Below are 60,948 nucleotides of genomic sequence, written 5' to 3'. Positions count from 1 at the left end.
TACAGTTTCTATCAGAGACTGAGCCTCTGAAGATAACTCTTCTTTCAGCATTTAATATTTATCTTCATTTAAGTCTATGCTAATTGTAGTTTCACAACTTGGAGCAAATTGAGCACGTCTCAGCAGTGCTAAGTGTTTGGGCATCTCACCAACTTCAGCTCTTCCTGCAGGCTCCAGATTCCTGTGCTATCATTTCTGCAGCCGACAGAACAAGATCTGCCACTTCTGAGTGTCCTGACTGTAAAGTGACTGGATTGATTCATTGAATGCTTTAAGATCCTGAAATGAAAACCCATTAGAGCTGCTTCTCTATTCTTATGGCAGCAAGTATCATGTAAGTTTTCCCAGAATAATTGTTACATGCTAAAGCCAACAAAAAGCTAGCAGAATGCCACCTCTGACTATTTTATACTGCTGGTGTGACTGCTTTACTTTCTTCATCTCCTGCTGTACCTCCTCTTCTCCACGAGGCACCTTCTGCCAAGGGCTGCCCAAATACCCTCCCCCATCAGTGAGCTAGCCCTTCCGGCCAAAGAGACAAAGAGACTTCACCAAGCCTAGTGAAAAAAACGTGGGAATGAAACACTGTGACCAGCTCTGGTGAAACTCAATGCCAGAAAATGCCTTAAGGTCTTGTGAAGGTTTGGAAACAGGGATGAGGGCAAGGCAAGGCAGGAAGCTCCCTGAGGGAGAGTGAGCAGCACCCTGTCCTCAGCTCACATGACTGTGGTTTGTTCAACCTTTACAATTGTGTGAGCAGAGCCTGGTGCATCAGACTTTGCTTTGCATTTCCTGCTTTTTATGGGCTCAGATCCCAGAGTCTGAAGCACTATTTCTTACTTCAGAGCTTGTAAAAAAAGAAACCTCTGTGCCCAGGTCAGTCAAAGGATTCCCAGAACCAGGGCTCCTGCTTTAAGGGGATGTGGGCTATTAAGATGCAAAGAAGTATGCCAAATACATCACTGAGTCTTGAGCTGGTTAGGTCTGACTACTGTAGTGGAGAAGAGCTGCTGTCACAGATGATAACCACCTCTGCATGTGGCAGTTCAAGGACTAGCTTGTGACTTGTTCAGCTAGACTGATTTCTCAGCAGAGATTGTCTTAATCATAGACTGTACAATGTCTCTTACTCAGATTTGCAGAGGATTTGTCTTTATATAACAGGCTCCCAATTCACAAAGCTCCTTCCTCCTCCGCTTGCTCCTGCTCTCTTACTGAGCAAATCCAGGATTTTGTCTGAGTCCCTCCTCTTTGGCTTCTGGACCCAATCACATGCCCAGTCTGAGCTCTCAGACTATGCTGTACATGCCCTGGTCTGTAAGATAGAAGCCTGGGAGGAGGGATGGAAACCAAAGAAGCAGTAACAGCTGGGGCAAATCAGACTGTTGGGTTTGGCATGATATTCCTGGTCTCCCAGGATTCCCCAGGACAAAGGAAACCCTCAGTTCAAAAGAAGTAAAAAAGCTTCCATAAGCTGTCAGGACTGTGGGATTTTGCCCATCTCTGATCTACACTGAGCAGTGCTGGATATCACCATCACTGTCATGAGCACTAACTTCTGTGCTTACTGACCTGGCTGGTCTCACCTGCTGAGCATGAGACTTCCTCCCTTGCCCCTCCTCCCTCTGGACCTGCAGCAGCAGCAACCAGTGACCACACTTCTCTCCTCCCTCAGCAAATCTTGGCCCGCCTGACCTGCTGGCCATTTACACATGACTTCTTGGAGCTGAAGAGAAGCAGCAGTGATTTTCCACAGCTGTGGAAAAAAAACCCCAACAACCTAAACCAGAGCATGCCTCTGTGCTGCTGCTCCTTCTCTCTCCCCATCATGGGATCCAGCACAAGCAAAGTCATCCCCCATTCTGCTGCAAGCAAGTCCCATGCCATCCCAGAAACTATGTCTATGAGATCATCTATGAAATATTTATTCCCTTTGTATGCAAGAGGAAAAGAATAAAAACGCCTGCATAATATTGATGGAATCTGTGATAGCCAAATATTGAATTATTTACAGCCTAATTGTGCAAGGGATACTCATGAGAACGCTTAGGCTGCAAGATGCAATTAATACATTTCACAAAATTGGTGACTTCTGCTTCAGACTTTGTTTTGATGCCTCAGTGAGACCCTAAAAACCAGGTGAGACCACTTTGCAGGAGAAGAGCTAGAATACCCACAGACACTTGAAATACCCACAGATTTTTCTCAGAGTGCTGCTGTGAAATAAGAAAGAGGTTTTGAACCACCAACTAGCTGCTCAACTATCTGCCTAAACATACACATCTGGAGCCATTTCAGATGCTCAGGTGAATCTTACCTAGCTGTTATCTGTTGATCCAGGAGGGAATAGATCTCCCACAGTTCTTGTGTTATGTCTGATGCTCCCATACAAATACCCTGCATACCTCAAGTCATCTGAAATGGCATTAAAACACATATAGAATTGAGCCTTTGTCACTGCTGGCCCCAGCAGACCTCCCAGCACAGGGAGCAGTGACCAAGAACAGCACCATTCCCTGTGATGCAGTATCCTTTGTCTCCTTTTTACTGCAACGTTTACTGTGTAGTTGTGATGTGGTGTCTCATATGTGCACCAAAGGTCCTCCTTTCTGCCCAACCTAGAGTAGACAGGCCACTGAACTCCAGCTCACAGAACTTTTCTTTCTAATCCTAGGTGCACAGGCGGAAGCGGCAGTTGTCACAGGGGTGTGACTATTTCTTTAGTGCCAAACTTGTCTCAAGGTCTCTCATTAACAAATACATATCTAAGGTAATCACAGAACCACCAAGGATGGAAGAGACCTCAAAGATCAAGTCCAACCTGTCACCACAGACCTCATGACTAAACCATGGCACCAAGTGCCACGTCCAATCTCTTCTTGAACACCTCCAGGGATGGTGACTCCACCACCTCCCTGGGCAGCACATTCCAATGGCAAATGACTCTCTCGGTGAAGAACTTTCTCCTCACCTTAAGTCTAAACTTCCCCTGGTGCAGCCTGAGACTGTGTCCTCTTGTTCTGGTGCTGGTTGCCTGGGAGAAGAGACCAACCTCCACCTGGCTACAACCTCCTTTCAGGTAGTTGTAGACAGCAATAAGGTCTCCCCTGAGCCTCCTCTTCTCCAGGCTAAACAATCCCAGCTCCCTCAGCCTCTCCTCGCAGGGCTTGTGCTCGAGGCCTCTCACCAGCCTTGGTGCCCTTCTCTGGACACGTTCAAGTTACGTCTCAAAACACTCTTATATTCTGCATTCTTCATTGTATTCTATGCTTAGCAGAGCTCCTCCCCAAGCACTTCAGCAGTATTTAGTAACTATCCCTTGAAACTACCGCAGCTAGGCTCTAGGCAGTCTATTTTGGCCTTAGAATGGCAACATGCAATGCTGTCTTCTCTGTGCCTAACAATGTTTGCTTCCTCTTGAGACGAGGCACATCACGTGTGTCTAAAACCCTCAGCCTACCCCAATTTACAAATTCTAGTACAGCTGTAGGTTTAAAAAGCCGGCCAAAACTTATGGCAGATTAAGGGACAGAGAAACATACTGCAATGGCCTCTTGGTAAAATGAAACATGTGATCCAAACCAAGCAATTTCAGCCTCTCACTAAGCTCTTGCTTGTCTTGTTCGCCATCTCTAGCATTTTTCTACTGAGCACTATCACCTAAACGTGGTTTACTCAGATGTACCCAGAGTATCACTGAGCAGCTTTGCCAGCAATACCACTAGCCTTGGCTGAGCCAGCCAAGAAAGCAGGTTTGTAGGTAGCCCATCACCTGCAGGCCTGCACAGGCTGGGTTTTTAAAATCTATTTGTATTTTATGTTATTGGGGTTTGGGTCCATTTAGAGCTGGAAGGCAGAGAGGGACAATTAAAACCTCTGCTCACACCAGAGGAAAAATGTATTTATTTCAGTCAGGTACTTATCCTTCTTGTCCTTCGTACCCTGCCTTTTCCTTAAATGAGAGACAAAGGTAGACAGACAGATGACTTGGCTTGTACAATAAATGCCATACATCTCAAAAGCCTCGGAAAAAAAAAAGCCAGTGTCTGCTTTACAGGCAGAAGGACGTGAGAGAGGAAGAAGTAATATGATTTACCTGAGGGCAGTGGTTAAAAAAAGCATGGTTAAGGCTATGGCCTACTGTACCTTCTAAATTGCTATTTAGTAGAAGAGGAAATGGATTGTTCTGAAACAGGTTGCTCAGGGAGGTGGTTGAGGACCCCATCCCTGGTGATATTCAAGTTCAGGCTCAACAGGGCTTTTGGCAGCCTGACCCAGCTGAGGTTGTCCCTGCTTACTGCAGAAGGGGCTGGACTAGATGACCTTTCAAGGTCCCTTCCAACCCAAACCATTCTACAAGTCTATGATTCTAAGAGAATGAAGATACCCAAGGGGCTGAAGATCATGTTAGGTCACTCGGAACATGAGGAAAATAAGTCCCAATACACCCTTACAGAATCTTTCTACAGACTGTCCCTGACCAAATCAAAAAACTCTCTATCCACTGCATGCTCCATAAAAACAACCAAGAAAAAAACCCCAACAAACAAACACAGTCACCCACCTTCATGGTTGGTGTTTTCTGCATCAACCTGTGTCTCACAACCCAGGTCTCTCGGTGCTGTGTATAGCAGGGAAGGTGCTGCCAGTTTCTTTAGAGCTCTGAATATGAAAGGGTGAGTTAGAATTAGTCTTTGTATAGCTCACTATTTTGAGTACCCTACACTTGTTAGAGATGCGATCCCCGAAACACTCTTTGCTATCAACAGGTTGATGAACAGACAAAAATGGGCATGCTCTCCCCATGTTCCACTATCCATATTCAGTTGCAATCTGCTCCTTTCCCCTCCTTCCTCTTATTCTGCAATAGCTGTTAGTTACTAAAGAAGCTGAAAAAACAATTATGCTGTTTCAGAAAAAGCAGATAACTTCTCACATGCAGTGCTGAGTACCCAGCAGATGTGACTCAAGATACACACATGCTGTTTTCAGCCAAATACTCCCAAGGGTTTAGATAAAAATAATAAAGATGAGGGGTTTCAGCACAAATCAGGTTATTTTTAAGTAGAAGCACTCTAGAGGGTATTAACAGGGCTCCTTGAAAATGCCATCATGTTCTTGTGTGGGATCCCACAGCATTAGTTGTGTATAATTAAAAAACATTAAACCAGTAGTCAGAGTAGACAGATTCTGGCAGGAAAGTGGAAACGGGGTTTCTAGCGAATTGGGTTGGTTTCATGTCATATACCTTCTTATTTATTAGGAGTTTTGAAGGCAGAACAAATGCGATGCCTACAGGGAGCTCTTGACCCCCAGAAGACAGCAACAAGTCTCAAGAGTCAGGATTTGACCCAAATGGTTTGGGTCAGCACAGTTCAGCCAGCAAGGAAATAATAGAGTGGGATAAATGCTGCAATACTCTGGAGCCAGATCTCAGTTGACACAGGGTGCTGCAACTTTGCTGAAGCCTATGGCCCTCACCCAATGTTAAAAGTCCATGAAGGGTACTTCTTTCCAGTATCCCTCTCCCCTTCTTGGCCACAACAACCCCATGCAGTGCTACAGGCTGGGGTCAGAGTGGCTGGAGAGTGGCCAGGCAGAAAGGGACCTGGGGGGTACTGGTTGATAGTAGGCTGAACATGAGCCAGCAGTGTGCCCAGGAAGCCAAGAAGGCCAGTGGCATCCTGGTCTGCATCAGGAATAGTGTGGCCAGCAGGAGCAGGGAGGTCATTCTGTACTCACCACTGGTTAGGCCAAACCTTAAGTACTGTGTCCAGTTCTGGGCCCCTCAGTTTAGGAAAGAAGTTGACTTGCTGGAACATGTCTGGAGAAGGGCAACAAAGCTGGCGAGGGGTTTGGAGCACAAGCTCTATGAGGAGAGGCTGAGGGAGCTGGGGTTGCTTAGCCTGGAGAAGAGGAGGCTTAGGGGAGACCTTATTGCTGTCTACAACTACCTGAAAGGAGGCTGTAGCCAGATGGGGCTGGTCTCTTCTCCCAGGCAACCAGCACCAGAACAAGAGGACACAATCTCAAGCGGCACCAGGGGAGGTTTAGGCTGGATGTTAGGAAGAAGTTCCTCGTAGAAAGAATGATTGCCCATTGGAATGGGCTGCCCGGGGAGGTGGTGGAGTCACCATCAGTGGAAGTGTTTAAGAAGAGACTGGATGAGGCACTTGGTGCCATGGTTTAGTTGATTAGATGGTGCTGGGTGATAGGTTGGACTTAATGATCTCAAAGGTCTTTTCCAACCTGGTTAATTCTATTCTACTCTACTCTAATGTATCCTCACGATCTGTCACCAGACACAAGGAGATGGAGGCAGTGGAGTCAGCATTACAGTAAGCAGCTTGCTGAGCAAGCTGCAGCCACTTGCTGTCTTCTGGCTGTGATGTAGACTGAGTAAGTTATTAAAATGTTTTCATTAGCCTCACTCACCTGGAAATAATCGGCAGCCATGTCCCATTTTACAAGGTGGCTTGGCAAAGAGTCAAGAAATGAAATCTGGTGGCAAATAGATTGCAAAGACAAACATAAACAACTAAGTCTGTGATGATCCACCATCTTGAGCAGATCTTCAGTGTTCAATACCAGGATTTTCTGGGCTCAGACACATAAAGCTCAGGAATTCACACTCTGCCAATATTTTAAGTCATACCCATAAAGTATATTTGAATAGGATTCAAGCTGGTGAAATACAAGTTGTTACTTTTAAATGGGTTTGGTGACCCTGTGAATGGAGCTGGTGGATTCAGTCCAGAAGATTACAATCTATTAATTAAAGCAAAAATTGCCACCACAATTCTTGGTGCCAGGAAAGGTGTGAAGAAAAATGGAGCCTCTCCAGGATGTGCTTGACCATATTTCTGGTGCCACAGATGACAGCTTGGATGGCTGCAGGTCTTTTTGCCTTGTCTTTTTATAAGGCATATAGATGTTTGGTCTTTGCTGAATTTGGGGAGCCATTTTAGATATAGTAAGCTTATGAAAAGACATGTCCCACTTGAATCATTTTCAAAACACCTCTTCCTTTCAAGTCACCAGCTCTCAGCAAAGAAGGGAGAATAAGAAATGAAGAAACAGTGAGCCAAAGCCCATAAACGGTTTTTCTTCTCTGTATGTGTGAGATGAGCCTGGGAAAAGTAAAACAATTCATCTACTCAAGAGGAGCTTTGCAGGGAAAGGTTAAGGAATAATAAAGAGGGATTTAGATCGCACCACTTTACACACATTTATGAGGGAGAAATTCAACGCCCAGATAACAAATTCAGTTCAGGTTTTACTTCCTCTCTCCCTTCTCTCCCCCCTTAAAGATGACATACCCTTCCATTTGTAAAACACTTTAATTTAAATACTTCCAGGTTAACAAAATGCCTTAACTTTAACATGCCCCAAATTACAAAACAGAAACAGAACCTCTTGACAAAGGGTAAGAAAAAAAAAACTAGAATCCAAGTCCAAACCTCCTTTCCTATGCTGGAGTTTATGGTCTGTGAGCTGGCTGCCCTCCAGAGTCTGACACAATGTCTGGAGCACCCAGAGCAGCTGGAATTCATTTTCTTCCTCCAAATCTATGCACTTTCATATGAAGTCGTGTTTTGGCACTGCTGCCTAAGAGAGAGTTCAGTGCAAAAAATCTAACCTCAGCCGTGTTTCTTTGCAACCCAACACTCACTGAGCAAACACCGAAAAAGGAGAAGAGGGGAGAAAAAAAATATTAGAGAAAGAAAAGCCTTTTCCCTTCCCCCACACATACACAGACAACTGTACCAAACAGGAGGGGCTATTCAAGGCTGTTCAGAAATGGGTCACAAGGAGAAATGTTTGCAGATAAAACCAACACTTTTTCTTTTTCTCCACCCCTCCCCCCCCCCCCCCAATAAACATCATGGAGGCCCCTGGAAGGCACTGGGGATGTCCGAGAGTCAAGGTCCTGCTTTTCCCTTCTGTCTCCCATCCATGTGGCTCCTGCACAGGCTCCTGACGTGCCATCCCCCTCTGTGAGGGTCTGGACCCCCGTGAGCCGCCTCCTCCGAGCCCCAGCCACCACAGGGAGCCTGGAGGGGCGGCAGGGCTGCCCGGGCATTGCGCTGCTGCTGCTCCTCGCCTGGGTCAGCAGTGGGTCAAGGGGGAAAAAAAGAGGCATCCAAGGCACTCCCACACAGTCCTGTCACAAAATCACACACTGGAGTTTGTGGGAGCCTGTGGCTCTGTCCCCTCGCCATTTGGTCTTTTTCTTCTTCTTCTGGCTTTTCTCTGGGATCTGTTGCCTGTTTTGCAAGACAAGAGAGGAAAAAATAAGTACATGAGGCAGAAGGCTGGGTCAGACATCAGCATCCAGAGCCCTGGACAACCAGCACAATGGCATTTTGGCATGCATATGTACATTTGCATGCATATCTCCATATACCCTTCCATCACCATGTTTTTCATGTCACACAGCTTAACAAGAGAACTGCCTTCATTTGTAAGGAAGGAGGAACGAAGCCATAAGCAAATGTTAAGGCTATCAGCAGGGATGTCCTGCCAAGTCACTATGCCTATGGTTGCCCTGGGTGAACAGCTGCGTCCTCCCCTGCCATGGGGGAGGCTCTGGGAAAAAGGGATGCTCTAAGCAATGCAACATCATCCATCACACTGCTGCTAATGCTCATTAGGGAAGAGGATGAAAGAGATATGGAGTGCACAGAGAAATAAACCCTCCTGGAAAGATATGCTTGCAGCTGGCACTGCCCTTAGTTGCACTGCTGTGGACTTGGCTATGGAGGGGGATGATGATAATAATGAAGAAAAAAACAGTCTGCTGCTGCTGGAGCTCTGGCCTCTTTTGGAAGCTGTGAGCATGGAAAGAGACGCCCCTGGCTGTCTGAAGTCACAGCCACCAGAACCATGCAGCTGAAAGCACTCCTGGCACCATGCTGCAGCAGTCCCCGTCAGTCATGTTGGTTGTGAGCAACTTCTAAAATGTTGTGTTGAAGGCTACATCCTTTTCATTAAGATGAGGCATTGTCCAAATATCTATTTGCAACTGTACCTGTTTGCAGCAGCCACTCAGCTAGCCCAGCCACGCAAATTCAGGGGCTTTATAGTTCAAACATCTGATAGGCAGCCCTTAGACTTAGATTTTATTGCAAGATAAATGATGCCAATACTTTCATCTTCCATAGATTCAGTGTCTAAATAACCAACCCGAGAATGAGAATAGTTCAAAATCAGCCTCTTTGCTGTGTAATATACCAAGAACTAAACTGAGACCAAGTTATCCAGACTAGGATGAGACATAGCTGGGGGACAAATCACTAAGGCTTTAGCTGGTGTTTTTCTTACAGCCTCAGCTCCCAAATGTTTGCAGCCACCTAAAGAACTCAGCTTTGACTAATAAGATTTATTTTTTTTTTCAGTGAGTATGAAGGCTGGAGGCATGAAAAGCATAAAACTTCAAAGCTCAAAGCTAGGAAGCTGAAATAAAAAAAATACTTTGAAGTTAATTTGGATAAACACTAAGCGACCACAAGCTGTTCACAGTGTTCTGGAACTGTTTTAGAGATCCAGAAAACCATGTCCTGTGCCCACTCAAGACTTCTGCTGCAACAGTCCTTGAGTACACATTGCTGCAGCATAAAAGGGGTATCATGAAATGTAAAATGTCTCTTGGACAGACTCAATCACTCCACTCTTTTCTGCATATTTCTAGAAATGAAAATCAGCCAAGTGCTGGAAGCACAGTGACAATCCTGAACAAGCCTCCTCACCCTGCAAACTCGTGTGGGCTCTGAGGACCCTCTACATTTGTAAAGGAATGACAGAGTTACTAGGGAGCTGTAAATTTACATTTTGTTTGAGAAAGCTCACTTAATGTAAGTAATACTTGGTGGGTGATGCATCCCATGGCTGTGGGCTATTTGCGATGTCCAGTGGGCAAGCAAAGCTGCATTGTGGCAAATGACTATCAAGATCACACAGCATCTCTTTGCTCCCTGACTTAACCTGAGTTCCAGATGTTGTGAACATCTCTGGTGCTTCTGGTACCATGGAGGGTTTCACCTCACTGGCAATGACTTTTACAGTGACTGCTCAGGAAACTGAGGTGCATCACCTGCTTGCAAGCTTATGGAGTACATTTTCAGGGCTTGAATTTGGTGATGTCTCATTCACAACATTCCTCCCAGCCTGTCTGGAGTCATATTATGTAGAGAAAGCAAACAGAACCTCACCATCTCATTTTGGGGAATTTTTAATTTATTTTTTTTTCCTTTTTTTCCCCCCAGAGTAGACTAGCTGGTGGTAAAAGCTTGCTGTAACAGAGTATCTATCCAGCTAATGATGAGTTACAGAACAGTTGGAAAATAGCTTGGGACATCTCCAACTCAGTTCTGTATTTCTCCAAAGACTCTCTGCCCTCTGCTTTTGAGACATGTGGGAAGAGTGGGCAGTACCATCTGCTTTTCATGGAGGCTGACTCAAGGCTGTGCTAAGATATTCACAAGTACAGATACTCTGTGAATAAATGCCTCATGGTTTAGTTGCTGAACGAGGCACTTTGACTGCGTGGTGGGGAGGAGCACGATTTCAGCTCAGCACCCTCCCAAAACATGAAAAATGAGGGCCTGGGATAATGTGGCAGACAACTGGTGCCAGAAAAACAAATATTGCAGAGATGTGAGGTTATCAGCTGAGATGCTGAGATGTACATGCAACTCTTTCCCTGTAGGGCAGCTGGGATTTTGGAAGGCAGACCCTTCCTGCTAGTAGGAGGAGAAGGGGTTTGCCCAGAGAGCAGGTGTTTGCCAAAGTGAGCAAAGGCAGCTCATGCCAAAAGTGGGAACAAGCCTCAGCAGTCTGAGGAGGAAACCTGTGGCTTATCCATTAGCTCATGCTGGTTTTCACACAGAGCAGCTTATTTTTTTCAATTTAATGCACAGAAAATGTTAGAAGTCACCTACATTAGAGTTCTGTAGAATTTTTTGCCAGTCCTTTCTAACCCCTGGCAACAAGAGATCCTGAAGGGACAAAGCTATGACAACCCAAATTACTGGTCCGGAGCTTTAAATGCCATCCTTTTAAAGCTGATCATTACAGTCAGCCTTGCACTGTTCATTGGATAATGTATTTTCATTATGGTCACAGATAGTTCTCAACCTGCCTAGCACTGATGTCCTGCAAGGGCACGAAGTGCTACTAAGATCTCTATGCAGATAAAGGTAAAGAAAGTTATAAACCCCAGAAATCTCACACCTGCAACCAAACCACCTGGCTCCTGCTCCTCAGAAGTTGACTCCTGACTCTCTGGACTAGCATTCCTGAAAACCTCATCCACAGCCAGTGAGCAAGCAAGGAGGTTGCAGCTTACCTTATTACCCTCACGAGATCATGGAAGGCCTTGTCAACATTCAGAGGTGGGTCCTTGGCACTAGTTTCTATATAGGGAATCTGCAGAAACGTGGCATGAGAGATTAGTAACAGCCAAAATGTTGGTAGCAAACCAATTTCAAAATGAAAAACTCTAAAGGCTGGAGAAATTTTCTGTCTAAGAGACCAGGGCAACACAGGTAAACAAAGTGTTGGCATGACACTGCTATCAATACCTTCACTCTCACAATGACATCAGCAAGCACTTACAAAAGGTCTGGAGTAGGCACCAGACAAACCAGCTGCTATCAGAGCTCTGGGTTTAGGGAAGAATAATCATAGACTTCATGTTGTCAGATGTTCTCTCCCCCTAAGCCGTGCTTGCAGACGTGAAAATAGCCAAAGGTTGTTGAAAGATGAGCGCTTGCCAAAAATTCTTGCTTGCCACATTTTATTAGGACTACTGCATGAATATTTCATGACTACAATTCCCCTTCAGTGTAAAATGATCTTCTCCTTCAAAGTCTGACAGCCAGATGGGACCTGCTAGAGTGCTTGTCCAGCACTCTGGCAGATTTATAAAACTGTCTCTGATAAGGTATTTTTGTACACAGCCTCTTCCACATACAGACGGGTGTAACATGTTGTGTTGCAGCTTAGGTGTCCTGGCTCCTACAAAAATTATATTCCTTGGGGAAGGAATGAACCTGCCCTGACAAACTCCCATTGCAGCTTGTTTAGAGACACCACACAGGTTGCCATTTAGACACAGCAGGCTGCCAAGAGGTCTCAGCCTTATTTTGTTTTTTCAACATTGTTTACCTTCCTTATTTATCTTCCCTTCCCATTCCATTTCTCCTGCAGGAGGTGTTGTCTCCCTTTGGGTACTCAGGACTGCTGGTATTAGAGGTGATCAGTGGAATAGCATGTGATCTACACCCCTCCAAGACCAATTTCCTAGGCTAAGCTATGTCATGAATAATGCAGAGCTAAGATGGTGGGCCATATGTATGTAGGCTTAACAACCCAATAACTTCATTATCTTTAACAAGCTCACTTCTTACAGACACCTGTATACTCTTCCTAATGCCTGACTTCACCTTTTCACTCCAGGTGAGTGCATTTTTTTCCCCTCTTTTTGAGCACTTCTCACCATGTGCCCACACCTTGTACACACAGTTTCATGATGGCTATAGGTTTCCTACATCCCTGTGTGCAGCAGAGATTCTAGTTTTAATGATGAACTGGCCCTTCTGAAAGTCAACTGCATAGCTACTACTTGGTAGTAGTCAAAAATGTAATTGCAAATGTTCAATTGTAAGAGAAATGCTACAATTCAGCTCCAAACGAGCAGAGAATTTAATTCTGAATGCCTGTAATGGGGCTTACAACAACCAGTTAAACAACTCCACAAACTTACATTATGTTTTGTTGCCATTTCTCTTCCCTGTTCTCTTGTAATTTTCCGTAAATGCATTAGATCAACTTTGTTCGCCACCAAAATCATTGGAAAGGACTCTCTGAAAAAACCCAAAACCACCACCCAGTTATTAGTGGACTACAATAAAAAATGCTGAGCATTAATTTCACTTTTGGATGCTGACATCATCTAACATTTTCTGCTACAGACATGCCACATACATGTAAAGATAGCCAAAGAAAGACCAAATGAACACATTTCAGCTCCCCTACATGTACATTCATACTGTAAAAACACACACATTCATTCTTATTTGCAGGCACTTCAGGGATTTAGTGGCATTGTTTTTGCAATGCCTCAAGATCCAGTCAGGTGAAGAAGGAACTACAGAGGTAGTCAGGAAATAACTGAGAGTCAGATCTTGAGCAGGAGATCAGGACAGTTTGTACAACTGAGGCATCTCAGTAACTGCATATTGTGGGAGCTGCTCATCACTGCAAGGTTACGATGTATGGTGGAGAAATTGGTGTCAGTTCATGTCCTGGTCATCCACTGAAAGCGACTGTGGGAGAAGGAAAAATGGACTTCATGAGCTGGTGCTGGAGGGGCATCAAATAGTGGATAAAATGAGTGGGAGCAAAGACCCTCATCAGTGTTACTCCAAGACAAATTGAAAGGCAGGTAGTGGTATCTGGAAGGAGGCTGGAGATAATCAAAGACTTTTGCTAAGCTTCCAGGTGCTATTACCTACCATATCCTGCTTCTAATCCTAGAGCAAAAATCTGATGAGCAACCATCCTTTTGTACCAAACCCATGTGTAATAATACTCAGAATTTGTCTAATTTTAGTGATTGTAAATGATTGTCTTCAGCCACTGCCTGAGAAAAGACACATCTACCCACACTATGTCCAGGGCAGGGCTCTCTTCACAAGGTGTGTAGGTCAGGCTCTCCCCAGTTGAAATCCTCATAGCTGATTAAATCCTCACAGTGATTAAACAGAACTAGAGCAGCTCATGCCACAGGAGGTCCTGGCAGCGCAGCCACTGCTCACCCCAAACCACCGCCCATACGGGCACCTTTCCTCTGGCTGCATAACAGAGAGAGCAAAGTCTTGCTGCAGGGCCTTTATCTACTGCTAGGAGGGAGGAGGTCCCTTCTGATAACTGGCAGTTATGGTAGTATTACTTTCTTATATTTAACTTTAAACCCTCCTAACATGATTCCAGTGTTCTTTGCTGTATCAGAGCTGGTTTTACTGGGGTGAGGAGCAGTTGGCTGCACTAATTTCTGCACAGAACACTTTCCTACCTAACCCTGGATTTTCAAACAGCATTTTTATGTCATTTTTCATCACGATGATAAGGGCTCCATCTTCTCTCTGGCACATTGCCTCCTTGCTCTTGCTGGAAAAGTACTGCACTGTGCACTCCGCATTTTAAATGAGTCTTGCAGTTATTCATTCTGATAATGTGGCTTTGATTTAATTTTAATACCTGACCATCGATATATCTTGACTCTGATCATTCTAGAGCAAAACACTCGCTTGACTGGATTATTTGATTTCTTTTTGGCTGGCAGCACATTGCTAAGAAAGGGATTACATTTGGATGGTATCTTGTTTGCCTTGTTTACTTCAGGCATAAAAGTCTGTGGGGACTTTGTTCCCTGTTGTAAGCTGTGTGATTGCTAGTTGGACAAAGCTACTATAGTTGGAAGTTTCACTGTAATGAAGATTATGGAAAGAAAGAGGGGGAAGGCTTTGAAGAGCTCTGCTAACACAGCAGCCTGCAATTCCTTGGGATTTTAGGTTGCCAAAACAGGCTGTTAGCTTAAAAAGCAGGACAATGCTTTGCTCCCAGATACCCTCCCAGCTGGTCTGGGAGGATAGTTTCTTTACTTGTGCTGCTTCTACTGCTGTAATTTGCTGAAGGAGCCCAGGTTTTAGATGAAGTGTTAAGCTCCTCATGCTCTGTGCTTCGGTGGTGTTGAGCAGGGAAACAAAAACAACCTCACCAGCCTGTTTCACTTCCTGCTTCTCACACACCAGCCACAGTGTTTGCACAGCGTGCAGGGTTTCAGTACAGAGCAAAAAATGCAATACTGCATCTTATTTTCATAAAGTCAAAGTAGATAAAACTGGTATCAGTTTGGGGCAGGCTATAGGAAATGCTGTTCCATCTTTTTCAACTTTCAGAAACAGATTTAATTTGCCCCAAGCTGAGCTGGCAGTGAAGAAAAGACTGTTGTGATCTGGGAGGCAGACTGACTGACATTTTTCTTCATTGAGATGAAATCAAAGGGTGGGTTTTCCTTTACTTTTTACTCTTGTGGCCTCCACTTTGGATGCATTACTGGAAGAGCTGTCAGCTGTGAACCTCACATGATATGAGTCCACCCTTCCTGTGAGGAAGTTATTCAGAGCTGTGAAAGGAAGCCAGCAATGAGGCCCGAACCCTCTGGTGGCTTTTCTTGATGACTTCCATAATTAAAACCCATTATGAATGGAAAAAGTAAGTATTTCATAGCTGCAGACATATAACGGCTTATTTCACAACCCACCCAGGATTCATCACCTCTTGAACCGGGATGTGAAAAGGGAGTTATCTCTCAGATAAACTGGCAGCTTCCCCTTGTTCTGTCAGGACTCTTCCTTCAAACATGAGACCTTTTCCCTTTCAAGACACTTGTTCAAAGCCTAAAATCATGCAGAACCTTCTAAGGTTTGTTTGGCAGAAACTGAAACTGAAGCCAGGAGTAGGCAAATGCTGCCAGGACACATAAAACAATTAGGTCCAAATGAACGCTTGTGGACTCCCTGCTGGTGCTCCTGAAGTCTCTGCCCTGTGGACAGAGCATCATTCCTCCCTCCAAGCTAGTTACCTTCAAAAGTCTCTCATCTGCCTTTCTCAAAATGCTTTGCCAGACAGTTCTATCAGAAGTTTCTCCTTTCCAGATCCATTTTCACTCCATCATAACACTGCTTAACTTTATCATGTTTGAAAGCACTACATGCATATCAGAAGGGGGTGAAACACTTCCTCATATGTAGGCTCACAAACCCACACACAAGGACTTTCCCTGGGGTACCCAGGAAGTGAAAGACAGGACAAAGACATGCAACTGCCCCATGGCACAGTCTCCAGAGTGGTGGAAGGGGAGTCAGGCAGCACCTGGCTCCACAGCACCCACCTGTCCTTGACTCTGAGGATCAGCTGGTGGAACCGGTCCACATGCTCAAAGCTGGCCTTGTCTGTCACCGAGTAGACTATAAGAAAACCATCTCCAGTCCTCATGTACTGCTCCCGCATGGCGCTGAACTCCTCTTGGCCTGCGGTATCCAGAACTAGGACAGAAGAGATGAAAGATTTAGTTATTGTAAAGACCCACAGCTGTTGTCACCAGTGCGTCCTACGTGGTCTTTCTTCCTCCACTGGGCTTAGTCCTCTCAAAAGCTGCAAAAGACTTGACAAAAGCAAGTTGGATGGCCATGATAGTTTGTTTTTATAAACCAAAAATTACTCCCAGACCCTAGTCACCACCATGTGTCTACACTGGAAGTATCTGCAAGCTGATTGAAGCTGGTGGAAAAAGCTTTAGGTGTCTTGCACAGCCTACATAGCAATGATGTTTCTATGCACTGACAATGTCTAAACCTATGCTCAAAACTCCTAAAACACCTCAGATGCTGCTCCCCACTAAGCTAAGCTCCCCTCTGTTATGACCATTACTCACTGGTTCTGCATCAGTCTGCTTTGCAGGGTGTCCTATCAGCTACACCATGGACCACATGTGGAGCAAGCTAAACTAGCCTCCTGGGAAAGCAGTACATACTGGTGCACACATCAGTGCCAATTCTTGGGCCCTAGCTTCCTACACTGCTAGGATTTTGAATAGCAGAAGGGTACCAGAAGAATTAACTGATGTAGATTATACCAGTGCAAATGTGGTGTGAGCTCAAAGTGCATCTGCTGCTCAGAAGCAATAGTCCTAATACATCATTATATCCTAGAGGAAAACACCTTCAGGACAACTGGGAATGCATCTCAGTCAACTGGGAGTGGGAAAACTGTTTCTGCCTTTGCTGAACAGCCAGAGCATAAGCACCAGCCCACAAGTTATGGGGAAAGCCCAGGGCACGGGTGGAAGGAGGCTGTGGCAGGAGTGTACTGCTGACAGAGCAGGAGGGTTTGATAGGCATTTTTCTAGTCTGAGCAGGCCCACAGCCCTAGCAAGATGCCTCCTCTAGGAGTAAGTATTCAGGCTGCCCTGATTTCTAGATGGACCCAGAATAAAGCCCACTTTGCTGCTGGTATTACTTGCTGAATCAGCACAGGTAGCCACAGGCAGACATGCTATGCATCACAGCACACCCCATGAGCCAGCCCATGCAGCTTCACCATGTGTCTGGAGGAGACAGCTACCCTGGAATGCCTGGAGACCTTACTTGGTGATGGCAGGCCCTCTAAAGCCTTCAGCTTCACTCATTTGTCTACCTTATCTGGTCTTGAACATGTTTCCATGAGCCCTTAAGGTGAAAAGAGCTTCTACACTGTTGCAGAGACCCTGAGATTCAGGCTACTTTGCCAAGTAGCTGGAGCTTGCTGAAAAGTCACAAGTGTCTCTTTATAGCCTTTTATCCTGTTTCTTCCCTCTAAATCTAGGAAACAAGGGTCTCATCTCAAATGTATCCAGGCTGTTCCTTAAGGATTGTACAAAAAAACAAAAAGGAAAAAAGAAGAAAAACAAAAGAGAGAAAAAAAGACACTGCATATGCTGGCAAATTTCTGTCCCCTGGGCAGAACTGCTACCATGGAATAAGGCCAGAACCTCGTGGCTAGGATGAAAGAGGAAATTAATCCTTCCTACCCACCCAACCTGTGAGGAGAGGCTGGGCTGCCCTCATCTGACTTCTGCACCAGCTGGACACAATGGCAGGGCAGGGCTGAGAGCTGGTAATTAACACACACTCCCTTCCCCTCTCCAGCACACATACTCAACTTGTGATGAAGTGGGATAGCTTCTTGCAGGGGGCCAGGTTCTCTTGCCCTCACTCAACCTTGAGACAGGGCAGGTGCCTGAGGATAAGCTGTGGGCAGGAAACCGGAGATGGATGTGCCTGCATGGTAATTTACATAGGGACTTCCCCTTGTTCTGGCACATTTGCAAACCTTCCACGAAACATGAGGAACACCCAGCTCTGCCTTGCACCCATCAACCCATCCCCAGCTGCTATCCCTCCAAAGCTTTGTATCCACTACAATAAGTCAGGGGAGTAGCCTCAGGTGGAGGGCTGTTGGGACACCCAGTTGACAGCATGGGTCTGTGCTGTCACTTCTACCTCGTGCCTGGGTCTTGGACATGCATGGCATCACACTAAACACAGGCAGAGCTGCTGAGTCAGTGGCTGCTATTTAAAGGGAATTCACTTGCAGCATTCCTAGAAAGGTGAGCAAGTCCAGGCAGCATTTAAAACAGCACTTTGAAAATACAAGTAAAAGATGTGCAGCAGTGAAAGTTATGCTTAATCTCAGATGGGTTACTAATGCAAAGCTAAGTGTTATGTAGATGGCCAGATAGAGTCCTTGTTCTAACTTTATATGCTCTTCATGAAGACTGCCTCCCCATTCTATCACTTCTGCACTAACAGAATTGCAAAGAATCAGAGGGAAGAGTGCAATCTGAATCCCTGATAGGCAGGATAAGATCACATCCTGGAAAGCATCAACACCAAAAAAAGGGCCATACGGAAGTAGCTTTGCTTCTGGTGTAATCTTGGGGCACAGAAGTTTCCAGAGAACTCTTACATTGGGAAAGGTGAAAGCAGCAAAAAGAAATCTTGGGAAGGTGAAACTAGGAAGGTGATTTCACTGGCTTCCCAAGCAGGTGAGATTTAAGCTGTTAGCCATCATTCACCTTCTTCTAAAATTCCTGATGAGATACCAGAAGCTATAGAAACAGCCATGAGAAGAACTCTCTTATCACCGGTACACTTTAACACAGCTATTGTTTCTTACTGGAAGTTGCCCCACTGGCAGCGCATAAAAGCCAATGTGGAGACAAGGCTGGTCTAAAGCACAGTTGGTTTCCCCTGCCTCATTCTTCCAGGAGCTGAACTCAGATTCATAGGCTGTACAGCGCATGGCCAGGAACTTCCAACAGCAAACTTGAAGTTCCTGCAAGCTTGGCTGAAGAAGCAGCAAGGAGGAGCATCAACAAATGTGTTTGGGTAAAGACTGAGGAGAGAAAAGCCAAGGACTATATCTGACTAGGAACAGACATCCAAAGAGGGAAAAGCCATTTTACAGAGCTATCACACAAATCAGCTGGAGACTAAGCTAAGAGCAATTAGGCTGTAAGAGCCCAGTAGGAAGTTCTCCTGCTTTGCCAGTAAGAGGTTGCTGAGGGAAGAGATGGTCTTTTCTGCTTTCCAGTGGATGTGACCCCAACCGTTGTGATGAACTCCTTGCTAATTGAATCCTTCTCCCACAGAGCTCTCCACTCCATTTTCCTGTGAATCTTGATGGGTTAGGCAAGAGTGTGGCTGCTTAGAGAGCACTTCTGAGCAGCCACAGGAGCCCATGAATACACAGGAATTTGTGGTCCAAAATAGAAGCACTCAGTGTTTTCAAGTATTTTATGTGGCAATATCACTGCAACAGACAGTGCTGAAGAGGTATGAGGTGGCCATGCTGTGCACAAGGCAAGGCAGATGCTTGGTCAGTGTGATGCTTTTGCTCTTTCCAGATAAAGCCACACTGTCCCCAACATAGGAGCTTTCCTTGGGGAAAAGCATGTGATGGTGAAACACTGGGGCTTTCATGAGCCCTTCTTCTGTACTCTAAATATACAGATATTATAACACAGAAAACCTGAGTACTCAAATTCTTGCCCTCTTTTCAAGGACAGGGGCTTTCAGAAGAAAGGCTGAATCACATCAATAAACAGAATAAAGATGCAAGCTCTTAAAGGAGTTCTTTCTCTGACAAAGGGCAAGTATTCAATGCCTTGTGTTTTCCATGTTGCAATACCAAAGTCTTCCTAGCAGGAAAAAAAATCCCCACAACTCAAAACAACAAAAACCCCTCTTTCAAGGTTGCAGAATTCCAGTAATTAAGGGATGGAAAATACTGTACACACAAATAAAAGAATGACAGTACAAACATCATTTGAATATTAATTATTTCAATGACACTATCTAAAGTTTAAATAAAATTTAAAAAAGAGAAAGTGTGTGACAAATGATTCATTTTTCCTCCAAGTCTGAAGTGACCTTTGATCTCCCTCTGGCCTCCTGGCTGAACTGTTCCCAGGCTTCCTGAGGAGAAAAGCAGACAGCCTGTCCTGAGATGACTAGCAGCAAAAACCCTACCCAAAAAAGGATGCATGGGAGACATGAGTGGAAAGGGCAGAGAGGGAGCCCAGGGAAAGGAATGGTTCTTGGTGTTACTCCACTTGGGTAGGTCTAGGCCAATGCAAGGGCACCCAGGAACTGAGAAGGGCACTTGGATGGAAGAGAAGTGAAATAGAAAACTGAAGTTCAGGACTAGGAAGACAACTTCCAGGCAATGATACTCATCTAAATCATACCAAAGCAATAGAGCACTGCTTCCTTTCACCCACCCCACAGACAACTCCTTGCTTTGCTGGTACCAATTGGGACAGTGATACTGACAGCTAAGAGGTTAGCCCAATTCATCAACATGCCCAAGCCACGTACTTGTGGCCATCTCTTCTTCTCCTCTCCTCTCCTCCTTTTTCACCTGTGTGGTTTATGAGCCATAAGGAATTTTGAAACACTGGGAATTTTTGCCATATTAAGGAATTTCCCTTCTGGCTTCATGCCCAGATTAGTAATTCCAGACTGGCATTTTGCAGCCACACCAAAAGAAATCTTTTGCCAATTACTAAGTTAGCCTGCACACATGAAGAAACATTCAAAATTAATGATAGCAAATCACTTGGAGCAACAGTTAATCAAAGTGGATTAACCCTAGCCTCCACTTAATTCTGACCTGATGTGTCTACACAGCACCTGCATGTGCATGCATTTAACCAAGCACATCAACAATGTTGATTTCAGCATGAACAGCAGGGAACAAATGAAGATAAAATATGCAGAGAAAATTGGAAGCTGATCTTAAAGCATCTTCAGGGTGGCAGCACCTGAAAAAATGGGCTAGCCACAAATTGCCTCTGCATCCTTGATGCAGGTTAAGTGCCCTGTTCTACTCTATGACACCTGTCCTCCAAACACTGCTTAGAAGTTGGAGGAAAGCTAACAATGAAGTGTTTTTGTGTAGTGTTGGACTTGAACACACCAAGCACAGATTCCATAGCCTTCTGGGAGGCAGGGAACTATCATAGACTCTTCTTTGACGAGACATGCTCAAGCCAGACAGCAAATATATAAAAAAAGAGTTTGAACATGGCTTTGGCTCCAAGGCTTAAAATCTGAAATAAAAATCTGTTCCATTTAAGTCTACTTTCAGTGAAAGATTTCAGCAAAGGGAGAAAATGCAAGCCAAACATTTCACCACGCTGCCAGTTAGTGCTATTGAATAAATGTGGGTGGAGGTCTTCATGGAGGGAAGCCAAATTCTTTATGCAAGCTGGCTAGCTCAAAGGCTTTTTACAACATAATGCTGGTACAAATACCAAATTCTAGAGATGCTTTGTACAGAACTGCTCAGGCAACAGCCTGGAAGAGAATAGGTTGTGTGTGGGGGTTTATTATTATTTTTTGTTTAATTAATTTATTGGATGCCAAAGGATGTGGCTTTAAAAAACACAAACCAACAAACCAAACAAACAACAACAACAAAAAAGAAAACAACATCAAAACTTAAAACTGTTTCTGCAAACTTAGAAGCTTATAGAGTCCCTCACACTGAAACTCCACTTGGTAGTTTCATCATCTAAAACTAGACCCTATTTTCAGGGCAGGGACCTTCTTCTTCCCATGAAGCACTGCATGAAACATCAACTTGTAAAGGATTTGGCCAACAAACAGCTGGAAATTCTGGAATTTATTGTGATGCATCTTTACCCTTCCTATCATGTTTGTCCCTAATTTTGTACCAGAAATGATTCGTGCAACCATGTGCAACCACAACAAGAGCAGCTGTCCCAAGTATATGGCAAGCTCCAGGAATGGCCTAGATGCTAACTAATTCTCTGACAGAAAGCTGTGGCAGAAGCCACATGTAATAGTCTTCATGCCCTGTTTTTACCAGGTAGATGGTAAAGGCTCACATGCTTTTCCAAGCAAGAATATTGCTTTTCTTCCAGAATTCCAATTGTTCAAAATCTCATGTGGTAGGAAGAGAAGAAGCGACAGTTTCACTTGCATGGCTGAAAGTTATCTGTGGGCACATGAACTCTAAAAATCAGGAGTTCCCATTCAAAGCCACAGCTGAATTCAATTCAGCTTGAACAGAGTCACTAAACTCCATCTGAGCAAAAGAAAAGTTTTGGTATCTTTTTAGTAAAACAAAGGGTTAAGTTTCTGCGTCTTGGAAAGCATTCTTTTTCCCCAACTCCCATCTAGGTCAGGGTTGTTTTGTTTGGGTGTTTTTTTTTTTTTTCTTTTTACTAAACAAAAATTCCAACTATTCAGCAAAAGATACCTTTTCTACTTCCCAATAATTTACAAAACCAGGCTGTTTCAGCCAACATCAATGTGTGCAGCAGCTGGTACTGTTCCATCAGAACATGAGGCATACCAGTGAAGATAAAGGTTGCTTGTTTTAGAGGGCTGGATTCTGGACTGAAAAAGAAAGCGTGAATGTCATTACAGCACAAATGGATTTTTCCTTAACACTGGCATTTTAAAAATAAGGGTGCATAGTCACATTATGTGGTGGTTAATTGAGAGCAGGTATCTCTGATGCAGATGGCAAGAAAGAGACACGCTGGGCATCAGTTTCCCAACTATTCCCCTGTATTAGTTACTAGATACTATCATATTTAAATGGGCAAATGTTAGCCAGATTAAGTTATTTTGGTTTGTTTTGTTTTAAAATACTGAGTAAAGGCTGTTATTTAAGGACTTTGGGGCCATTTGTACTCATTCAGTTGTACCTGATAAATCCTTAAATGTACAACTAAGATCTCAATTTTCCAGACCAAGCTTACAGGCTTTGCAGCAAACCCCAGCTGTGTGACCTGGTATAGGTGATCCTGCTTTGGCAGGGGGGTTGGACTAGATGATCTCTCGAGGTCCCTTCCAGCCCCTGACATTCTGTGATTCTGTAAATGCCAAAATACTTGCCTGTTTTGCTGCATTACCAAATTATTGTCTAAACCCAAATAACACTTAGAACATTTAACACTAAGGTTCCCATTATGGCTGTAGTCAGTCTGTCTCTTGCAGCACAAATTAGTAAGTTGCAGCGTTAGGGGCTTTTTCCTCACCTACAGAATCAAGTGCTTTGGTGTGTGTTTGCTTGTTTAATTTGTGTGTTTGGAGGGGTGGTTTGTTGGTTTTTTTATAATTTGTAGTGGTTTTTTTTTTTGATTGGTTGGTTTTGGGTTTTTTAGTTTGTTTGGGGGTTTTGTGTGTGTGTATGTTTGTGGGGTTTTTTAGTTTTGTTTTTTTGTGGGGGTTTTGGTGGGTTTTTTGTTTGGTTTTTTTTTGGGGGGGGGGGGTTGGGGACTTGTTTTGGTTTTTTTGGTTTGCTTTGTGTCTTTGTTTGCTTGTTTGTTTTTTAAAAGCATTTTTTCTTCAAAGAACTAAAATGCCTTGCTTACAGCAGCTCTCCAGGCCAGTACTCTACCCATATTTAAATTAAACAGGTAACTAGATATGCAAATATCATGCCTGAATGATGGGAATTAAGAAGTGTTACAATCCTTCACTATCAGTGGATGACAGCTTTGATTAAATGTTCTTTCTGGTTATAACCCTCGTTCAGTTACCCACTCGCTGCTATTTCCCAGGGGATATGCCTAACCACAATGAAGTATGATTAGCAATAGCCACATCACAGTGCTATAATTCACCTCTTGTAGAAACCTACTCCAAATGTCTGTGATGATGTATAGGTTTTTTTTTTACTCTCCTGCAGAACTGGAACAAATGCAAATGGAAGCAGAAGCTTTGCTGAGATCAGCTGCAGACCACATGCCTCAGCTCACAAGCCAGTCTGCACAAAAATTCCTGGCAGCCCACAGTGGAGTAGGAGGGACATAAGGGGACAACATCTTGTGGGAGGCACTGAGGTCTATTTGCACTTATGCTCAGCTAGAAGTGACAGCAGACCACCTGAGTAGCTTGCTTACCATCAAGAATTGCCCACTGCCCATCTATTTCTGTGTGCTTCAGATAGGAGTCTTCAATAGTTGGGTCATAGTCTGGCACAAAAATCTTCTGGAAAAACTGAATGGTGAGAGCACTCTTCCCCACACCGCCATCTCCAACCACCACCAGCTTGTATGTAGGAAGGTTTTCACTGGGAACAGCACTTGTAGCCATACTTCCAGTGTGATAAACCTGCTGGAGAAAGAGATCATCTCTGATTACTCATCAGCAATGAAAAGAGGGCAGCATTGCACAAGGCAGTTTTTACCTGACGCTAAGAAGTGAGGATGAAGTCAATACCAACGACCACATTACTTTTGGACAGGAGCAGCTGTGTCTACCCTCCCCAACAACCTCCACCGCAACTTAGACTCATCACTTAGAAGTGCAGACAGCCTCACCACTGTGGTTTGTTTACTCCTGCCTCATCTACAAGGATCACCAATTGTCACCAAACGTGTGCGCAAAATTTTATCATCTAAGTACCTCTCCTATAGCTGTGCCCACACGGCCATGACAAAAGTCGCCCTGGCTCAGCATAGCTGTCAAACTCCAGATTTCTAGTCACTAGTGATCAAATCCCATCAATAAGCCAGGGCTGTGTTATTCTTCCCTGCTTAGTCCAAGGTACAGCAAATATTAAATAGTGTGCTACATCTGGGGACCAGAATCAGCAGTGATGGATGAAGCTGGAGTTAAAGGTCCAGTCCTGGCTTTGCTGACAGACAAAAATGCACTTAGCTGCTTTCTTCCCCCACATTTTAAAGTTTGAGAAATACAAACAAGAAGGCAGCGGGCCAGGAACAACAGGTGGTTTTCATTTTGTAGTTTACAAAAACCCCAACAAACAAACAAACAACAACCAAAACCAAACCCTAGCTCTGCTGTGGCAGGAAGGCTGGTTACTGTGGCTATGACACAGCCTAGAGAACCAGGAGAGCAGCTTCCCCTGCAGTGTGGTCACACCATTCCCCTCATCTTGGGTGAGTTGTGAAGGAACTGACTCTTCAAAGAAATAAGAAAATAAATCACTGTCTGCAACTGGGAACTGGCACATTTGTGCAGAGAAAGGCCAGTCAGCAATGGCTGCCTCTTACCCTATTACAACACTCAACAGCAGCAATCACTTACTTAAGAAGCAGCCAGGTGAGAAGTTATGTACATATGCTGCAGAAGGCAGTGCCCTCCACCCTTCTGCTGCACATGGGCGACAGTGCTGCTCACTCAGATCATATGGGTAATGGGTGGTTGTCTCCCAAATCTGAATGATCACTGCATTTTTTGGAGAGTTTTTTTTGGACAGAAAAAATTTAAAGTAAATTAAAAAAACCCAAACCCAAACATTGTAATAATAAGGCTCAAGAAAGGCAGTTGACTTCCTTAGTACTGGTTTTCTTGACATAAGCTATACAGTGTGGGAGCAGCTGTGGTGACACTTTCTGCAGACACCTGCTCCCATCCATTTTGGTGCTGCTCATGACCTTCAGGCTGCAGGCTCTGGCTAGAATCAGTGCTGAGGTGGGGAATGAAGACCCAGTTTTGGAATGCTTGCTTTGCAGGAACTGTTGACAACCCAATCTGTATCCCTACTCCCCCCCAAGGTTTTAGCGGCTTTCCCAGTAACCGCAGGGATCTTCCTTCATTACGAAGACAACTTTAAATTTTTCATTCTTAGAAATCACTGATCAAAGCCTATGTGATCAGGACTACAGCTGGCCCAGATAATGCTTAGGAGCTGAGACTGCAGGGCTGCTGTGTGCAAAGTGCAAGTTGAGCCGCCAATTAAGATAATTTTATTTCAGCCTATAGTATAGATTTGGTGTGTCCTCCCCTCCGGAAATTATTTCATTTTTATACTTTCCAAACAAAACACTTTGACACTTTATTTCCAAGAGGTCCAAAGCCAACTTGGACCATTTTTCAAAACAGACAAGAGCATAACCCCTTAACAGTCTGATTTCATATTGAAGAATATATCAGACTTTGTAGTTTATGTTCAAGTTTCTCTAGCTCCTTTCTCCTAAACCACTGTTCCACTTTAAGCCAAATCATTGAACCATAAAGGCACTGGCTTGCAGGTCTCACAGTCACTTCATAGCTTTGCTAACCAGCTTTTGCCCCCCACTACACATACACCTTCCCACACATGCAGGCCAGTGCACAAAAAGCAACAAAATAAAACCAGTTGCGAGTATTCACATTTGAGTTTTCCCTATGGAAAAGCAAAATCCTCAGGCCAAAACAGCCTGTAGAGTTTGAGCCATAATCTAAAATACAACCTCCCAAACCATAAGGCACACCGTAAGACCACCACTCAAATCACAGAAATGCCCAAAGACAATGTCAAGATGATGAAACTTGAATGATTCACTGCGTGCTTTTTCTGTTTTCAAGGATGAGAACATGGCTTCCTTGCTACTTTTCACCTCTCATCACTGTACTGGTGCCATCAAGGTCGTAGCCAGGAGTTACATTCCCACCTACAGTCACAACTCAATGCCAAAAGAGAAAAACCTTCAGTTTTTTAAAATTGAATGTCCTCTACTCTATCCTCCCCAGCACCACATATGTATGATAAGGTACAGGTTGCAATTGAGGAACGTCTGCAAATGCAGGAATAACCTGCCATATGCGTAATTACATGGTGTACAGGTTAAATGCCTTGACCACTAATTAAGATCATGCATCTGATATTTCTCCTGGAACTAAATGAATAGGAACTGTTTTAGTTTCTCCTCAAATACTAAAACCCCCGAATAGGGAAAAAGGGTCATCACAGAGGGGAAATCAGTGGGGCTGCTGAGAACTGTAAAGGCCTTTGGTACAAGTTGAGACAACCCAAAATTTTCAGAACAAGAAGAAACATGATCAAGTCTGCTTGTTTCTGAACTATCTTTGGAGAAACTCTTTCCACTACAAGCAACAGCTGTTGGATGGGGAGGAGACCAAGCACCAGATGAGCTCTCAAGCAGACTTACTGCAGTTCCTCACCACAGTTCCATGGAAAAAAGTTTCTTACCCCCAGTTTTGGGAGATTAAGCAACTTTCTTGTATTACAGTAACACACATCAACAAGCAGCATTCTTGGCTGCGGGGAAACCTACACATTTCAACTAAATTTCTCATTTTTGCTTGGAAACCCAGATTTTCTTTCAGCATAATCCCACTCAGGTCAGATCATTCTCACAGGCTCTCTAGACACAGACTCTGGCTAAACCCCTGCCCCTCTCAACACATATGATGACAATTTTTTGCTTTGCCTGTGGCCAAGATTTCACCCCATCCTTCTTTACACAGAGGAGCAGCTCCAGCCGGACGATATGAAAGACTGATTGTTACTGACATGGTGGGGGACAAGCTGCGGATGTGAAAACCATACTACAATTGTGCACAAGTTTTGACCTCATCACAAAACCACAAGCTACTGCTTGGCAGACAAGCATTATATTTCACAGACATTTTGTATGAGCCCCTTTAACTCAGTCCTAAGAAGCCTCCAGCTTATCTTGCATGAAACGCTCCCCAAAGTACTAGGCTAACATTTAGCCCATTGTACAAACTGTGACGCTGCCCAACACGCTTATGGGTTGAATCGGGGCATTTGCTTCCCATCATTTCCAGATGTTTGGTCATACTGTACTTCTAAGATACCAGACTGAGTATGGGAGAACAGCAAGAACTGAAACAAACATTGATTTAAAAGGAAAAAAAAAAGAAGTCCAGAACTGTAGACTGATTTGTTAGGCATAAGGCCCCCATAGTTTAGGCAGTGCTAGCATGAACAAATGAAAATTCCTATTGAATGTCCAAAGGCAGCAAGTTTAGGTGTTTCTGCAGAGGTGTTTCTACTGCCCATGGAAACACTCCTCCTACTGAGATAGAATCATAGAATCAGTCAGGGTTGGAAGGGACCACAAGGATCATCTAGTTCCAACCCCCCTGCCATGGGGGGGGAGCTGGCAGGTCTCATGCTCCCAACACGCAAACCCTTTGAAAGCCAAGTCTCTACATTTCCACCCACCCTGATAACCAAACCAAGAAGACATCTCATGCCTCGACGAGATTATAATCTAAATCAGTCAATAAATCAACCCTAAAACCAACACATGTTACCTTCTGGAAAACATTAAACACTCACAAAGGTGTGCTGAGCTTCTACACTGGCTTGCTATATCACTACAGGAAAGCGCACAAGACTTGGGCTGACTTTCATGTGTTTTTGGCAAGAATACTAACACAGTCCTCATATTGGAGCAAGAAGAAGTGTGTTTGTTGCAGACCTGACTGAGAAAAATGAAGCATAGTCATTTTTATCTATTGTCTGCATACAAAGGATTATGTGGTAATACACTAATAAACTCTGATGATAATCATCTTATAATTTATATAGTTGTTTATTTTGGAAGAGCCAAGAGAAGGATCCATACCCTACGTGGAGAAATGTCATCAGGGCTCTGGTTAAGTCACTGGAAGGAGGATGATTATTACCATCATCTTCTTGCACACTGGCAAGATCTGTGTCCTGACAGCACAAGCCAATAATGCTGAGACAGTCAGAAATGCAGCTACTTCTAGAGTAGATGGCAAGGAAAAAAGAGAAATGCTGACATAAGAATATCACTGAGGCTGAGCCTCTTCTGCATTTTTTTACAGAGGCAGAATAAACTGCACAAACCCCCATTTACCTGTCTGGACATGGGGACAGAGTACAACAGCCGAACTATCCCCTCGGAGTAGCCAAGTAATACAAAAGCCAGCAGAGATGGAGAAATTCAGCTTGCTGAGTGCAACTGGACCACCAAGCCCCAACAGGTCACCACAACATGTAGGTCGTGCATCTAAACCACATCCCTGCTGCAAAACTTGTCATAAATGCGAGTGGAACAGATTTCAGCTTGTGTAAATCATCATCATTTTTGTTCATCTCAGCAGAGGTGTGGCCCCATATGACAATAATAAAATGGACATTTGATGTGCAATCATCCCTATCCCTGCTTCCCTGGCAAAGCCATTACAGCAGGTAAAGGAGCTCAGAACCAAGCCCTAGATTTACAGAGGAGGTTAAGTGCAATTAAAAACACTGGCTCCCTGACAGCGAAGCCCAGCATGGCAGTGATTTACTGTCTCCATGGCAACACGTGACATAAATTGCTTAATTGTGTTATGAAACCACAAGAAAAAGCTGCAGCAGGGTCTCTGTGGGAGCCATCAGCTCCCTCCTCCTTTTCTGCAGCTCTCCAAAACGGACAGCTCTAGGGAGCTTACAGCTGCTACAGAAATAGGCTAAAATTTAGCATGTACTCAGGTATATATGCTGACAAATTCCATCAGCCCATAACCAAGGGGAATTTTTCTATCACTGGCTTGTGTTGGTCCATAGATAGCTTTTCACATATGCCCTTCCAGAGCTCTGCATACCTGAAGACACCAACCTCACCTGAGGCTGAGGAAGACTATCAGTCACTGAGGCTGCCAACTACTCCTACAGTCGCAATTAATAACTCTTCCTCTAGCCACAGCTCACTTGATTACGCCCTTTTACCCAAGCACTTTGCAAGCATTAGAAGTTCCATGCAATGCCTCCAGGGTTGAAACTCTGCAAGGTCTGAACACTTCCCTCTCTGTTCCTCTTGCAGACTGCTGGCTGCAGCCACACAACACCATGACACACCCAGTGAAGCTCGCCAGGTACCAAAATAGTTCAGCTTTACGTGTTGCAGGCAATCCCTTGGACTGGGAACTAATGAGAATCCTTGAAACATGGCACATGCCTTTTTAGGAGGTGGATACCTCCTTTGAGTCATGCTGATCATGAATGAATGAATGTCAAGAATTTATCCCTCAAGCACCCATGACCATGTCCCAAATTTCTGAGAGCCAAAGGACCCATAAGTGTACGAACAGCCATTGCCATTTTTTATTAAAGGTTATTAACTCTTAGCCCTGTTTCCTCCAGCCTACCAGATTCCCTGCCCAGTCAATGCCTCAAAAAGGACACACTGAGTAAAAGCCAGACTGCATGCAAGTCTTCAGTGGTAAGTCAGCACAGAATAGGTCTGTCATGTGAAAAGCCAGAGCCTGATGCCCTTTGTCGTTCTGGCATTAAGTTGTACAAATTCCAAGTGAAATACCAGTTTTCTGAGATTTTCTAATGAGAATCCTGCCAGGTGAGTGTTCTCAAGTCCCACCAGCTTCTAGGAAATCTGATGGAACCCAGCACCTGACAAGACCTGCACAAAAGACATTTCCTTTTAGAGCAGTGATCAAAGCACTATCAGACTGCTACTAAATAGGAGAGAAAAGAAGTAATAAACTAACTGTTGTTTAAAAATAAAATCCTCAACCCAGCAATAAAGAGCTGCAATTGGCTGGGTTTTGATCTTGGGAATGTAGTGTGGGTCCTGGAATTGGCTTTGTAAATTCTCCATCAAAGCAAAAAGATGCTCTACTCTGAGGTATGCACTCACTGGCTTCCTGTACCCATCAGACCTTTTCTCCTTTTCAACCCAAAATTGTATTGCCTCCCCCACCACACAGATGCTCCTCAGATTTACTGTAAGAGAAAGAAAACACACCAGGGGATTAATGAAGCACTTGAGATTCACACAAAAGGCAGCTCAAGGCAGTAGCTGACTGATGAACACTTGGTAGTTATTTTAGGAAACACAGAATTATAGTCTGAACAAATAATAGAAATAGCTTAGGTGGTAGGTGGCCTCTTGTCTCCACCTGCTGCGAATCCTTGAGCACTAAGAAGCCCTTTCTGTAGCACTCAGCAGCAGCTTTCCCATGGCCAGGCTGGGGGCTTGCTCCTACCTACTTGGAAGCATGTACGTGTTTGTGTCCTGATCTGTGTGTAAATGCAGCACAGCACAAGTCAATCATATTGACAGATGCCATCTGAAACAAATTCTGCTTCCCTCCTCCTCCAACTCCTATTCTACCTTCCACAACAACTCCATTAACCTTCAGTCTGCTCCTCTTGGTGATGCAGTGTCCTTTTCAGAATAGGTAAGAAGATTCCTGTCCCTCTGACAAGCCAACAGTCAGAGGCAGAAGCCAGATTATTCTTAATTTTTTTAAGCAACACTTAAGTCAGGTTCAGGCCATTACCAGTTTTGTAGGAGAATCTAGATACGTAATGAGAAAGCCGCTCATGAGTTCCATTCCTGCATCTTCCAGATTTTGATTAAAATTGTGTGGCTGTCAATTTAGGGGTGTCCACTGGAGGTTGATCCAAGCCTTTTGCCAAGACATGAGATGAAGGCATCCCTTCACAGAACTGAGGCCTGAGGAAGCAGATGGCTCAGCTACTTTTACTCCCATAATTTCTTGTGTGTTTAAATCCACTATCCCTTTCCCTACTCATTTATTTCCAAAGCTCTTGGGAGACATCAGGGGATGATGGATTCCTGTACTACTCTTAAAAATTCTTTGCTTGTGTGGCCAAGAATGCCTCTCCTGTGTTATCATGGAACCAATGAAGCTGACCTAAACATACTGTAGCAAAAAAAAATCAGATAGCCAAGATGTTCCCCTGCCCTGCCCAGCCAGAGATAACACAGCAAGAACAAATTTACAATGGAGGAAGCAGCTTCAAATTCCAATAGCTGCCCTTCCTGCTCACACAATCCCTGGAAATGGGCAGCTTCCCTCTTACACATCCCAGCCTGCTGACACACCAATCAAAAGACCCCAAATCCACTGCCCCCAGTGATTTTGCTGCTCTTAATACTCCTCAGCAATGTTTCTGAAGCAATAGCCCAGTGCTGTGGCCACTTAGCAGACAGATGCTCAGCTGCCTGCATGTGGCCCTGCTGCTGGTGGCACAGCACAAATGTGCATGGCACAGCCCTCCTGGCCTTGGTCAGCATTGCCTTGGGCAGGCAAAAGTAGTCCACTGCAGCAAGGAACAGTGATGAGAACTGCCCAACAGAGACTATCCTCACAGCTCCACCCTGCCTTCCCCTTAGGATGCTCATTAGCATCCTAACTGCACTGAGCACTCACCCCTCCACCTATGTCCTTGACAGCTCATTGGGCTGTAGCCTTACGGACATCAAGCCATGCAAAGGGCAGGCTGGCAGAGACTTCATGGCACCTATGGATGCTTTGGAGATAGTTTATGGCCATCTCATTCCAGTCACCCTCCTGCAAATCAGTCAATCAGTATTTGGCTCTGAATTTGTCTTCTAGTCAGGCTCAATTTGGTATTTAATGATTTTTATATCTCCAGTGCTGCCACTTGATGTCTTTTGGGATGGAAACAGCTTTTTAAAGACTCCCTTCCCTTTGGCAAACACACTTTGCACCCCTTCAGACAGAAGTAAAGAGCTGAAGGCTTTCATGGTCTCTGGTAAGAGCATTTTCACAGGGGAATTGGTAAATCCTATCAAGCTCGAGGCTGATACTCTTTTGAGGCAGAGAAAAATGAGAAGAGTAGGGATCTCCAGGTTATTTCCAAACCTTGTGCCTTAACTGCAGACTTTCTCCAAAACTTGACTCAGGACTATGTCTTCTCTAAGCAAAAAGACTGTTGTTGTTCATATCCTATGGAAAAATCCTTCCCTTTCTTCATCTCAGTGCTCCCTGGAATTACCTGTGTGCTATGGGGCAACACAGATGTTTCTGCAACACTTTTATCCTCCAGGGCAGGTCAAGCTCCTAGGTCAAGGACAGTCCTCCTAGCTCCCTAAAACACATTTAATACTAATTATTCAGAAAAGCACAATACATCCTAGACTGTGACACTAGAACTTTATTAGGTCTTCACCAGCATGGACTTCAGAAGACAAGGGAACAGCCCTCTCCCAGGTTCACATAAACACCATCTCTCAGGTTTACCCAAATAGGCACTTGGTAGATTTTAAGTAGAATTTAATGACCATAACTCCCAGAACCTCATAAAAGGCTATTTTCCAGGCATTTCCTGGGCCCATGTCATTACTCTGTCACTTGGAAGACTCCAAGATCTCATCATTGGCCCAGGACCCATAACAGTAATTTTTTCCAGGATTGTTACAGCGCCTGCCAAAACCATGAGTGTCTTATTTACGTACAATGTGCTGGGGAGGTGACTTGTGCTTGGCACATCCAGTGGATTTGTCTGAAAGAGAAGGGTGGGCAGAACTTAGGCCTGGATACCGGAGTGAGGCGCAGGAGCCAGGGGGAAGGCTGCATGGCCTCCTCCTCTGCCCTACACATAGTGATGAACAGCTTCCCAAAGCAATGGTGGGTAATGCTGCCAGTGTCCCAGTCACATGCCAAACCTGCCCCAGTGCCTCTTCCCGGCCCTTCTCTCTGGCAATCTCCTCAGCTCTTGGTTTCCTCCCTGCTGTCCTCCTCCTGCTCCCTGTCAACCTGGGCAAGCCTTGCAAGTGGAAGGCACATACCTTGACACTCAGACCAGCAGGCAAATGGCCAAACCACCCTTGAGGAACAGAATTTACCCATGTATGACAAGTCCTTCCTCTTATTATTTATGCTGTCAGCATTGGAGAGAAGCATCCCATGAGGATATCCCTTTGGAAAAATAAGTAGCAGCTTCCTACCCAGTACTGCTCAGTATCTGTACTTGCTGTTGAATGATCAAGTTTATTCTCAGGTGTCATAAGCCAAGGATAACATATACCAGAGAGCAGCAGCTGAAAACCAACGCACCTTTGAAAGCACCCTTGGGGTCAGTTGACCCAACTTTAGACCCTTGTAGCCACCTTTCATTCCCTAGTTTCAGCACATACCTGCATCAAGATACCCTAAGCCTGATTCCTTCTATGTTCAGTCTAAGCCCTCTGCCTTAACTTTTAAGCCATTCATCTTGCAGCTGTGTAGGAGGGTATATATGTACATTCATTAACACTTGCATTATGCCCTGTGGTTTGGCAGGTGGTGCTGCATTATGGATCTAAACAGTGCCAGCAAGTGAGTCTACAGCACTTCACTGGATTAGCATGCTATGGGAAATCAGACCTCAAAAGTGTTTTGTGCTTTTCTGAAGCACCTCTGATGAACAAGGCAACAGCAGGGCTCCAACTACCACTACTTCTGTGCAATCAGATCAGAAATCTACTCACAACTTCAGGAAAAGATAACCCCCATCAAGAATAAACTGAGAAAAAGGGAGGGAAGAAAAGAAAATTTCTCTCTGCTTAAGGGAAAAGGGATCAGCATACTCTCTGCTGCCATTGCCAAAAAGCATCTTTCACACACACCAAACAGTAACACTTTCTGCTTTTACATTATAAACTGGTTCCAGATTCACATGGAAGTTTTACTAATCTCAGAAGTCAGCCTTCAAGGTACTTAGCCTCCCAGTTTCCTATAAAGATGATGCCTTCTGTCTAACCATTGGGCTGGCACCAACAGATGTCCAGAAACTGTGCAAGTCAAATTCCCCAAGGGAATGCTGTCCAAGAAAGATGAGGACATGCGTTGGACTACAGCTGATCCACCCAAGACCCCCTTCCCTGCACAGACAAGTGCACCACTCAGTCTTGGCAAAGGGGCAGATAAGGACTTTTGTAAGGAAAAGAGGACAAAACATTGGTTAAACACTGACATCACCACATTGCTCATCTCTTACTGGGGCTGGACACGCTCTTTTCCTTAAATGTGAGAGGTACTAGGTGCAGTTATACTTACAGTGGTACAGAGCAATGGCTCCCACAAGTGTACAGGACTTCTATGGGTACTGGGAAGAATAGTTGCACAGGTAAGACCATGCACAAACTGAACAAAGAAAAGTAACTAAACAAAGTTTCTTGCATCTAGACTACTGAGGTTAAGTCAAGACCTACTTTAAAAGAAGGATCCTTGGCCCTTCATTAGCTCTTTCAGAGCAGTGCTTTGGTTCAATTACTGTAGTCTCTGATTTGAAGAGGTTTCCTAGTTCAGATTCTCCTGAATTTCACTCCCCTCTAGACTTTGGCCGAGAAGTTTAGCAGAAATGTTTAGACTCTGCCATCTGAGCCCAGGAAGATCCATTCTGAATTTCCATTGACCCTACAGTTGTGAAGCACAGTTATCCTGCTGCAAAATCACAACACAGTTAAAACATCAAGCTCTTTTCTCAAAAATAGTGGGATGCAGTGGTGTGTTGCTCTGACATTACAGCAGAGCTCACATACCATTCCAATGCCTGTATAGTGCCATTATCTTTGAACACCAAGCACAGATGCTAGCCTTACTCTTGACAGCTCAGGTACATATTTCATTTGCATCGCATTTTACGGCCCAGATTCACAGAAAGAGCAAGAAATTTGGATATGGCCCTTCTTTGAGGTGCTGGGTTCTCCTTAAGGGACATTCACTCCATGTAAGGGTCTTTCACATATGTTTCAGTACATTTACAGAGATCACAAACAGTAAAATTTGAATGGGTGGCAACTGTAGATATCCTGGTTTTATCATGAGCTGTAACACAGCATGAGATGTTTTACCCTGATGGTGTCTTGACATGTTTCTGCATATAAAATTCTCTCTGTTAAAAACACAGATATAGACAGTATGGATTGAAGTGACTTGGAAGAAAAAAACAAAACAAACAAAGCACTAAGGGCTGTTAAGGGACAAGATTACTTTCATCTTGCCACAGCATGTTTCAATTTAACCACTGCATCTCTCAGCACTTTTGGTTCATATTCTTTTACCACAGAGAGACACAAGTTTGGTATACGCCCAACCTTAGGAAGGGGAAATGATATTTTGGGTCATCAGCTCCACCCACCATGTCCACCCACCCCTCTGCTCAACAAGGCTTTTGAAGTGCATCAGACTCAAACAGGAGCGAGAGCACATTAGCCTGGGGTCAGGAGGGTTTGGGGAGCTGGAGCACTCCTGAGGTTGGGAGGCTTTTCAGGAGCTTATGGGTCCAAGCAGCTTTGTCAGCAAGTCACTCACCTCCTGCTACCCATGAGGACACCTTGCCCACAGCTGCCTGCATGTCTTGCCCCACCATGTACACTAGCAGGCACTTCCTCACCTCCTTCCCCAGCTCCTCATTGACTACCTTGGAGGTGGCAGACCTCTGTCCAACTCCTGAGTTCAGAAACTCTTCATCACTTTGGCTTAAGACAACTTCTCTTTGCTCTTTCATACCTCTCAGCTAGACCCATCCACCTCTTTGCAAGCCCATAAAACTGCAACTGCTGTTATTTTTCTCCTGTATTTTTTTACCCCAAAACTTCCACAGCAGAGAACTGCTCCCAGTGTTCTGTGCAGCAAAAGGATTTATTCTTACACTGCACAAAACCAAACAGATGCTTCAACACAGGATACGCCTGAAAACACAATTTTCTGCTTTGCTTCGACAACCTAACATTTATTTCCATATTCTTCTGAGGCTGGTATGTAAACAACAGGGAGTGACTTGCTGTGCTCAGGAGACCTTAGAATAAGAGTTGTATTTCTCTGCCCATCTGGATCCAGCAAGTCATTCTCCCGAGGTTCAAAGAGTTTATGTAGCTCATAATTGAAAAATTCAAGGAATAAAAAATAGGTTACTGGAGATCTTTACTAACAGAAAAGTAGATTGAATCTGTTCTGTTATTTAATAATTCAAATCCCAGATGCTTAATTAAACAGACCACTCCACTGCATAAAGAATAAGAAATTATATGTCCCCTTAGCCAACTTGGCTGATTAGCTGAAAAGAAAAACTTCTCATGTTCCACGTGTGCTCTGTCCAAATCAAACTTTTGAAGATAGACTCAACACTCCACAGGTAACTCTCATGTAACAAGGCATTTGCTGCTCACAGGACAGGGGTGCGATGCAGCATTTTATCAGCATCTCTGTGCTGCACAGAGCACGTTTACAGAATGAACAGAGAAAACAGGGCTTGATAGAGCATTTTAAGAGTATTTAATATCTCCTCAGACCAGATCAAACCTCAAGAAAAGCAAATGGTCCAGTCAGCTCCTCATGTGTGGTATTTGGCCTGTTTGCAGGTTAAATCTGAAAGCATCCCAAACATGTCTGAAGGAACACCTGCAAGCACTCATTCAGGTGCAACTCATTGCAACTACAGCTCAATGCAAGTACAGCTCATTGTAACCTTTGCACTTTTAATGCAGTTACAATCCTTCACCAGCTACCACCAAGGTCTCCTCAGACAAAAGAGCAGCAGGGTGCACACAGGATGACCTCATGTCATACCCACTTCTTCTTTAAGGATGGTTATGTCAAATGTAGTCTGGTGGCTACACAGCTACCTTGCAATAAGATCACATGCTCCTCTGAGAGCTACAACGGCAATACTTTGCACTGTTGTCTCACAAGAACAATTCACAACAGCTCAGGGCTTTCCTAGAACTCTAGGGCATATTTCCTGCTTGTCTTCTGAAGTTAGCTGGGGACTTTTGTCCCCACCAAATGCCAGCAGCCACCAAACCAATGTCCAGCCTGCAACTCCACATGAGCAGCAAACACTACTGAGACAAAGGGAGATTCTTTCTGTTATCTTCCCCTTCCCAGTCCTTCACCTTACAGCACAAGTTCTGTGAATGTCCTTCATGACTCTTTCTGGGACTGAGAGCTAGGTACCAAATAACTCCTTCCCAAAGAGTCCTACATTATAGATAGATGTTCCCCACCTGGCAAGTCTTATACTTAGTCTGGTGGCTCTGATACTTCCATACCAAGTATTGCACAAGACATCAACTACATATTTTCCGAAGATCACAATCTCTACTAAATTGCCAGATGCCTATGCAGACCACTCAGGAGCTATCTGGGTATGTTAAATACAGATGACAGACCTGATAACAGTGTCTGGAAGATTAAATTCCATCTGCATCTTACCTTCTGTCATTTCACAGTGTTTTGGGAGTCTTTCCCTGCCACAACAATCAACTGGTAAAGAATTTGTATCACAGGCTCACAAGCTTATAGAAGAAAATTCTCAATGCTTTCTTTTTTTGTGACCAGGTAGCTGGAGACATGCTACAGTGGCTGTTTTACTAGCCTTATACAGTAGAAGGCTAGCCAATTAGAAGAAAAAAAGAATGGTATGCCCACTACAACAACGTTCATTAACACCCTTTTAACTTGGCTTGGGAGGGTCTTTGATCCAGCTGCTGTATATCAGACTCTTCATGAGGCTTTGTGCTTCCAGCAATGCACAATTGACAGATCCTCATTCAAATGTTTTTAAACCTCTCTTACATTTACAAGATGACCAAATATGTTTCTACAAACCAGAATCAGCCTTACACTCTTACAACCTTTTCTGGTTTTCAGTATACCCCTCAAAAGTACACTAATTTTCATAACTCATTTTCATACTGATTTAACCAATTCTTAAAAGTCCATAACCAAACAACAAAACAGGAAGCTCACTAAACCTGAAGATCTCACTTTAATAATTTTCTTCTCACTTTGGAAACTCCTTATCTCAAATAAATGGGCAAAATGGAGGAGCTGCAGAGCACCTTGGCTGTTAGCAAATCTGCATTTTCCAGGCACATTGTGCTATCTGGGTGTTCTTGCCCACCCAGCAGTGGAATCCCAGTTCCAGTCTTCTCTGCCTGTAATCTGAGCTGGCCAGTGCTGGCAAGCAGATACTTGAAAAGTGATGCCACAAGCAAAAGTATACAAGCCCTGTCATCCCTGTGTCCCCTAGCAGGTCCAACAGTTTGTACCACAGGAGACCTCAACCTGATTTCCCTTTGGGACTCCTCTTGTAGAGGAGCAAGTAGAAGCCAAGACTTGCCCAGGCTCTACCTGCTCTCAGGGTGGAGGTATCTGCTCCCGTGGTGCTGTAGTCATGGCCTGAGGTACAAGGACACCCCCCCCCTAGCTCTGACCCAGGTGTGACTTTCCCACAGAGGAGCAGTAACACCTCGGAGGGTAAGACCTCTGCTGCAGCCTACAGCTGGGTGAGGTCCCACCCAAGCCCAGGGAATTTGACAGCACTGAGCACTCCAAGGTTTTTTAACTGTAACCAGCAAAAGGCAGGCAATATGGGGCCCAAGCAGGGCACAGCATGACTTATTTATTTATTTAGAATAAACCAGGTTGGAAGAGACCTTCAAGATCATCGCACCCAACCCATCAACCAGTCCAACCCACCTAAACAACTAACCCATGGCACCAAGCACCCCATCAAGTCTCCTCCTGAAAACCTCCAATGACAGCAACTCCACCACCTCCCCAGGCAGCCCATTCCAATGGGCAATCACTCTTTCTGTATAGAACTTCTTCCTAACATCCAACCTAAACCTCCCCTGGTGCAGCCTGAGACTGTGTCCTCTTGTTCTGGTACTGGGTGCCTGGGAGAAGAGACCAACCTCTGCCTGTCTACAACCTCCCTTCAGGTAGTTGTAGAGAGTGATACGGTCACCCCTGAGTCTCCTCTTCTCCAGGCTAAGCAATCCCAGCTCCCTCAGTCTTTCCTCATAGGGCTTGTGTTCCAAACCCCTCACCAACTTCGTTGCCCTTCTCTGGACTTGTTCCAGTAAGTCAACCTCCTTCCTAAACTGAGGGGCCCAGAACTGGACACAGGACTCGAAGTGCAGCCTAACCAGTGCAGTGTACAGGGGAAGAATGACCTCCCTGCTCCTGTTGGCCACACTGTTCTTGATGCAGGCCAGGATGCCATTGGCCCTCTTGGCTGCCTGGGCACACTGCTGGCTCATGTTCAGCCTACCATCGACTCACAGTGGACTTCAGTTTGATATGTAAATCCCTAGACACTCCACAAGAGTATTGCTCAACTCCTGTTGCCTTCAGTCTTACAAAAGGTAAACATAAATACTTAGCATTAGCATGGCTCCCCATGACTCATTTTTTCTCCTTTTTAAATATAGCATCCTATAAATGTGGATACATTCTGAGCAATAAAACTCATATTGTTACTGTTCACCATGCAACCAAACCAAAAAATTCCTCCTGCTGGCTTTGTGGCAGCTTCCTGCCCCAAAACCAAAACACTGGTGCCACTCACAAGGCCAGGAATAAGCAAAGGCAGCTCTCCTCCATGAGGGTGCCCAAACAGCACAAGGACACAGCACACTGGCAGCAGCTGTGGAGTCAGCAGCTGGGCAGAAGGCTTCTTCGTCCACTCAGCCACTCATATCAACTTCACTAGAAAGAGCAGAACTGCTTCTGGGTACAGGGAGAGCAGAGATTTACTGAAAGGAATGGAGTTTTGATAGCTGTGAACCAGCCTGCGCCAGCACTGGGGAAGTTGGGACCCACTAAATAGTGTTGGCATATTTAGCTGTGGGATGTTCCCCAACTCCTGTCTTCCTCCACACGTACATCAAATTCCTCCCTCCATTACAAGGCCTGAGCTTTCCTTCTTAGAAAAGCCAAACTCTCACCTTGTCTAGCCAAGGATATGCCCCAGGCTGCTGCAGAATCATTGAGGAGGGACCTAATGGGAAAAGCATGGACCAGAGTTTGGTAGTTTTCATGGAACTGAAACCCAGCTTCAGCACCCTCCTGCCTGTCCTGCTGCAGACTTTGCTGTGTGAGACTGTGTGCTGTGCTTAGCCTTAATAAATACTTCAGTTCTCCAGCTATAAGGGGAGATAGTGAGATAAATAGTATGCCCCTATCTGATAGTTATATTGTAAAATAACTATTTCATTACAGATGTTACAGGAATGTTTTTAAAATTGCACAAGTACCAAGACTAATCCATCACTGCTCAAACAGAAACCCAAGACTGGTGGCAGATTAAAGTCTTACCTACACAAACTTAGAGTATGCAAAACTGTTTCTTAGTTTATCTGTTTCTCCTGATAACTATGTTTGCCCTGGTGACTTGAACTCTTCTAGTCACAAGTTGCTTGAATTCAGTACACCAAATCACATCTGGAGAAAAGTATGTTTTGCTCTCTGCAGTGACAGACGAGACATCAATCATCCTACCAGCTGCCCTAAAGACACAGCTGAAAAATATATGCTCACATCCATCCTGCTGTCAGGTGACTGAAGAGTAGGCATTGAGTAGGCATTTTTACATCTTGGACCTCTCTAGTAAGATTACCCATGAGAAGCTATTTTCCACTGTATTTTTCTATTGTTTCTTCAGGCTCCTTATTTAATGTCTGAAATAAGTGGCAGAGCTGCCTTGAATCTGTCATTTTAAAGACATGATAACAGAAGCCTTCTCTTAAAATTTCAAGAGTATGTGTGGCTTAAAAAGCCAATTCCTGTTTAAAACAATGACTAAGACTCTTAGGAATCTAACTCCCAAAGTCACACAGGTAGTTTTAAATATGTTACCCTTTTAGAGTAATTATGCCATCAAAGTTCCAGTCAAAAGCTGATGAGCGTTACTAATATATGCTGATGAGTGAGCCTCTAAGCAAAAGGCCTTCTTGCTTTATTTACACTCCAGTAAATCAGAAACACACCAAGACTTATTTTCACCTACAAGAATAACAAACCTGACCCCAGTAGACACTTAGTGAGGTTAACCTACAGCCCAGGGAGCTGTAAAGTGCCTGCATGTTGATGCAGTTGTAGTCATTTTCATTGGAGATGATGAGCAGGTGACGCTCCTGGTGGATGTGGGGAAGGCTGTGGATGCAGTCTACTTGGACTTCAGCAAGGCCTTTGACACCGTCCCCCACAGCAAACTCCTGACCAAGCTGTCAGCCCGTGGCTTGGGCAGCAGCACTCTGCACTGGGTTAAGAACTGGCTGGAGGGCCGAGCCCAGAGAGTGGTGGTGAATGGTGCCACATCCAGCTGGCAGCCAGTCACTAGGGGTGTCCCCCAGGGATCAGTGTCGGGCCCAATCCTACTCAGTATCTTTACTGATGATCTAGATGAGGGGATTGAGTCCATCATTAGTAAGCTTGCAGATGACACCAAGTTGGGAGCAGGTGTTGATCTGTTAAGAGGGTAGAAGGGCTCTCCAGAGGGACCTTGACTGGCTGGACAGATGGGCAGAGTCCAACATGATGGCATTCAACAAGTCCAAGTGCCGAGTGTTGGACTTTGGTCACAACAACCCCATGCAGTGCTACAGGCTGTGGTCAGAGCGGCTGGAGAGCAGCCAGGCAGAAAGGGACCTGGGGGTAGTGGTTGACAGCCAGCAGTGTGCCCAGGTGGCCAAGAATGCCAAGGGCATCCTGGCCTGCATCAGAAATAGTGTGGCTGGCAGGAGTAGGGAAGTCATTGTGCCACGGTACTCGGCACTGGTTAGGCCACACCTTGAGTACTGTGTCCAGTTCTGGGTCCATCAATTTAAGAAGAATACTGAGACACTTGAACATGTCCAGAGAAGGGCAATGAGGCTGGGGAGAGGTCTCAGGCAGAAGTTCTATGAGGAGAGGCTGAGGGAGCTGGGGTTGTTTAGCCTGGAGAAGAGGAGGCTCAGGGGAGACCTCATTGCTGTCTACAACTACCTGAAAGGAGACTGTAGACAGGTGGGGGTTGGTCTCTTCTCCCAGGCAACCAGCACCAGAACAAGAGGACACAGCCTCAAGCTGCACCAGGGGAGCTTTAGGCTCAAGGTGAGGAGAAAGTTCTTCACAGAAAGAGTGATTGGCTATTGGAATGGGCTGCCCAGGGAGGTGGTGGAGTCACCGTCCCTGGAGGTGTTAAAAAAAAAAAAAAGATTGGATGTGGCACTTGAAGCCATGGTTTAGTCATGAGGTGTTGGGTGATAGATTGGACTTGAAGATCTCTGAGGTCTTTTCCAACCCTGGTGATTCTGTGAAACTTATGGCAGCTGTTTGGTCTTAAGTGAACTAGCACCAGCCACTACATAAACCAGTGGCTCACCATGTTTGACCACTACAAGTCACCAGTGAGATGTAAAAATGTGCCCAGGAAGTCCTTAGCGATGCTCATCTCTAGACCTAAAACTATAAGTTGACAATAACCAGAGAGCACAGAGATCAGTAAGCCATTTAGAAGCATTTCCCCCACCATTGGGAAAATTCACAGATTTTCCCCTCCATGAAATTAAATGCTCAACACTTAAGGTCAGTTTAGCAAGCTAATATGGGATAAAGCGCTGTTTTACTTTCAAAAGAGAAACAAAATGGAATCTGAAGAAACAAAGAAGGCTTATATAGTGGAAGGCTAAGGGGGATGAAGAAAGTATCAACCATTTCTACCCCACTGCACGAAGTTACATACTTGGTACAACATTCTTTCCAGAAGCAGATCTGAAAGAGAAGGCAAAACAGGCATTACCTAGGAGAAGATAAAGTGGGGTTAGAACACTTTTTAGCTGCTCTCTAGTAGAAGAAAGTAATACAAGATTTTAATCTCAAACCCATCAATGGCAAACAACTTCTGAGGCAACCAAGATTTAGTCAAAAATTGATGAAAAACCTCAGTGTAAGAGCACTGAGCAGGTCAATTTTGTCCAGAAGAGAAGCGGCAGAAAAAGGGATCCAATACCAGTATCTCAGATACTTTGATGCCTTCTGAAGTGTTTCAGCATTTGTTATGTTTATCCTCCCAACACACTTCACACAGAAGAAACTTCTACTGCATGTTAGAAAAAAGAAATGTGGGCTCAGTGAGAGGCAAATTCACAGTTAATAGGTGTCTGGAAGAGTTGCTGACCTTAGCCTAACTATCTTTGAGTAGTCTGTGACAGAGATGGTATCTGGGGACAGGGTTCCCATCTCCTCAGCTAGTTCCAGCCATTGAACTATTTTCCCTGATGAAACCTCTATGCCTGTAGAGCATTAACCACCACATATTGAAGAGGTAGTGTCTAAAGCAGTAAAATTAGCAGGGCAGTCAGTAATAAGTACTGTAAGTACAACAAATTGCTTAAAAATGTTGGTAACTTCCCCCAAATCTGCCCTCACCTCTTCCCTCAATCATTATTTCAGGAGACATTTTTGTACAATTATTTCATCATCTAAAAGCAGTTTGCCATATCTCTGTGCAATACTTTCATACATATTACTCCTCCACTGACATTTTCTCACACATACACACATGCATGGATCAGCAACTGAGCCGCTCCGTTCTCAAATGGAGAATGGAAGTGTCATAAATCTCAAAAAATGAATATACCAAAAAATGCAACATCTGAAGTTACAGCTGTTCATTTCTCCTCTCTGTTCAGAAAGAGCCAGTTGTGGCTTATTGCAGATGTTATTGAAGGTGATGGGGACATGCTCTAGACTTACACTGGATACAAACATAGTGACTCACTGGAGCACTGGACCTTTGTTTCTCCATGAAGAAAAATACAGCCAGCACCATTCAAGCAGATCAGGAAGGCTGTACTCTTCTCCCCACTAAGTATTTTCTGCCAAGTTTTTCTTGTAGGCAATAACAGGAGAAAGAAGTAATGACTCCACCAAGGAGTGGGCTAACGTTCCTCCCATCTGGCAGTCCCACGCTCATTCTGTTTTCACTTGGACCAAATTCTCCCAACCCCTTCTGCTTTATACTTAGTTAAAGTTAGGTACATCAGACACTAAGAATAATACTGTTGATTTTTGAAAGGTCACTTTCAAGAGACATTTACATATCTTTTAACACCACTTCTCTTCCTTAGCCCTGTCTGTAGTACTCTCTTGGAAGCCTGAAAAACTAATTCCACATTTTCCATATCAAATCTGTCCCCTCAGCCCCAATCCACTTATACATAAATAAGTAAAATGATCAGTAAAAGCTTATGCAAAACACTGTCACAATGCAAACCCACTCCCCTCCTCATTCCTATGGATTCATGTCAATATCCTCCTTCTCCAGAGTCTGGAGCACCCTCTGCATTGAAGGCTTGCACATTTCCATGTTGAGGTACAGTCCCTCTTGCTGCCTCCTCTGCAGATGTAAGAGGTAAAGGGATGAGCAGTTATTGAAAAGTTACAACACAAAGACAAAGGCAGATCTCAGGCACAGGGGCACCACACTGCACCAGATCCCCCAGGAAGGCTGCAAAGGTTGAGCAAGGCTGGAGTGAGGAGTTACCATGAGAGACAGCATGTCTGGGGCAGTGCATGGCAACCATCCAGGCAAAAACAAATGAAGACTGGTCAAGATGAACTCTGGAGCCTAAAACTTTCACAGGGCAGGCTGATTCATCCTAATGAATTGAGGCAAGCAGAGTCTCTTAGCTTGAGTCCTGCCACAGGAAAACATTTCACACCCAAAGAAGGAAAATAAAAAGAGAAGGGGAGAAATGAACGAAGCCAAACACCTTTCCTCAAGGTGTTCTCCAGAGCTAAAAGCAGAACAGAGTAGAGTTTCTGCCTTGATGGTCTCAACACAGAAACACCACTGGCAGCACATGGTGTGAGCTAAAGGGCCATGCAGGTCTTGGGTACAGGACATTTTTCCTATCTGCAGTTAAATAAGACCTCTAATGAACCTCAGCACGAAGTCAATGATAATGATTCACCACATTCATTTCCCCTGTGTTCACCTGTCCTTATGTTCCCCTCGTGTACTACTTTGCCAGTGACAACACCAGGCCACGTACAGGGCACATCCTCCTCCGTACAGTCCCTAAATACCATGTCTCCCCAAGTACCAAAAAATGCTTAAGGGAAATATTCCTCTTTAACCACTATATGATACAGTTCTATTTCTCCATTTTGTTAGCCTCAGTCTCAGTTTAAGAAGAAAACAACCAATGCAACATGTCAAAAACTCCCCCCATGAAGAAGGCAAACTCTTTCTATAATCCTTAGTTCCTCTACCAAAAAAATAATTATTGAGCTTGTGCAAACACCTACCAAAGACTTAAAAAAATAGCAACTACCATTCATATCATCTGAAAACAGAGGCTGAGCCAGCTCTGACCCTGGGGTAGCTGCTCTGGTCTGGGAGTCATGCTGGTTGGGTGTTTGGCCCTTCAATCTGGGCTACACACTGTTGTATGGGGTATCTCCTGGAATGGAGGAGAAAAATCAAAGGAAGTCAAACCAATTGATACAGACCTATAACATGAAGAACATCTATTTTTTAAAGAGATGCTGTCAGCTTTGTATTTTCAGACTCAAGTACACGGAAACAAATCCTCTTAGTCCAAAGCAGTGTTACCAAGTTTGGGGTTTTTTTTCAAGCTATTGCTTTTATAATTTCCTTACCACACCCTTGTTCTCTCTCTTATCTATTTTTTTTTTTTCCAATTAATAGACCCCTTTCTCTGCAGTGCCCCTAACAGCTTCAGAGCAGCAGAAACCAGTCTTCTCAAAGAAAAACAACATCTGACCCATGTAGTCTTAAGACTCTGAAATGCATCTCTCTTATGTTGAAAGCTGACCAGATAATTTCATAGCGACGTTTCAGAAAGCACATCTATATCCAGGTATGACCATAAAATTGAGGTGCTTGTTCTTAGTCCCAGCTACTGTATGAGCAACAGTTTTGAGACAAGACATAAAAAGAACATTTTCAGTCAACAGCATCCCTTTTAGCTTGCCACCAAAATTCAAACTTAGGTTGTTTGAGCTACCTAAGGAGTTAGCGGCTTAGATTTTCACACTTTCATAACATTAGGCAGCAAACATTGTGAAGTGCCAACTAGTGGGATGCAGAAGGGATGCAGCTACCTGTGCTGGCGAAAAAAGCTCACACAGGGTCAGGATTCCACTGTGCACTTTGCTCTTCTTACAACACCACAGACTCTACTCCAAACTGCCACAGTGTAAAGTCTATGTTCCTCGACAGGAATTGTTACTAGTGCAACCAAGTGCAGGATGCTGAAACTGGTCCATCCAAAGTCTGTCAACTTGCCCCTCAACTTGCAGCCAGAATGCCTTTGTTTTTCTCTCTGGGAAGCAGGGATTTATAACCACTATTTCTTGGGCTCTTGAACCACTTAAAACCCAAGATTTAAAAAGTTAGCGAGTTTTCTTTCTAATCCCCACAAATCCCAAGCACCCGAGCCGAAAAATCCCTGTCCTTCAGCTGTGGTCCAGTTAATTTTCTTAAAGCAGAAAAAAAATAAAATCGGAAAAGAAAGTATCTCCTCCTCTCCTTGTTTCTTTGTAATTAAAGATAGTATCGATATCTTTCTTCTAAAAGACTAGTCAATAACTATTACATGAATCTGGAAGCTTTCACAAAGTACCCAGCAGTCCAAGAGCAGTTTTAATGCAAGACAAGAAATCTTGCAATACACAGAACACACAAGAGGTAGCAAAGTAAAAGATTGGCGTGGCTCTGAATCTGGTGGGTGGAAAAAAACGCAGGCACAACAAAAATCCAGTAATCCCTTTAGAAATACTTTTCATCACATAGCATAATTCTAGGTGACCCCCCCGACCCGCCCCATCACGCGCCCAGGAGAAGACATGAAACCCACAGAGGTCCAACCATTGCTCTATATACTCAATTTCCCAAGCGTTCGATGGAGACAGAAAGAACACCCCCTCCCCCAAGACACCGAAAACCCCGACCGCCGTCGCACAGTAAGATCCGCGGCACAGAGCGACCGTACCGTCCCGAGCCCGGCGGCTGACGTTGCTGAGAGCGGCGGCTTCGCGACGACAGCTCTTTCTTTCCAACACCGATCTCCGGCCAGTGAAAGTGGCGGTGCCTGGGCAGCGCTCCTCCTGATGGGGGTGGGTGGGGCTCATGCCCAAGTGGGGCACTGCATTTCAGCAGGAATTACTGGGGAAAGAGAAGCCGGGAAAGCCCTGCCACGGTTACTATGGGGTATCACGGCAGTCCACCCTCCCGCCGGATTCCCAGGCGTGAAGCGTCCTAGCTCCTCCCGGCGCTGTGCTGCACCCCTCTGCTTCGCTGGGGAAAAAGCGAAACAAACTGCGATTATTAGGTTTGCTGCTTAGGTTTTCCTCCTTGCTCAAAGCACCACCCAACTCCAAGCCCTCCAAACCTCCGTCCTCCAAGTCACGCTCACCCGGGCTGCCGGGGCCGCACCCTCAGCGCCCGCCCAGAGCTGCCCGCGGCCGGGCAGCGCCGCCGGCCGCTGGCCCCCGCCCGCTCCCAACCCGGCAGCCACGGCAGGGAGCACGCACCCGACCATCCCTTATATCGCCGCGGCGACTGCTATAAATAGCCCGGCCCCGCCGGCGGGGGCCGGGCCGTGCGCCGCCGGAGGGGGTTGTTCAGCGGCAGCCGGGACCAACCATCACCCGGGGCTCGCTAACGGCGACGTATTTATCACTTTCGACTCATTCTTCTGCCGCTCTCCGGCGGGCGCGGGGCGGCGGCACGGCTCCCGGGGGACCCAGGGCCCACCGACCCCCGGCGCGGCAATGGGACCGTCCGTCGCCGCAGCCCGCCGCCGCGTTAAGGTGGACCGCCGGAACGGACGGCGGCACCTTAAGCCGCTCGGGCGGACGGACGGACGGTGCCTCGCCTTGTCCGTCCCGACACATCGGGCCTCGGGGAACTTGTGACTGAAAGGGAGCAGAGCGAGCCTCCGGGGTCTATGCAGCTGCCCGGGAGAGATGTGGAAGAGGAGGAGAGCAAACCACCGCTTTTTTTTGCAGGAGCTCAATTCGTATTTAAGGCTCCATGGCTCATCCTCGATGGGACTTCAGGGAACACACGAGCAGTGGTTACTTTTCCCACCTCTTCTTTGTGCCCTTGGCACTGGGAGGCAAACCCAAAGCAGTGCTTCTTCCCTCACCTGCAATCTCCTTTGTCACCCCACACCTTCCCCTTGCAGCTGACAGGAGCAGAAGTCCTACTCTGTGCATATACTCGTTTATTGGCGCACAGTGCTCTCACAGAGGATACTGGCAATAGCTAGGTGAGAATGATCTGTATCAGTAGAGATGGTTTTATCTGCCTGTGCCCTTGTGTTTAATTTTTTTTCTCACATATCTTTGACAAAAAGTAATAAAATGTAAATAAATCACTGTTGGGCGTAAAAAGGAAAATAATGATGGTTCTAAACAATCCCACTGGAGCGATAAGGAACTTAACTAGTTGCACCAAAACAATCTCTTCTTGCTTCCTCGGGCTGGGAGATACTAACGTGCTTCTGCTTGACCTTGGCTGCACTGTTTGTGTTGTGACAGGTATTAACTTCTCTGCTTCTTGTCCCTTTTGTACAGGGGGGTAAGAGGGAGGCAGGGAGGGAAAAGCTAGTAGCTTCCCCTTGGACAAGGGGAGGTGTTCCTTGTGCTGTTTATTAATTGTAAATACCTGTAAATTTTGTAAATATTGTATATTTTGTACATATTCATTGCATCCCACTGTAGATTGTCGTTTTGCTTGTAAATACAGCTTTTCATTTGCTTCCAACTGAGCTGGTCTGGCAAATTTAGTGTTGGGGGGAATTGTCAACCCACCACAGCCCTGAGTTGTACCATGGGAGCACAGGCAAGTGCCAAGCATCCAGAGCCTCTCAAGGGGCAACATTTAGCCACCATTTAGGCACCTGCTGGTTTTCCTTACTGGTTCATGGCCATCCCTGTGCTCATTTGCAAAACATGTATATGACTCAAATTGGTTCTTACAGGCAAGTGAACAGCCCCAGCTCCCCTCCTGTGACAAATCAGCATTATGTATGCCCCAGTATTCCCTGAAAATATCTACCCAAGGCATTCTGTCACTTCACTGTAGCCTGCAAAAAAAACAAGAGAGAGCCTTCATGATGTCTTTACCATGTAAGTGGCAGAAGAGCACACTGCCATTTTATAAACAGCGTACCACAGTGTCTCAAAGTCATTGTTCTAGCAGTGTGGAGGTGAGAGGGAGCAGACCCACAGCAAGCAACCACAGCACACCTGGCTGTGATGTCTGTGCTGGATCACCCTGCAAATTCTTCTCTAAACACACACCCACCCCCCACACCCCATCTTAAGGTATGGGAAACGTATATAGGAAAAGCCCTATAGGCTTTCCCAGCCTAACTGCAGGACTAAGGTGTTTTGTTCACATAAATCAACAGCTGGACTTGTAAGACATGCATTTGTCAACAGAAGTAACAGAATTTGCTACAAAATTCAGCTCCTTTGTCGGCTGCAAATTTTCCTTCAGAGACTTAATAGTCTCCTTAGATTCCTGAGAGTGGACTTTGTTAGCAGCTTTATGCAATACAGCAATGGTGGTGGCTGTAAGGAATATTTTTTTTGCTATCAGTATGTCTTGCCACAAGCAAGGGCAACAGTGGAAAAGCTGCTGGTAAGCAATACTCGTTAGTGAGTGTCAAAACACAGCAAATTATTAATATACACTTAAAGGTGTGGAAATGTGGTCACTGAATGCTGGGGACACAGCTGGCCTGGGACTGGTAGGACAAAGATTTCAGGTTTAGATCTTTAACCTTACAGCTTTGTACTTGGACATCTTAAAGAAGGTCAGAGCAGTCATGTTTTTGCTGCTGTGGAGAAAACTGTATTTCAAAGCCAAGCCAAATATTCAGACACCCAATCCTGAAAACCTCTGATGCTTTTCATACCAAAGTCTGTAACATTTGAGAAGAAAAGCTCATGGCCTGGCTCCTGCACATGGGGTCTCCAGAGCATTCCTCAGTTCTCAGTAGCCTTCCTGCCCATAAGAAAGTAAGGAAGAAAGCCAAAAAATCCTTTCAATTCCAGCCAGTATCCTGAGCATCATTACGTTTCTTGTGGTACGTATTAGTTGACAACATTGCTAAAGGGGAATTGCTGCTGTGGTTGAGCACTTACAGAATACAAGTCCTATTTAAGTACCTTTTTGTATCCTGTTGAGTCACCCCAAGGAGCCCACAAACAAAGCATTACGTTCAGTTTGACAGCAGGGGCGGTGTCACAAAGAACCCCCACTTTACCAGCCCTCCTCAGGGTAATGTGAGCGCAGGATGGGCAATGCTTCAAACTGTGGAACTCAATACAAAGCTAAAAGAAAAAAAGTGCCTTAAAATTTCATCCAACATTTCCCTCCCGACAGCTTTAAGCACATGAAATTTCCAGTCTGTTTCAGCTTCACTTAACAGATTAAAGTGACCGTACAGTTTCTGAGCTGCTCAGGTCAGACTATACTCCAAGCAAACTGTCTCTAAATAAGAGGACACATTATTTATATAGCATAATATTTCAATATTAGGGCTAGATGAATGTGACTGTTTATTATCCCATATTAAAGCTGAGTGGGTTAATGCAGCATGAGCCTCTTGGCTTGTTTTGCTGGCAGCTGCCTTTTGGTACTTCTCTTGCTGCCCCTGGCATGTTGCATGCAAGCCGAGCTCTGCAGTGGGCAGCTGCTAGCACAAGGGCTTGCACAGCATGGCAGCAAGGCAGGGACTGTTTACACAAAAAAAGTGCAACGTTTTCTCTTCAGGAATAGGGAAATGGGTAAGAATTTTGTCTGTAGAAGTTCCTGCCAGTGCCATATATCCCGGGATAAGGGGTTACTGCAGAGGAGGCAGGGGCTGGCACATGGTGTCCCTCCCATGAACTAACCCACGACGCTGCTGGCGTCACTGCCTGGAGGGCAGATGGACTGTGCTGGAGCAGGGAGCTGTACCAGACTGCAACCTTCAGAGATGCATGAATGCATCATCCTGATGAGATCTTGCTGCAGGGGAGACACCACAGGCTTGATCTTTGGTGTAGAATTTGGAGAAGAGCACAAGGAGACCAAAGACTGACCCCTGCATAGTAGTTCAGTCTCAAATGAGCTGCAAAGGAAAAAGTTGAGGTGCTAGATGCCTCCAAATCTCACAAAATCAATACAATAGCTTTAAGTCCAGTCAGAGGTATCAGATCACCCCCCTCAGGCTATGGATGAAAAATATTGCTGTGCATCTATGAGCTAGAAACAATGAAGATATAAAAAGGGCAAAAATTATTTAAACATCTGAGATTAATTTCACAGAACTTCTGTGTGGTGCTTCGCACAGGCTATGTTCAATCTATTTAGCAGTAGAGGACATCTAGTGATATTCACATGCAACTACATGTTGAGTCTGCTGCAGAGCCAGCGTGGCTGAAGACAGGTTATAGTGTGGCTGTAACAGCTACGAGAGGGCCGGGACAGGCTGACCATGGAGCACCCACTATAAACAGGTCATAAATAAAAAAAACTCCCCAAGAAAGCATACAGTGAGGGCATAGACAGAAAGCTCAGGGCAGCTGGTGGTGCTGCATCTTTTAACACAGAGACATCACAAGGAAGCACAGCACTTTTATTTCTACAGCGAAGGCCCTGTAAGCAGGGGTACAGAGATTAAAATCAGTAGTTTTCTTGCAGGATCTGTGCTTATCTCAAATTGCCTTTCATGTGACTCACCCTAAGCACAGACTGCGAACATCAGTCTCAAGAGATTTTTTTTCCCCCTCTGCTAGTACAAGAGATCAGCCTGACACTCTTTGTTTCAGGAAAGATGCATAGAACACTTCCCCCCTCCAGGCTAGTCATAACAGAGGATTTTCTAGAAATATTCTTCTGGACATATTCTAGGCCTAGGATGAGGAATTTGGCTGCAAAATAAAGAGACTGCCAATGTGGTTTCTAGAAAGATCATAAGAGCTTTCTAAAAGAACACAATTCCCTAAGGAAACAGACTCATTTGAATCTCAAACTTCCTTTGAATGGAATTATTCCCATTAAGATCACCATTAATTTAGCAATAAGGGTTTCAAATATGAGGCCTCACCATCTTGCATGGATTTCCATGTCAGAGTTTACAAGTGTTGAGGGAAGGTGGGACTTTATTACTCTTATTAAAACATAAGGAAAGTTTCTGCTGGCCAGATTAGACCCTTGGGAATAGCTATGCAAACCCGCAGTAGGCAAAAGTTTGCAGCTTTGTTGCCTAAGTTGGCTTCAGCTCAGCAAACAGGTCTCAGCAAACATATCTGAGTGGCACCTGGTGATTAATCTATGGTAGCAGACCAGGGCTGGGAATAGACTTCGACCAGTACAAGCAGAGAGAGACCACAGCACCTGTGAGTAGCCAGGCAAAACTTTATTCCTTACAGAATCATTTCTCTAGGGTGAATTGAAGGCCTAATCCTGGACATGCTTGCAATGACAACTGAGTATGAACTTGGTATGCAAAGATATCTACTCAAAATTCAAAGGATGATGTTGAAAGGACACATGGACAAAAAGAGCAGAGGAAAAGGGTGCATTATCTAAGTAAACTGTAACAATTGTTAGTTCTTGTGTCTTTCATGCATTTATGTTATTTATCAACGGACTCTCTATTTAGCAATCATAAGACCAGAGTGTGGAGCAGCCCCAGCTCCTTGCTGGCAAAGGGGCTCTCCAGCGGGCAACTGGTGGCTAGCAGAGGCTGGCACAGCTCTGACAGCTCTGTGGTAGCTGCTTGTACAAGACAGGAGTCATTTCTCCAGCACACTGAGTCACTGTAGGAAGGAGGATGAATCTTACTCAATTTCTGAAAGCAGAACAGCTCTAAGTTCTCTTATGATGAAACAAAAGCTTGCAGAGCACATGCTGTTATGTAGCAGGCAGGGAGGCCACTTGAGACACATTCAGGAGATCTTTGTAAGAGCAGCAGTAAAGGACACTTCAGAAAACTGCTGGTGTCAAGCAAGAAAGGTACAGCGCTGCTGCTTCAATACTGGAGAGCTGCAAATTAATATATGATGTGAGTTTTAAGGCAGGGGAGATGAGGAGATCAATGACCCAGGCAGAAGGAGAGATAGTGCCAGCTGAAGCCTGATGACGACATTTCCAGGCAATTTGTTCACACTGCTGGGTAAGCTGCTTGTGGGGAGATGGGAGCAGATTAGAGATGACTGTATATACTTTGCCCAAGAGCAAGATTGTAAGATTCACAGTTGAAGGGCCTTGGTGGCTGTTGCTGCCTCCATGCAGAAATATTGATAACTGATGCTCTTAACTATCAAAGCATTAGCCCTGAGTTTACCATTCTGCATGGAAAAGGGCAATTACTTTCCCTCTTAGGAATTTCATCCGAGGGATGTACAATGTTACAGTCAGTTACATGTTCTCTCACAAATACAGCCTAGTGATAAAGGCAGGCCCTCAGGGGAATTCAAACCTGATGGGACATATGTCAATCAGGACAATAACAAAATTCAGCTATTAAAATTTTGTTCTAAGAAATATTGCAATTGCTATTTTAATGGAAGGAGAGTGATAAGGCCTTCTAGCGTCATGCTGGCAGTCCAAAAGCACTAATGAGGCACTAACCTGAATAAATGTGACACTGAACAGGAACCAAAAGTAGTCCATCTGTCTAGGTAATGTATTTAGGTAATGTATGCTCAGGTTTCTGGCTGGACACTCACCACACATCAATGGCTAAGGCAAGAGTTGAGCACAGGAGAAATACAAGGGGACCCTCATGGCTGCATTCTGTGAGTCATGAAGGCAGGACATGGTAAGTGGAAAGCAAGGTAACTTCTAGCATTGTTCCATGCATACTGGAGAGCTTATCTTCTTGGAGTGCTTGAGGTTTGAGCAGGTCAGTTCATCACCATGTCTGATATGAAGCACCATAGTGCCCTGGAGCACCCTGTAACTCCAAATACAGAGCAGGGAACACACACCGAGAAATATTTTATTAGGAAAGCTGTAGCAGCTGCAGTTGCTTGTGGCTCTGTCCTGCTTTTCTCCAGCACCTCTCTACAAGTTATTATTCCCTAGGCTCATTTCAACCACCTTATCCAGTGACCTTATGCATCTTCCAGATTGCTTCAATATGATCAGAGCATAGGAGAGATGATACTCCAAGAGAAGATACAAGACAGACTCAGCATAGGGGCTAAGAAACTACAAAGCACATACTCAGGATTTCCTGGATATCTGTCCTTGCACTTGGACTTATTTCTGCTTCTGCTGCAGACAGGCTTCAGATACATGTGCAGCAAGTCCTGTGCATGGGTGACCCTGCCCACATGCTCTGGAATCAGCAGGGCTAGTCTGCGGGAAATACCTTAATAAAGCAGTTGAGCTTGAAGTGGCTGTCAGACTTACACCAGGGCAGGGACCCTGCTCTTGACATGGTTTTATTGGCTTGTATACAGAGTAGAATGCTGTAAACAGAGCTATAAATACTCCTGTGCCCACTGCATGCTCGAGGTCAGAGCAGATCAGCATAGCAATTCCTTCTGGCTTTAAAAATAAGCTATGAATCAATGCATTCATTGCAAGCTGAATATCCATGGAATGAGGCTGATAGTGATGCTTCAAAACATTAGCATTTTGGGCAAAAGTACTATAGAGAACAAGGTACATGGTAGTGAAAACACAGAGGAGGGCACAAAGCAGTCTGATCCCTAAAACCCACCTCCCATAAGAAGCGACTCAGCAGGACAAGAAGGTGCCAAACCTGGAAACACCCATTGGCTCAAAGAAATATTTATAACCCTCTGGATAGCACTGACATGTCAGGTTATGTTTCAGATCTTTCTGCTGTATCTCTTTCCCCATGTTCTCCATGTGAAAATTGCTTTATCAGCTTGTAGCTGAGGAATAAGTACAGGGCAGGGCAATGGGAGCTGACCTCAAGTTAGAATGCCAAATGTCAGCCATAGGCAGGGCACCACCAGCACGTTATTTACCACCCTGCAAGCCCAGAGAATACAGATGCATCCTCCTCAACATTGCCAAGAGCAAAAGTTAATTTTTTCAAATTATTTCAAACCCAAACTCCCTACACAGGGAAAAGGCTTTGGTTCCAGAATCCAGTTTTACATTAGTCCAGCCTTAGCCAAGCATGTAAATGGAGGTCCATCCTCCCTATATCCTTTATGGGAAAGCCCTATAGTTACACCTAGAAACAATGCATGCTATGAAACCACCTTGGATGTCCCCTGCAGGGAGATTTCTGAGACAGTTTTATGTGGAAAGAACAATCACCTCCAGTAAATCCTTGAAGCTACTGGCCCAAAAAGCTGTGGTAGCCAGTGAAACTGGTGAAGATTCTAGAGAACAAGCCTTGTGGGGAGTGGCTGAGGGAACTAGGGTTGTTTAGCTTGAAGAAAAGGAGGCTGAGTGGGAGACCTTGCCACTCTCTACAATTACACAAAAGGTAGCAAGATGGATGTCAGTCTCTTCTCCCGAGTAACAAGCAATACAAAAAGAGGAAAAGGTCTCAGGTTGTGCCATGGAAGGTTTTGGTTGAATATTGTGAAAATTTCTTCACTGAAAGAAAGATAAAGGTAAAGCATTGGACCAGGATGCCCAGGGAAGTGGTTGTGCCACTGTCTCTGGTGATATTTAAAAGACCTGCAGATATCAGTATCAGTATCACTAAGGTTGGAAAAGACCTCAAAGATCATCGAGTCCAACTTGTCACCACAGACCTCATATGACTAGAGTAGGGAGGACACTACTGCCCACTGCAGGCTTGAACTCACGACCTTCCCGTTAAGGGTCTTATGCACCACTTAGGGACATAGTTTAATGGTGGATTTGGCATTGTTAGGTTACCAGTTGCACTTAATGATCTTAAGGGTCTTCTCCAACCTAAATGTTTCTCTGTTTGTTTGGGTTTTTTTTGGCAAAAAAGCATTTCAGAGAGTCTCTCTCCTGTATTCTCTTTCCAATTCATACTGCTCTTCTCTCTCTTCTTACCAACTTCACAAACATTTCTGTGTCTGAATAACATTTTTTGGTCCACTGCCTGTTGCAATCAAGGAAAACCTTTCTACTGACTTTTGTGACAGGCCCAGCTATTAGTGAAACAAAAGCATTTGAACCCCACACTGCTGGGACTGTGCATGTAAATGGCATTACTTCCCTGCTCCTCTGGTTGCTTGTGGGATCAGGACACAAAGGCAGCCTGTCTTTCGGGAGCCTTCTTTCCTTTAGAAGCCTGTTTGCTTTTCTATCTCATAATGACAGTGAGAAATCCTTAAGGGTTTTCTAACTCTCATTCCCCAGCAGAGAGCCCCAGCAGGCAAAGGCTTTGTCAGGCAGCTTATTAATGAAACAGAAAACATGACCTGAATTTTTGTAGCTTGTACTTAGCAGGTCATTTACTTGTCATGAAAAGGGACATTTTGTATTGGTTCACAGGAACACAGGATGTTAGAGGTTGGAAGGGACCTCAGGAGATCATCAAGTCCAGCCCTCTGCCAGAACAAGACCATAGAATCTATCATAGGTCATACAGGAATGCATCCAGATGGGTATTGAAAAACTCCAGAGAAGGAGACTCCACAACCTCTCTGGGGAGCCTGTTACACTGCTCTGTGACCCTCACAGCGGAGAAGTTCCTCCTCATGTAGAGGTGGAATCTCATGTGCTGTGATTTACACCAATTACCCCTTGCCCTATCACAGGGTGCAACTGAGAAGAGCCTGTCCCTTCCCTCTTGACACCCAGCCTTCAGGTACTTATAAGCATTTATTAAATGCTCTCCCAGTCTTCTCTTTTCCAGACCAAAACGCCTCAGGTCTCTCAGCCTCTCCTCATACAGCACACAGTCCAGTCCCTTAATCATTCGTGTAGCCCTCTGTTGGACTCTATTGAGTAGATCCCTCTCCCTCCTGAACTGGGGAGCCCCAAACTGGACACACTATTCCAGGTGAGGTCTCACCAGGGCAGAGTAGAGGGGGAGGAGAACCTCCCTCAATCTGATGGACACACTCCTCTTATAGCACCCCAGGATCCCATTGGCTCTCTTGGCCACAGGGCACATTGCTGTCCCATGGACAAGTTGTTATCCACCAGGACCTCCAGGTCCTTCTCCACAGGGCTGCTGTCCAGCAGATCACCTCCTAACTTGTACTGGTGCAGTTTATTATTCCTTCCCAGATGAAGGACTCTGTACTTATGCTTGTTGAACCTCATTAGGTTCTTCTCTGCCCAGCTCTTCAGTCTGTCCAGGTCTCGCTGAATGGCTGCACAGCCTTCAAGTGTATCAGCCAAGCCTCCCAGTTTGGCATCGTCAGAAAACTTGCTGAGCAGACACTCTGTCCCCTCATCATTGTCACTGATGAAGATGTTGAACAGGACCAAAACCAGCACTGATCCCTGTGGGACTCCACTAGTTACAGCTCTCCAGCTGGATTGGCACCATTGACCACTACTCTTTAGACTCTATTTTGTAACCAGTTCCTAATCCATCTCACTGTCTCTTCTTCTATCCCACACTTCCTGAGCTTACTCATAAGGGTGTTATGGTAGACAGTCTCAAAAGCCTTACTAAGGTCAAGGTAGACTACATCAGCTGCTCTTCCTGCATCTACCCATTCAGTTATGGCATCATAGAATGCTATCAGATTATTCAAGCACGATATCTCCTTGGTAAATCCATGCTGACTACTCCTGATCATCTCTTGCAAGTGCCTAGAGATGACCTCCAGAATGAGCTGCTCCATCATTTTTCCAGGGATGGAGGTGAGACTCACTGGTCTGTAGTTTCCTGGAGCCTCTTTCTTGCCCTTTTGAAGACTGGAGTGACACTGACTTTTCTCCAGTCCTCAGGCACCTCTGCTGTTTGCCGTGATTTTGCAAAAGTGATGGAGAGTGGTAGAGCAACAACATCAGCCAGTTCTCTCAACACTCTTGGGTGCATCTCATCAGGGCCTATGGGCTTCTGAATATTCAATTTGTGTAACCAGACACAGGCTAAAATTCTGCTATAAAAGGGCACTGGCTTTGGAATGATTTACACAAGCTGGATGGTCAGGCCTTCCTCTCTATGCAAGAGGAACAGTGAGGCATGCAAATGCCCTCCAGGATAAGAAAGATGTTCTTAAATAGTCTCTGCATCCAAACTAGCACATCCAGCCTCCTGTTCAGATTAGATGTTGTTGCCCACACTGGACCAGCCAGCTGTGATTTTGAACTCAGACACAACTTTGTGTGTGAATTACTGCCTTCTGCACTCTCACATATGTGAACTATGAGATTGTTGGTCAATGACAATAAAACTGAGTCATGATATTGTTCCTTTAGTTCCTTGTGTTCTTACAGCTTACTTCTAAGTCTTGCTGTCATCTATGACAGGTGTCAAAAAACTTCTTTTACCAAGAGGTAGAGCCTACCCTCAAGCAGGGTCTGAAACAGACCATGGACTGATGAGGACACATGTCTGCATGAGGTAGGAGCTAGTACTGGTGATATGATGCTCCTCTAACTCATGCAGGTCCACACGCTTCATTGCATGTTTACTCTCTGACAAATTCATTATCTGTCAGACTGGTCTGTTCAATGCCTTACCCACAGGAGCCATCAAACTGCCAGACGTGCCCTTTTGCAGGGTCTTTAAGACCCTGGTATCCAACTCTGTTCAGGGCAGGATCATTGAATTACTGAGTGCACTCAGTACAGGATATTTTAAAAGGGCATGAAAAAGCTACTGAGAAACAGAGACCATGACCCTGCTTCTGCCAAACCAGTTTAATTTAAAAGACAAAACCAAAAACAAAACTCTAAAGAAAAATTTGAAGCAATTTGTAAACATGGATAGCAATGGCTCATCAGATTAATTACAAGCCAGAGTGCATTTCAGATATTGATTTGGGTCTGGAAAGGATTTAATAGGATTAATTAGGAGCTACTAGCTTAAGATGGAGATATTAATTGAGTTCATAGATTTGCTGAAGTCAGGACAGTTTACACTAGATGGAAATGTAGCTCTTTCAAATCCTCAAGCAGAAACTACCAGGAGCTTTGCAGACATTAGTAGATCAAGCCTCAGAGGAACTGTTGCCTCGTTTCACATAAGGAAAATGGGAAAACAAAGGCTTTTTGTCCCACTGTTTTACAGGTAGTTGATGGAAAATTGTCAAACACAGAAAATTTTAGGAGGAGGCAACCTACCTGCAACTCAGTGAATCTGCCAGGCCTTAGATCAGGTCACTAACTTACACTCTGTACTCAAAAAAATGTCTGTCTTGAAATGGAGAGGCACTAAAATCACCATCACAGTTGACACAAGTTTGCTCCTTTTTCTGTGCTTCCTAAAGGGAAGATGAGCTTGCAACAGTTTCAAAGACAGACTAATGATCAGCCTGAAGATAGATTGCACACCCAGCACTCATGCACCACGTGGAGGCCTTGTGTGGAGGCTGCGTGGATTCTGCTACATACTTTTTTTTTTTCTGCTTACTGCCAAATTCCATTAGAAGTGAACTATTTCTTTTCAGGAAGAAATCAATGATATGTTGCCTGAGTGGGGAAGGACTCAGCCTTTCTCTCCCCATCCCCTTGCTCACCAGACTGGGTGGTGTTTATGGCAAGCCATACATTTTTACAAATACCTCTTTGCAAGAAGTAGACCTGAGGGTCACAGGACTTCAGTGGAAGTTTCATGATGAAGGCTTCTAATAGTCTAAGAATCTCTGCTTGCATATAGTTGCATGGATAAATGTAAAGCTGCTTACAGTGTTGAGGCTTCACCTAATTCTCAGCATATTGCCATTCTGAAATTTATCTGCATAAAAGATGTTGCTTGCACAGACATCAATATCCGAGGAACTAGTCTTTTGAATTCTGCAACAGTTGGGGTTCCAAGGAATAACCCAAAAGGTTTGAGGACATGGGAGTTTGTTGCACTGATATGAAGTTAATTTGATCTAAAGAGATGCTTCAGCATGCTCCAGCAATTCAGATTGCATGCTAATTCAATCTCTGGTCTATTTTGTGTTGGGAGTGTTTCACCAAAATTTTCAGTGTTCCATATCAGACATGCCCCTGTAGAAAACAGAAGCTGCCAGTTCGTTTAAAAAACAGATGTTGGGTAATGTCAGTTTTTACTCAGAGCTCAACCAACATCCAAATCAGAAAGACTAAAAATGCAAACAAAACACTCTGAAGCAGCTTACTAGCTAGGACTTATCCATTCTCCCTCAGCTGTGCAAAGATCATAAGTAGTTAAATAAGATCCTGAGAATCATTTCCTAAGGAGATAAGCCATAGAAAACAGAATTCTAAGTGTCATGACTTGAGATATTTGATGAAATACCAAAACAGAGTATGAGGAAAATGCAGTCACTTGCAGAAAGAAAACAAATTCTGAGTCACAGAGGCATGGAGATCTAGTTCAAGTTGTGGATTGTCAGGTGTGTTCTGTGCATTTGTGAGAGATTTTCT

At 44.7% G+C, this 60,948-nt stretch overlaps 1 protein-coding gene across 3 annotated transcripts; it reads right to left on the bottom strand.

The window, feature by feature from the left end:
- Positions 1 to 7,321: 7,321 nt before the first annotated feature.
- On the bottom strand, positions 7,322 to 47,971 carry MRAS (muscle RAS oncogene homolog). Of its 3 annotated transcripts, none has more exons than XM_068138954.1 (7): positions 47,870 to 47,971; positions 47,447 to 47,619; positions 24,050 to 24,263; positions 15,959 to 16,112; positions 12,767 to 12,866; positions 11,348 to 11,427; positions 7,322 to 8,267 (listed from the first exon to the last, which is right to left on the bottom strand). In XM_068138954.1, exons 3-7 carry the CDS (start codon positions 24,240 to 24,242, stop codon positions 8,168 to 8,170), a joined length of 627 nt encoding a protein of 208 aa, XP_067995055.1. In that variant the 5' UTR covers positions 24,243 to 24,263; positions 47,447 to 47,619; positions 47,870 to 47,971; the 3' UTR covers positions 7,322 to 8,167. The 3 variants fall into 3 exon arrangements, with proteins under 3 accessions (XP_067995055.1, XP_067995052.1, XP_067995053.1); XM_068138951.1 differs by having other exon boundaries at positions 47,447 to 47,751; positions 47,846 to 47,965; XM_068138952.1 differs by lacking the exon at positions 47,870 to 47,971 and having other exon boundaries at positions 24,050 to 24,260; positions 47,447 to 47,847.
- Between the last annotated feature and the right edge of the window lie 12,977 nt (positions 47,972 to 60,948).

This window comes from Melanerpes formicivorus, unplaced genomic scaffold (assembly GCF_026170545.1).
Source record: "Melanerpes formicivorus ecotype bairdi unplaced genomic scaffold, bMelFor1.0.p_v2 SCAF_5, whole genome shotgun sequence".
In the NCBI taxonomy this organism is placed as follows: Eukaryota; Metazoa; Chordata; class Aves; order Piciformes; family Picidae; genus Melanerpes; species Melanerpes formicivorus.
The sequence above is the reverse complement of the archived record's forward strand: the minus strand, read 5'-3'. Positions and strand labels throughout refer to the sequence as shown.

Bases quoted from the DNA above. Each gene is read 5' to 3' on its own strand.
- MRAS (XM_068138954.1), bottom strand. From the start codon at position 24,242: ATGGCTACAAGTGCTGTTCCCAGTGAAAACCTTCCTACATACAAGCTG. The intron at 12,867-15,958 runs GTGGGTGCTGTG...GGGTTTTTTCAG, and splicing joins ATCCTCAGAGTCAAGGACAG to AGAGTCCTTTCCAATGATTT. The intron at 8,268-11,347 runs GTAAGCTGCAAC...CTTGCAAAACAG, and splicing joins GATCTCGTGAGGGTAATAAG to GCAACAGATCCCAGAGAAAA.